Source organism: Pinus tabuliformis, chromosome Q, assembly GCF_031772625.1.
Source record: "Pinus tabuliformis cultivar Carrire ecotype Pingquan chromosome Q, CPIR1, whole genome shotgun sequence".
In the NCBI taxonomy this organism is placed as follows: Eukaryota; Viridiplantae; Streptophyta; class Pinopsida; order Pinales; family Pinaceae; genus Pinus; species Pinus tabuliformis.
Window position 1 is genome coordinate 731702746 of NC_142296.1, and position 72089 is coordinate 731774834.

The 72089-nt window shown below is 38.3% G+C and overlaps 1 protein-coding gene across 2 annotated transcripts; it reads left to right on the forward strand.

Moving 5' to 3' along the window:
* The first annotated feature begins 12291 nt into the window (after nucleotides 1-12291).
* Nucleotides 12292-19938, forward strand: LOC149221611 (DNA replication licensing factor MCM4-like). 2 transcript variants are annotated; one of them, XM_089385155.1, is made up of 23 exons: nucleotides 12292-12478; nucleotides 12578-12728; nucleotides 13752-13851; nucleotides 14969-15133; nucleotides 15261-15434; nucleotides 15587-15641; nucleotides 15747-15875; nucleotides 16167-16248; nucleotides 16339-16471; nucleotides 16573-16644; nucleotides 16736-16876; nucleotides 16960-17073; nucleotides 17182-17394; nucleotides 17505-17603; nucleotides 17742-17902; nucleotides 17995-18091; nucleotides 18190-18351; nucleotides 18501-18581; nucleotides 18741-18819; nucleotides 19014-19150; nucleotides 19247-19297; nucleotides 19451-19557; nucleotides 19698-19938. In XM_089385155.1, exons 1-22 carry the CDS (start codon nucleotides 12442-12444, stop codon nucleotides 19523-19525), a joined length of 2508 nt encoding a protein of 835 aa, XP_089241281.1. In that variant the 5' UTR covers nucleotides 12292-12441; the 3' UTR covers nucleotides 19526-19557; nucleotides 19698-19938. The 2 variants fall into 2 exon arrangements, with proteins under 2 accessions (XP_089241281.1, XP_089241280.1); XM_089385154.1 differs by having other exon boundaries at nucleotides 19451-19938.
* The last annotated feature ends 52151 nt before the right edge of the window (nucleotides 19939-72089 follow it).

The window sequence follows — 72089 nt, forward strand, 5'->3', positions numbered from 1 at the left end:
TGTTTTCATCTGTTTAAGGAGAATTCTTGAGACTCTCTTGCTCTCCTTAGCTCCTCACCAGTCTGATCTATCCATTCACTCAATTTAAAGCATCAAAACGATTGCCTTCCTTGCCCCAATCAGAACTTTGCAGAAACTGTGCCTCATCCCTAGACCCAAATTTGCCTTTCCCTTTTTCCAACAAAACCCCCAAAAACTCAAATCAAACCCTTGTACTTCATACCTAGCCTAAAATTAGCTTTTATTTCAGTCATCTCGAGCCCCATCGCTTGTCTTTTGCTGAGATCGACCCGGAGAGAGCTCTCTCCTATCCTCGTAGGGCTAGCTACGAGGCTGAGCATGGTTTGATGTTGAACCTAGAAGCTTGCCTTTTCACCCTGAGGTAAATCTAGGCTCTAACACCTCCAAAAAAGACCAAATAAAAACTCACACTTACAAAACACAATTTGCAGGCAGGCTTAAGGAACTAAGGCTAAGCTTAGAACCCCATCCACTTTAAGGTTTCTTTTTGCTACATGGATACCCTCATTCATGAGGGGGTATGTCTTCTTGTTGTTGTGCGTATGGACATGAATAAATGATTTGGAGTGAAAAATTCCTAACACATGATAAATCATTTTTACAATAGCTTGGACTTTGATGTCAGAGGCAAGAGAACCATTGATAAGGTGGTGCAAAAGAATGGTAGAGTCACCAATCATAATGAGATCTTGAATGTTTCCTCTTCGTAGCCATAGAGAGACCTTGTAGAAGTGCATAGGCTTCTACTTGGTTGTTTGTGGCAATTCCTAAATACCAAGAGAAGGGGTATTCCAATTGATCCTCGAGGTGATAAATTACTCCCTCGCCCCGCTGTTGTCACCCCTCACAACCATAGTTTTAAAAGTAATGAACGTTCACTTTAAATGTGGGAGCTAGATGTAGATGTGTATGGTTCAAATAGGAGGAGGATCTACTCCCTATCTTTTTGAGGCCACAATGGATTTAGATACACAAAAAATTAGAACCAAACAATAATAAAAAACCCTTGCCACACTACAACTCTCAACTGGGGATAACATGTGTTGCTAATGAACCTCTTTTGTTTGTTTGGTATACTAGAGGAACCTAGCAGCCCACCTAACACGTAACTACTAGTAAACATTTAGGGGTCTATAACCTGTCCTCCTCTCTGTAAGATAGGTCGCAAACAAGGGGATTTGAACCTTGGATCTCTCAGTTTTCGTGGATTTCACATTACTTCAATACCCAATTGAGTTGCCCCCTCCCCCTCCCCCCAAGGCCCAATGAAACTTTTTTTAAATGAATTTATTTTTTTTCTTTTTTGAAGAAACCTCTTAAAAGATTTCAAAGGTTCCCATTTTGATGCAATGGTGTTCACAACATTATAGAGAGTAAAAAGCTCATATTAACAAATCCAACAAGTATATGTTTCATTAACTTAAATAATGACTCGTCTTCTATGCTTAGTAGGTATTATGGCTAATTTATCACAAGCTTAAATAGTGTAATCAATGTTGGTTATGTTAGATGATGCTTAACACTTTATAACTAGAATTTCTCATTTCAATATTCCTTTAACTTAAATGAGATTAATCATAAAATTTTTCCCAATAACTAAGTTTACTCAAATTATTACTCCATTTACAAAGCATTGACAAATATTACACCTTATAAACTAATCACAAACCTTTTCTCTTTTATTTCATAAACCCTTTTCCCTTTTATTTTATAAACCCTTTCTCTTTAATTAAATATAAAAAACTACAATCTAACATATAAAATATCATTTTTAAAATTTAACAACATAACATTTAAATTATTCAATATACCCCTATTATAAAAATTAAAAATAAAAATATTAACAAAATCTCATATATATATTACTTTAATTAACATAAAATAAATAGCAAAACTTCCTACATCAATTTGGTTATTTAATTATTGTAATTTTAAAATTAAATTATTATAATCAAACACTACAAAACTAAAAACAATTAAAAAATGTAATATCAATAATCTCAAAACTTTAACAAAAATATCTATCTAATTAAACTATCATAATCATATTATATTGGAAATTTATGGTTATCAACGCCATTTTCCACCATTCAAACTATCTTTTTATTTTTCTCACTATTCACTTCCCTGTCATATTCAGACCTCCTTATTCATCATGTATACATGTACGAGCTTCACCTAAGATTTGAAATTAATTAAAGATTAATTTAAGACGAGCAATATGAAGCTAAATCTAAAATTATTAAAATTAAAATTTCACAAAGATCATGTGCTATTTATGGTGTATCAAAAATAAAAAACGAAAAACATAAATTTTGATTAAAACTTATCACCCCAATTTATGAATTTAATATAGTGTAATGCAACTAGTTGTTAGTGAGATTTTTGAGAAGTTTTTTTTGGTTTTTTTTGTTTAATTTGTTTAAAATTTTGTAAAAAATTATTGAAATCATAAGTTTTGATATATAATCTTTGCATAATTTAAGCGTTTTAGGGGTTTTTCAAGTTGTTGAATCCATATATACAATCAAAAACTTAGTTTAAATAATACAAATCAAGATTTCAACTCAAATTTTTCTGCCAAATTAAGACACCAAAATATCCAAAAAATCACACTAAAAACAACTCCATAATATAATCACAAATTTAATAACATTCAAATTACTTTTCACAATAATATTAATAAACAACAAACACAATTTAATAGAAAAAATATAAAATATCATACCTACCCTCTTCTTAATAGAGAGGGTGAGAATGACCGCAATTGTGTTACTTTGTGCAATGAAGTGACCACACTAATATCCTTCCAATATGGTGTCGGATTTAAACTCTTCCTCAATGTAGAGGATGAGAATGGCTACACATCCGGTTAAACTACGTGGATATTTAGTCGCAATTGTAAATATTTAAAATTATGAAACAAAGAAAGATGAAGTTTAAGTTTTGAGAGTTATTTTATTTTTTCATTTGTAATAGTGATAAGAATATTTAAAATTTATTAAATTTTTGTTATTTATATAATATTTATTATTAATGGAGAAAGTGGAGGTAATAAATTACAAGTTTGGGGTGTAGTGCCTCAACGGAGCTCGTGAACTATGGCAGTCTAGGGTTTTCGACAAACCCTACCACGGCAGGAGTACATGTGCGGTAGACCTCTAATGCAGCGACGTAGACTCTCGAGCGCTGGTTCAGACGCTCTGACGGATTCTATGTAATGAATATTCAGATGGGGGAGGCCACAGGGCCTCCCCCCACAGGCAATAACGAAAACAGAAATCCCAACTGGAATACCAATGAAAATGAAAAGCCATCGTCCGGAACAGCGATACCACCGCAGAATCAATCCGCCCAGCAGCAGGAGGCAGAAGATTTGAACAAAGGGCGGGAGAAGGCCTCCACAGGAAATGCAGAATCCATGAAAGCGACATCGTCCACATGCAAGCCCTTAGCAGCAGATCGACCCAAGATCGACTTACCAAGCCATCGAATCAACGCCCAAATACAGTTTATGAAGGATCATGCGCTTATAGGTAAATTCATTGGTTTCTGGCCGACCGAGAAAGCCTTGCAGGGATGGATTGCTTCAAAATGGAAACCAAAAGGACATGTTACCCTACAGCGAGGGCCAAAAGGTTTCTTCAATGCTATATTCAACTACATCGAAGACAGGAATAGAATCATAGACGATGGCCCTTATTTCTTCAATACAACGGGTCTGTATTTAAGGGATTGGATTGAAATAATCCAGATAAAGAGGACTTCAGTTGGGTGCCAGTTTGGATTCGAATGTACTCTCTGCCTCTGGAATATTGGGATGAAGAATTGCTAAAAGCCATTGGCATTGGACTAGGAGAATTAATAAAGATTGCAGAGGAAACAAAGCTCCGAAGGTACACCTCGTATGCTCGCATCTGCGTTTACATGCAGCTTGGCAAAGCCCTCATGGATTCGGTAAGCCTTCTTCATGATTATTTTGAATGGATTCAACCCATAGATTATGAACATGTGCCCTTCAGATGTAGAAAATGCCATGCTTGTGGCCATCTATTCCGCGACTGTCCCTTAAACGCTTCCCTCAAAACAAGTGATAACTCAGAGAAGTCTGATTCTGAAGGATTCACCAAGGTCACAAATCGAAAGAAGCATGCCAAAAAGCGCCCACCTGTCCTCAAAAACCCCTTGCCCACTTCCTCTGCACCCTCCACTAGTAATAGCTTTGATATTTTGTCACAACATTCCATGCCTGAAGCAGATCTGTCCAAACCTGTTGAACCATCCACCATGCCATCCACCTCACCTCAACTTAATGAATCTAGTATACCTTTGCATAATCAGAAAATTGATCAAAAGAGAGCAGCCTCTTCATCCATTCCCATCCAAGAGACAGATATAGTCCTATGGCAGGCAAAAGGAATGGACATCGACAACTTTTTATTAGATCCAGCCAAGACAACTAATTCAATGCCTGAGAGCAGCCAACATAGCCACATGGACGAGGAACCAGAGAGCTTTGACCTTGGAGACCTAGACATCTTCGGTCTTGAACAAGCTTGCAGAAAGAAAGAGTTTGATAAAATTCTGGATAGGCAGCTCGAAAATTTGGAAGTAGTCCTATCAAGAGTGCATCAACAGAGAACCAGGCATACAACCAGGCAACATTTGGGACGGGAAAAATAACCACAAAGATAGCAAGAAAAGGGGAAGAAAGACAGATTTGCAAAGAACCATCATCATTGGGGAAATGTTGGTGGAGTCCGGAAGATATTCCAAGTTAACTAAGTACTATAGGCCGTTACCCACTGGTCAGCCATGAAGCTCATCTCATGGAATTTAAGAGGGCTCAACAGCCCTGTGAAATATAAAATGATAAAAAACATGATACAACATGGAAAACCACAAATCTTCTTCATGCAAGAAACAAAATGTAACAGTAATACATTGGGTTCTATTCTATCTAGAGCTTGGCCAACATGTCACTCAGTTGCGTGGATGCTTTTGGTGCCTTAGGAGGACTCGCCATCGCATGGAATATGCAGGCTATCTTACTCACAGACTTTCATGCCTCCCATCATCTCATACAGGCCACTTTCCATATCATAGGAACTAATATACATGGTCATCTGTCAAATGTATATTTTCCTAAGGACTCATTACAAAAGATTATGCTGCTCAACACATTAGAAGCTCTCAGTGCCACCAAAACACACCCACTATGGATCACAGGTGGGGATTTCAACATGATTACTAAACTGGAAGAGAAAAAAGGAGGTAGAGTAAAACTGGACAATGAAAGCAGCCACTTCAGAGACTACATACAAAACAACTGGCTAATAGATTTACCATTCAATAATGGAATCTATACTTGGAATAACAAAAGGTCAGGATCCCAACAAATTGCATCTTGGCTAGATAGATTTCTCATTTTAGACAATGCCATTCACCTGGGCGGAGACATCACAGCCTCAATCTTGCCTCTGTCAGGCTTGGAACATTGGCCCATTTCACTTCAGTGGAAAAGACCAGGAGACTCTACCAGAAGGCCTTTCTGATTTGAAGCTTTTTGGCTCTCTCATCCAGACTTCAAAAACATAGTCAAACAACTTGGGAAAATTTTACTCCTCCTGAAGGATCAATCATGTATCAATTCCAACAACGATTAAAGAATCTCAAACGGCAAATCAAGCATTGAATCATTCCACCTTTGGAAATATTTTTCAAGCTCAAAAAACACTTGAGCAAGGAATGATTGAGCTCCAGCAGAGAATTATCGAGGAAGGGAGAACCAAAACACTAGAAAATCAAGAACAAGATCTTCTTACTCAGCTAGAAGACAGAAGGAAGCAAGAGGAGGTACTTTGGAAACAAAGATCGAGAATCATAAGGTTAAAAGAGGGGGGAAGGAATACCAAATTCTTTCATCGCACCACCATCTAGAGACGAATGCATAATAACATTGCACAAATTCAGAATCAACAGGGAGGAAAAAAGGAGGAACATGATGACATTGAGAGAGAACTCCTCACCCATTTTAAATCTTTACATCAAGAGCCTCAAGTAAACAGGCAACCGACCATAAACAAAATTCTTCAGCATGTGCCAAAAATTATAATAGAAGAGCACATTCAGCTATTACTTCGACCGGTCAGTCTTCTGGAAGTCGAATCAACAATAGCTCAACTGAAAGATGGGAAAGCCCCTGGACCTAACGGATTTACCTCCAACTTTTTCCATCACTTCGGGGATCTCATCAACCTAGAGGTTTGGAAAGTTGTGGAAGAATCTCGGACTATGCATTGGCTTCTTCCATCTCTAAATGCAACATTCATAGCTCTCATCCCCAAAGAAGACCAGCCAAATACTCTGAAGAAGTTCAGGCCCATAGCACTCTGCAATGTTATATACAAAATCATATCGAAAGTCATCACCAACAGACTCAAGCTGCTGCTCCCCATACTAATCTTGCCAGAATAATCAGGATATGTGGAGGGACATCAAATCCTAGATGGCATAATTCTGACACATGAGATCATTCACTCCCTAAAGCACAACAAATAGGCAGGTATGCTTCTCAAAATTGACTTATCTAAAGCATTTGACAAATTAAGCTGGACATATATAAAACAAATGCTTACAGCCTTTGGCTTCAGCCCAACCTGGGTCAGATGGGTTATGAATCTCATATCATCCACCCTTTTCTCCATCTTGGTAAACAGCATCCCCTCTCGCCCCTTCTCCCCCTCTAGAGGCATTCATCAAGGTGATCCCCTCTCCCCTTTTCTTTTTGTCCTCATGGCAGAAGGCTTAGGTCGTCTTATAAAGCATGCTCTTCATTCTCAAAACCTTAGAGGCATTTCTGTCCATGAAACCTCTGCCATCACTCATCAACAATTCGTGGATGATAATATGTTGTTTGGGCACCCTTCAGTCCAAGAAGCTCATACACTCAAATCCCTGTTAGATACCTTCTTTTAGGCTTCAGGAACTACCATTAACATTGTTAAGTCTCAAATCTTCTTCTTTCATACTCCCTCAGTAACACAAAGAAATATAGCTAGAATCCTAGGTTTTACTGTCGCCAGTCTTCCCTCCAAATACTTGGGCGCACCATTGATCGACTTTGCTATAAAGCACACATCTTGGCATTTACTCCTAGAAAAACTTGAAGGCCACCTATCTTTATGGACTTATAGAGCCTTGAATATGGCAAGCAGGCTCGTTCTTGTTAAAGCGGTAATACAAACTATGCCTCTATACCTTTTCTCTGTTCTCGCAGCGCCGAAATGGGTGCTTGAAAAGATCAAGGACATACAACGCAACTTTCTATGGGGATCATTAGGGAAAAATTGCAAATGGGCCCTAGTGAAATGGTCGACAGTTTGCACACCAAAAAGGTAGGGAGGCCTTGGATTGCGGGATCCTTAACATAGTAACATAATGATGGGGGCAAGACTATGGTGGCAATGGCTATCAGCCCCACACACACCATGGGCCAAATTATGGGTTGCAAAAGATGCAAATAATCGACTGCTGGAAGAGCTTATCAGACTCACAAATAATGATGCAGGCTCTCTAATTTGGAATGCGACAAAACAACACAGGGCAATGATACAACAACACAGTTTTTGGGAGATTAGAGATGGTGGCACTGCCCGATTTTGGGTTGACTCATGGCAACAATGACCCAAATTATTAGAAGCCATCCATCCCCAAAATCTTGAGGAACATGCTATTCATCAGAATGAAAAAGTCTCTTAGCATTGGACTTAACATATCAATTAGGGATACAGGCAATGGAAAAAGGCAGAACAGATCATTCATCAAGAAACGGAGGACTTCTACAATGCAATGAACATAGATCTCAACAATAGGAAAATCAGATATTCAGACAAAAAAGACATTTTAAGATGGGGATACACCCCGTGGGGAATTTTATCAACTAAGGAGGCATATGGGTTGACGATTCACACTCAGGAACCCGTGGACCCAGTCTGGGAACGTATGTGGACCCCTGGAATATGGCCCAAAGTATCCACTTTCATATGGCTGCTTTGTCATAGAAGAATTCTCACATGGGATAATCTCATTAAAATAGGGTTCCAAGGACCCTCATACTACCCCAATTGCAATCAGCAAAGCGAAACCATTTAGCACCTCATGGATTCACGCAACTTGGCCAACAAATTATGGGAAAAACTTAGCTTCAGGTGTCAAAGAACCTACAAAATTTTAGGGGACATTATCAGCACCATCCGTAACTAGGCCTCTGCTCCCTACAACAGTAAGCTACTAAATTCCCTATGGCAAATCCTTCCGGATCTGCTTCTTTGGACAATTTGGAAGGCAAGGAATAAGAGAATATTTAAGAAACAATGCACTCCCTTGGACATCATTTGGAGCAATTTATGCCAGAATATTCAAGAAACCTTGGCTCTCCAGAAATGGCAGGCAGATGATCTTCCCACTCAAGCACAAGAACATAATATTTAGGAGAATTGGAATATCTAGATTCCGCTAGTTCAGGATGATCTCAACATCTCTACCACCACTTCTAGGCCTTCCACTCAATGGAATCCCCCTCCAATAGTATGATTAAATTAAACTTTGATGGTGCCTCAAAAGGCACCCTAGGCAAGGCAGGCTATGGAGGCATATTTAGGAATCATGAAGGCACCCCTCTTTTAATTTATTTTGGATCAATTGGCTGGTATACGAATAACTCAACAGAACTGGAAGGACTATGGTAGGGACTTTGTTTGGCTCATCAACACAATTTTCACCCTGTTATAATCGAAGGGGATTCCTAAATCCTCATCAACATGGCCAATCAAATTCAACTGGGGACCCTGGCTTCTAAAGTGGCTACTAGTTGGAGACTGGTGGCTCATTTAGAACTCATTGAGCAATGGTTAAAAAACAGAAGAGCTCTCACCTTCAATCATGTCAAGAGGGAAGGCAACAAGGTTGCTGATCTTTTGGCAAATACAGGGGTAGACAACGATCAAGTACTCAAATCAGGATCCCTCACCATTCTTAATGATAGCACTCAATTACAGGAATGCACTGCCCTGGTGCACAAAGAAGCAAAACTCTCGGATGCGGGTGTTCACAAGGGATGATGTGATGGCAGAGAAAAGGGCCGTCAAGTGGCATAGCCACAGAGCCACCCGTAAGCTCACACATAGCGTAATAAAACTATCTCATAACATTCATAAATGCCATTCAATGCGGCACTCAAACCAACTTACCAGTGCCATCCTGCCTTGGCTCTGCATCATGGAGATATCAGGTGCTATTCGGCCCACATCCTCGTCTGTTTCTGCTCCTCTGCCTCTGAATTGCAAGTGCCCCCTAGCTGTCATGGAGCCAAGCACCCGCACGACAATAGGTAGGCGATGCAACATTCTCTGTTGTATAGAATTCGGAAAGGGAAACCACTACTCACAGAGCCTGGTATGCAACCTGACCCTCGCTTCTGAGCCATCTGAGCCTTTTGCCTTTGATTTCCACTCAGTGCCTCTTTCTCACAATCAGTCCCTTTCTCCCCATGCCATTATGCCTCAACTGCGCCAACAAATGCGTAGCAGAAGGGGCAGCAACAGAGGCAGAATGCTCCATTTTGCGCCCTCAACGGTCTCTGACTCCTCCTCCCCCTCGTCAAATTACTTCTCAGCTCATTATCCTGATACATGCAGTGGCAGAGGTCACCCTCGCGTTGTTCGCTCCCAGCCTTCGCAAACCTGTCCATCAGCTACTGCTCTCCCTTCCAGCTCTCAGCACTCCAACCATGCAGCTCAATTCACATACCAATGCTCTCTGGATCGACCTCTTATCAAGGCCACCATTACAATCACGTTTCAGGAGGAACCGACACCGCTGAAGGACGTCCCACTCACGCAATGGAGAAGAATGATACTGCTCAGGGTGAGCCATCTGCAGCAGAGCAAAATTGAGAAACTCTGGCGAAGGAAGACACGGGTAAACTGTCGAAAGACGAAGATGACCTCGATGTCTACAGGTGTTTAATTCTTGAAGAACACCCGTCAGCACCAAATGACAACTAAATCAACACGCGTCTTCAAATTTCAGGTTCCCGGCACCCAATGCTATGGGTTTATTTTTGCATTTTTGAGCAAAATAGTTAGTTTTGAAACTGATTTCAATAGAATATCGCTCTATGTTCACACGCTGGTTTCCCCTGCGAGGGCAGTAAATTCATTTTGGATTGGATTGGTTTCCCTCTTCTGGGCAGTCTTCGTTTTGTTTTTGTTGCAATATGCCATGGACCTTGGCTAAGAATTGCAGAGGCCAGAGCCTCCTTCTATCATTTTGTTACAGTAATAGATTTTAGACATACATACAAAAAAAATATTTATTATTAATAGAATAACCCTTAATTTTATCTAGAGATATATAATTAAATTATAAACTTAAATTTATTTTAGTTCTAGAATTAAAATATCATGAGATAAATTATAAATTTTAAAAAATCATGAATTATCAATAATAAATTAATAAAATTTAGATTTCATATATATATATATATATGGCAAAAGTATAAGTTGTTTGAAGCCAAAAAAAAACCCACCAATGATGTGTATATATATATAAAATTTGACTGAGTCGAAATGTTTATAGGCACGACATTACAACATTTTTACCATATCGAGTTAGTTGGAGAGCGCCTCTCCGTGTAATAATTCAACTGAGAATGACCACACATTAAACTACATGGATACTTAGCCGCAATTATAAATATTTAAAATTATAAAAGAAAGAATGATCAAGATTAGGTTTTTAATTTTATCTCATTTTTAATTTTTAATAGTGATGAAGAATATTCAAAATTTATTAAATCTTGGTCATCCACATAATATTTATTATTAATAGAACAACTCCTAATTCCATATAAAGACACATAACTAACTTATCAACTTAAATATATCTTAACTTGGGAATTAAAAAACATGACTTTTAAAAAACTATGAACGACCAATAGTAAATTAATAAAATTTTAGACCTCAATTATAATTATAATTATAATTATATATCTATCTATCTATCTATATATATGTATATAGCTCTTGGGGTCAGGCCAAGTAAATATGGCCGAGGGGTGTGACCCCCTTCGGGTGGGGTCCACCCTAGAGGTGATCTATGGATGTAGCGGCTACCCAGTGACCACGGGTATCCGCGAACCACACTGAAATATATATATATATATATACACACACACACACATTGTTGGCAAAACCATGGGTTGTTTGGAGCCAAAAAATCGCCATATATATATATACGTATATTATTGGCAAAACCATGGGTTATATATATAAATAATTTGACTGAGTCGAAATGTTTACATGGTAGACAACATTTCTACCATATTGAGTTGGAGAGCGCCTCTTGTGTAATAATTCCACTGAGTCAAAATGTTTACAAAAAAATACAAGGTCCACTGAGTCAAAATGTTTACAAAATAATACAAGGCCCAATGAGTCAAAATGTTTACAAAATAATACAGGGCATTGTCTTTACGATATTGAGTTGGAGAACACCTCTCCTAATAACTTGATTGAGTAAAAATATTTACAAGACATGGCCATTACAACCTTTCTACCATACAACATGGCCATTACAACCTCTCTACCATACTAAGCTCGAGAAAGCCTCTTCATCTAACAAAATATAAAAAATCACTTCAGCACAATAATAAATTATATTGAAATCTACAAAATAAGATACCAAAATCAACACACCACCTTAAATCATCTCAAAACCCTTTGAATAAAAACAACCCAAAAAAATAAATAAATATAAAAATTGCAACCATTGTACTAATACCAAAACCATCTTAAACAATCCCTTGAAACCCTGGACACAAAACCACCTTAACATAATCTCAAAACTAATAAAACAAATACTTCATTAAAAACATATTTTCTGGCTCAATTCCAAACCAGATAGAAGTCATAATCCTCGGCTCTTTTTAATTAAGAACGCATCCTCATCCTAAGCCCCTTTGGCCACCAGAATCTGGTGACCCTATCCTTAGTCGGACCTGCTGACATCCCGTTACATGCCACGCTGGAGGGAACACGCGGATTCCAGTCGAAATATACATGCCAGGATGAAAGGAACACGTGCATTCCAGTCGAAATGTCCATGACACCGTGGAGTGTACACGTGCATTCCCGCCAGAAATTTTGGCGGGAAAGTAGTTTTCCCGCCAAGGAGGCGCGGGAAAAAGCTCCATCACACTCCCTGCCCAGCTCTTCACAAACTGCATCGGGGAACAGGCAAAACTTACGAAGCATTCATTTAGATTTGTGCGAGCTCTCCTTAAATCACCCATTTGGCAGCTTGGGAGCTGAAGTTATTTTGACATTTTCACCTTCTTAAGATTTGCAGCTTGTCTTGATGGACAGCGTATCTTCCCCTATTCCGCACACAGATGGTAAGTTTCTACCATACCCACAGAACGAAAATAATTTTATTCGGCAGAATGAGCTTCAGGGGATTTAAGATCTTCAAGACTTGCATTTGTGATTCGCAGGGCATTCGTCAAGAGATTCGAGTCCCCTCCGCAACTCCGAGGGCCCGAACGAGCGCGGCGGTCGCAGACGCAGATCAGGAAGCCTCTCGTCTGGATACAGCACTCCGCTTCAATTCGGAACTCCTGTAACCCCCAGAAGTGTCAGAGGAACGTATCCCTTTTCAGCACGCTATATGTTTTAGCTTTTCTTTAAAAGATGGAAACTATTTTGGGTTTTCTGCATGTATTTTTTTCATTGGTAATCATTAGTATGTAAAACTTCGCAATTTTATATCATTAGGTTTGTTTGGCTGTCTGCTTGGTGATGTAACGTCTGGGCTGTAACAAGGCCATCCATAGGTCCAATGTACACATAGATGCTTCTAGTTACAGAGCACCCACCCCCAATTTGCAGCTGCCCTCAAAATCTCAGTGTCTTTAAGAGAGTCACGTCTCCTATCTTCAGCTTGGGTATCAGTGGCACTTCTCTGAGTTGTATTTTCGATCAAGCCAGAACGTGGCTATTAGTACCTTACTAAGGGCTTTTTCTCTACCAGGTGCTGAAAGCCTGGGTAACCTGGTTTTTGGGTCGAATCTTATGAAACAACATAGATTGATTTAAATTCCAGATCTATTAAGCATTCCGAAAGATAAAAAAAAATAGGTGTAAATCTCTGGCTCACAGTGACCCTCCTCTGAGTTCTCTTTCGATCAAGCCAGAATGTGGCTTTCAGTAACTTACTAAGGGCTTTTTCTCGACCAGGTGCCAAATTCCTTTCTCAACTCGAAAACCTGGGTAACCTGGTTTTGGGTTGAATATTATGAACTGCCATAGATTCATCTTATTTCCTGATTTATTAAGCATTCCAAAGGATTAAAAAAAAGTATAAAACTCTGGGGTTTTAAACAACTGTGTTAATGCTTGAGAGGAATTTATGCTATTTTATTTTGTTTATTTAGGTCTACATTTTTTTAGTGACAGGTGTTTTCTTCCATTTTAGTTTGTGCATGTATGTTTTACAACCCATCTCATCCACCCCATGCTGTAAGAACGCTCGGGACTATCCTCGTCTGCATTTATGTTAACCCATCTCATCCACCCCCGGTTGTAAAAACACTCAGGACTGCCTACTTTTGCATTTCTAGTCTTTACTGTTGCTTTTATATATGAATGGAAATCCTTTACTTGTCACAGACCTTCGTATTATAACTATCGCAATGATGTCAGTAGCTCTTCGACAGGCAGGCGTCCAAGACAACCGGTCACTCCCACAAGTGGAGGGGAAAATGCAGATGTAAGTCTCTCTGCTATCTAATAATCCTATTTTCAAGTCAATGCTTTTAATCTTATTATCTACTGAAACAAAAGGAAGTAGTTACTTTTGAGTTTCTCTACTATCTATCAATCTTATTTTGTAAGTTAATGCATTTAATCCTTACTATCCACTGAAACAAAAGGAAGTAATTACATGCTTGTGAGCATGTGCTGGAGTTTTTTAATCAGCAAGTTTTTTGAATCTATAGTATATAGACTGCATACTCCTTGAGCAGATCATTAAAACTCTCGGGTAGGGGGTGAAAGCATTCTCCCCATAGGAAATTCACATTCATATGCATAACATTGCTTGCGTACTTGGTTATCTCTCAAGCACTGATATTGTGCTTTATTTGCCAATTAGCTCTGATTAGAAAGTGTCAAATGGCTCTATCTACTGAAACAAAAAGAATTAGTTCCTTCCTTCTGAGCATGTGCTAGAATGTTTTAGTCACCAAGTCTTTTGAATATATAGCATAAAGTGCATACTGTTCAAGCAGATATTTAAATTCTCCGGCGGGGGTGAAGGCATTCTTCCCATTAGAAAATCACTTTCACATGCATAACAGTTGTTTGCATTCTTGGTTGTCTGTCAAGCACTGATATTTTCCTTCACTTGCCATTAGTTCTCATCAAATGGCTACTATATTGTAAATGTTCTAGTATATATTCTTTGAGATCAAAGTCTGGGTTGTAAGCAATGACTAAAGCCAAAGCCAGAGGGGGTAAGGGAATACTATTTTTTTTATATTTCAAAAATTGGATGATATGGTAAAGGTTTGACCAAGATATAGCTTTAGCACAATCGGTAGTTGTCAGTTAGCAACCCCACTTTGAATGTCTGCAAGTAATTATTCAAAAAGAGGAGGTGATGGTCAATAATATTCAGTACATTCATAAGATTATATAATCACAATTCATTTCATTGAACGTTGATGCCAACTAGCGTTACAAATAGGGAGGTAACTTGCTGACAATTACAAATAGGGAGGCGTTTATTGTATATTATTGTCAATTTAGATGATCATTTTTCCCCCGTGGGAGGCAGTGGGCACAATGTTAACTACGTAGCAAACATTCTGTGTTGGTATATGCAGATGCATCAATCTTCTGAGGGCGATCTTGATGGGAACCCTCCTATGCTTGTCTGGGGGACTAACATCAGTGTTCAAGATGTTAATCAAGCAGTTCAGCGTTTTCTTAGGAATTACAGAGATGATCCTTCAGATCTTGAGGGAAAATACATGCGCATTTTAGAGCAGGTCATAATTGTTTGTTCTTTTTATTTTTAATCGTTCTCCACTTATTAACAGGTTTTACCTGTTATATATTCTTTGGGTGGATGCCATATATTTTGTGTTGACTGCATTTAATTGACGACCCCTGCAGACAATGGAGGTAGAGGGCGATTCTTTGAATGTTGATGCAATGAACATCTTGGATTACGATGAAGACCTTTATGGGAAGATGGTTAGATACCCCCTTGAAGTTCTTGCTATTTTTGATATAGTTTTAATGGATGTTGCTGTCCGCCTTAAACCTTTGTGGGAGAAGCACATACAGGTAGGTGGACTGCAATCCTCCCAAGTTTCATGTGTCAAGTCTATATCTCATTTTTAGCCTATTGTTTCATTTGTATGGTGCTTTCAAATTGACCGCTGTATAAAATTGTATAAAATATTTATGCATATTTACACAACTGCTTTTGTATTCAGGCAAGAATATTCAATCTCAAAGATACTGTTAACATGCGAGATTTGAATCCCTCGGGTATGCTCTGGTGACTAGTGCATTTTTTTTCTATGCTTTCTAATCTTTGTTCTATGCCACTTCTTGGTAGAAACTAATCCCATCTGCGTTGGCCTTGAAATCTAGATATTGAGAAAATGGTTTCAGTGAAAGGGATGATTATACGATGCAGCTCGATAATTCCAGAAATCAAAGAGGCATTTTTCAGATGCCTTGTCTGTGGCTATGCTCCAACACCAGTGCCCGTTGATAGAGGTACTCATCTGTTTGAGTGCAACTATAATTTTGTTTTGTCGTTATAGTTTTTGACTGTAACTTGCGTTTTTCTTTATTTTACAGATGCTTGCGTAGAATAGAGTTTATACTAAAGGTCAAACAATTCAATTTTAGAGTGATGTCTCAATGTTCATGAATTCATGCCATTGAAAGCAGTTCTCGACCTCTCTTAGTGAATACTGCTCATTGTCTATGGACATGGTTATGTCTCAAAAGAGGTTTAAAAATGTATTTGGAAACTCATGTCTTAACTTTTAACCTGACTACCAGGTCGAATTGATGAACCTACTCGATGTGGAAGGCCAGAATGTGCTGCTATGAACTCCATGACTTTGGTTCATAATAGATGCAGGTAATTGTCAATATAGCTGAGTTTAACAGTAATCTAGTTGTTGAATTTGCACTATTACAACATTCTCCTTCTCATTTATTTTGGGGTCAGGTTTGCTGACAAACAGATCGTAAGGCTGCAAGAGACCCCTGATGCCATTCCAGAGGGGGAAACCCCACATACAGTCAGCTTGTTAATGCACGACAAACTAGTTGATGCTGCCAAACCTGGTGATAGAGTTGAGGTATAACGGAAATTTCATGCTGAGTGATCTAACAAATTGTTTTTAATAGAAAAATGTTGTTGTGAAAGGAGTTCTCATTATGACTTGTGAATCATTTGCAGGTAACTGGAATTTTTAGGGCCATGAGTGTTAGAGTAGGACCAAACCAGAGGACAGTCAAATCTCTTTTTAAGGTATAATCCTGTCCCATAGTTTTGCATGTCCTTTGAAATTTGTTCTTACGGTGTATTTTAAATGAAATTTCTAAATGTTGTTTGTTTGCAGACTTACATCGACTGCCTTCACTTGAAGAAGGCAGACAAGACACGACTGCAAGCTGAAGATCCAATGGAGCGTGATGCTACTAGTGACAGCTTTGCTTCTTTTCAAGAAGGCGATATTTCAGCCGCTCAGTATGAAGCCAAGGTATAAATTTATAGTCTTATCTTCACCTTTTCGCCGAACTAATGGATTTACTGAATCCATTAACATGCATTTCTGATTTGTAGGTTGAGAAGTTGAAAGAGCTATCACGACAGCCTGATATCTACGAGAAGTTAACCAGGTCGCTGGCTCCAAGTATCTGGGAGCTGGAAGATGTGAAAAAAGGTCTTTTATGTCAGGTATTATTCCTACCTGGCGCCTTTGTCTCTTTCATTTCTAGTAATTTCTTACATATGTATTGTGAATCGTGATCCAACTCTTGAAATGACTATTGTTGTTGGAAACAGCTTTTTGGGGGAACTCCAGTAAAGTTAGCCACAGGTGCCACCTTCCGTGGTGACATAAACATTTTGCTTGTTGGGGACCCAGGTACAAGTAAGTCTCAACTACTTCAGTATGTACACAAGTTGGCTCCTCGAGGTATTTATACAAGTGGCCGAGGAAGCTCTGCAGTCGGTTTGACTGCTTATGTGTCAAAGGATCCAGAGACTGGCGAAACGGTACGTTTAATGACTCTGATGTTTCATCATTGAATCTTTTAATAAGCAGTAATGAAATTGTCCCATCCATTTGAAATTCTGGATTATTAATTAGTTTTCGAATTTAATAGGTATTGGAAAGTGGAGCACTAGTATTGAGTGACAGAGGCATTTGTTGCATTGACGAGTTTGACAAGATGACAGATAGTGCTCGAAGCATGCTACATGAGGTGGGATTTCCCTCTTCAAATCAGTTGACTAAATATTATGCATTCGGTGGTTTTCTCTTGATGGAGCTTACCCACATTCTATTGTATTTGCTACACTTTTTTTTATCATTTCTTAATGTGTTATGCTATTTGATGCAGGTGATGGAACAGCAGACCGTGTCAATTGCCAAGGCTGGGATCATAGCATCTCTTAATGCCAGGACATCCGTGTTAGCCTGTGCCAACCCTAGTGGTTCACGCTACAATCCGAGATTTTCAGTCATTGACAATATCCAACTTCCTCCAACATTGCTCTCCAGGTAAAGTTTAGTCAGTGATGTGGACATAGTATGACTCATTACGGGGTTTGCTTGCTTTTCAAATCCACAAAATTAATGGTTTACACCTGCAGGTTTGATTTGATTTACTTGGTTCTTGACAAAGCCGATGAGCAAACTGATCGGCGCCTTGCAAGGCATCTTGTTGCATTGCATTATGAAGAGCCTGAGGTATGGAATTATGTCTATTGCTTGGGATGGCTTCATATGGTTCTTGGAGGACATTATTCCAATTTACATGACTGCAATTACATCATTTCTTGTTACAGGACCTAAGAGTGGACACATTGGATGTATCAACCCTAACTTCATATATCAGTTATGCAAGACAACACATACATCCCAAGATATCTGATGAGGCTGCGGAGGATCTTACCCATGGTTATGTTGAAATGCGTCGGAGGGGCAACTTTCCTGGCAGCAGTAAAAAGGTTAGCTGCACATATGTCCAAAATATTTACTGAAAATAGAGTCAAACAGAACTGTTGATCTCTCTCTCTCTCTCTCTTCAGCGTGATATTTAGACAAATAAAATTTTACATGTGCTAATTCCATTTTGGCCCCTTGATAAAATTTGCAGGTTATCACGGCAACACCTAGACAAATTGAGAGCCTAATACGAATTAGTGAAGCACATGCTCGTATTCGTTTCTCTGAGTGGGTAAGAAACCAACCTCATCTACAATAGAATTTGTGCATAGAACTATCTTCCCAAGTAAATCAAAGTGCACATGAGACTGTAAAATCAAGTATGTATATCTCGTATTGCCATGAAAATTGGAATTATATAAATCGTGCTTAACAGTGGTGGTCTGTCCAGGTTGAAAGGTGTGACGTGGCTGAAGCATTCAGGCTGCTTGAAGTTGCCCTTCAACAATCCGCCACTGATCATGCTACTGGTAAATTCTACAACTTTCTTGATAAAGGCGGTCAGTTTGCCTGGGTTTACAAATCTCTCATTATATAGGTCTTGAAACATGCCAGTTGCACTTGTATAGGATGGAACTATGCCTTAGTTGACTTTATATCCATTTATTCCAGGTCTAAGGTATACAGCAGTAATTTCAATGAATGCATTGTGTCATGGTGACAGGGACGATTGACATGGATCTCATTACAACGGGAGTTTCTGCCAGTGAAAGAATAAGGCGGGCTAATCTAGTTACAGCAGTCAGAAACCTTATCATGGAAAAGATGCAGGCTGGGGGACCATCTACTCGAACATCAGAGGTGACATATTCTCGACTGCTCTAGATAAGCAAAGCAGTGTACTGATTTTTGTTTTGTATTAAAAGCCTGACCTATGATATATGGATGAACTGGCAGATTTTGGAGGAGATGCGCAAGCAGGGATCAGTCGAAGTTCATCTTCATGATGTAAGGATGCTCTCTGTGTATTTGTAATTCAAGCATGACTACATGTACTGATTGACTTAATTGATTGCTTGTATGTGGTTGAAATGACTGTCTTTATTGGTTGGCTGCATTGGTATGCTCACCTTAATTAATTTATCTTTGGGTTTCTTTCAGATTCGCAATGCTCTTGGAACCCTCATGAGCGAGGGATTTTTAGTTCTTCATGGAGACATTGTCAGGAGAATCTGAGACACAAAGCAATCTTCCTAGAAAGTAGCAAGGTTGTATTTCACAGACCCATTTCATCTCTTACGCTGATGCCTTGTGTGATCCTCTTTTAAAGCTGATTGGTAATATTTCTAGGCAGTGTATCTGACATAATTGTCAGGCACCCTGAAATTCTTGTACTTTTTGATGGAAGCTCCCCTTACCAACTCAAAGGGGTACCAGAAAGGATGAAAAAAGCAAGTTGAGAAAAGCAGTGCTGAGAATGGTTGCGACAAACGAATGTAACATAGAAACATTTACCTCGTGAAGCCTTGATTTCTGAGCTTTGACTAGAAGATGAAAATGGGTATATCACGAGTCAAAGATGTGAACTCTTATATTATGCATTCTTCTGTAAACCAATTATACAGCATTTTCTCTTTTTATTGATTTCAGTCCTCAGTTCCTTGCATTATTCAATTGTCAAGTTAAAATTTTACCAAGTAATCTTTTGATTTGGGGGCCATAACCATAAAAGTTGTAAACTGTGTCATTTTAATCTAGTATGATATTGCCAAATGTATCAATTTATGCCACTGATTTTGTTTATTGATCATTAAGTTACTGAGATATCCATTCAGGCATGTATTGCTTGCCCCTGTTAGTATGATTTATGAGGATGGTTTGTATTGCTTAAGCTAAATGACATTTCCAGTTGATCAAAAACTTAGTTATTTCTAAAATTCAAATTGATTTTGAACTCTTAGAACCCACCAACGTTGTGATGACCATTTGCAGTTGAATATCCATGGTTTTTCCATGTATTTGGATAAAGTATTACTGTCTGAATTAAATGGGTATATTTTTACATTTGCAAAATATTATTCTTACCTTCAGTTTGGAAGGGTCCATTGATATATCTTCCCAGGATTGGTATAATATAGTGTGGCTATAACAAGGGGAAAAACTATATGCTTTATTCTTATTATTTAAAGGATTGCTTCTGATTATATATTGACGAGCTTCTTTGCCCCTTTATTTTCAAAACAATCTTCTTTGCCCCTTTATTTTCAAAACAATCGACAGCTGCATTCCTGCATTTGCCCCTTTATTTTCAAAACAAGACAGCTGCATTCCTGCATTTGCTCCTTTATTTTCAAAACAAGACAGCTGCATTCCTGCCTTATGCCACTTAGTTATTATGGATGGGGTAAACAAGTTGATTGTATATTTGAAAGAGAGCAGCAGTATTTAATCTTCCAAGATATTATAGTAGTGTTCTGCCATATTTTATGTAAAACCTGGAAAATTAAAATAGCCAACTAATTGATGTGGGACTAAACTTATCTTCAACTTCATTCATGACGTACATGCTTTAAGCCTGAAAGCTGTAACGATCCGAATTGATCTATTGGTCATTAATAAGCACAATGTGCCAGTTCAATGGCTGTAAACTGAAGTTAGTGATCATAACAAATTAGATAAAGTTGAACTATCTGATTTCTATTTCCTTTTAAGACATGCAAAAAACAATTCTATATTAATGTTCATTGCATCATGTCATAATGTTTGGCCTGTACTGAATCACCTTCTTTAGTCCAATCATAAGGATATGCCTTCGAACAATGAAAGAAAACATTTTGAACTCATCAGTGTTTAAATGCTGTTGTTAAAGTGAGGAAGAGGGGTCCACTGGATTTTCTGTCTTGACATTGTTGTGACATTAACTCTATGACAGCTATATGAATTTGGAGACGATGATGTAAAAGTGGTATAAAAGGTTTCAGGAGATGAAGATAATGGAAGGTGCATTAAAAGGAGGCATGGATTGAACTACTCTAGCCTACGTTGCATAAGTTGGTAGCTCCCTCGCAAGAATTCTGGCAAACATAATGCTGAACTCTTACATATGCTTGCAAACTTGATTGGAGGAAACAGTGCACTAACATCCTCATTTAGCTTTTTGTTTAGGAGGAACAGTAATATACATAAGCAGGATTCCTTTCAAAAGCATCCAATTTAGTTACCGCTGCACTTGACTGTATCAACAACTTGACAGTTTCAACAAAGACGAGATCCTCCTACAATGGCACAATGCAAGGCTGTGCCGTTGTCTAGACCATGGCCACTATTGATGTCTAATACACGTATGTATAGATGTAGTTAGCAGATCTTAACCACCAAGTGTCGCAATCATGACATGGTTCCTCTGCTCCAAAATCATCTGACTGTTACCATGTTTCCTACCACACCAGAGTCCAGCTTTACCAATTATGAAGTTGTCCTTAATTACTTGCTTAAAACCAAACTAGTCATTTTATGCGGCTAACTTGGGAGATTTGAGTAGATCTTGCCTGCTTGTTGTAAGATTGTCACTCAATCATTGCAACATGATTGTTTTTTCCCCTTTACTCATTGCATAAAACCTAACAGGTCATTTTCTGCAGCTAACACTAGAAGAATTAAGTAGATGTTGTCAATTTCTTTGATCTCACCAGTTTGTTTCTCAACCACTGCAAGATTATTGTCTCTTTATCAAAATCTACGTTGAAATTTCTTCAATGAATTTTAATTTAAGTTCAGAAATTTCATCTCATCTTTTACGTTGTCCAAATTTATATCCTTTTGAACTTTCAGCCACAGCAGTAAATATTCCACTCTTGTCCAATAAAATATACTAGGTAGCCCAAGAACATAAACTCTGAACAATTGTACTTTAAGGGAATGGTGTTTCAAGTGCTTAGGGTGTGTTTTTCAACATAAATAAGATTCGAAAATTGCTTGTTCCGTTGGATTTACAACAGATAAATTTGTTATGTGTTTCTGTTAAATCACTTGACAAAATCTGTTAAATGTTGGTTAAATCAACATGCATAACTCACCCTAGAAATTACACAATCTTTATAGCAAGGAACACATCATCTATTTACAAGATGAACTTACAAGTACATATCATCAACATAATATGGGCTGGTACGAGTCATGTTCTTCGAACCATGGTTAGGGTATTGGTCATAAATAACAAGCCCCATCAACCAACTCCTCAATTATGAATCATTTCAACCAAAAATCAGTCATTTTACAAAAGATCCACAACAAGCATGTATGCACACCGTCCAGTATTTTGTGACAATGACACTTGCATCACATTAGTGTACAGGGTCATATCAACAAACACAATATGGATTGGTACAAGTCATACTCTCCCAACCCTAGCTAGGGCATCTGCCATAAATAACAAGCTTAAATGACCAACTTCTTACTTAGGAATCACTTCCAATCAAAATTGGTCACTTCACAAAAGATCCACAACAAGCATATATACGCATCATCAAGTTTTTTGTGGCAACTACAATTTCCTAAGTCTGGAAGGTCCTTTTATCTTTTCCAAATCAATCACTTCCAAAGTATGACTAGGGTTTTTAGATGCCCTCAAACCCTAGGCTTTTCTCATAAGAATGAAAGAATAAGCGTTGTTTCTTCCAAACCCTACCATCCATTGTTTTCATTGGACAAACCCCAACTTCAGTCAATCTTGAATTGACTCAATAACCTTGGGGCTCAAGAAAAAGAGAACAAAACTTCACAAAAGAGAAAAGTTCACGCTTTTCACATCTCTAATATGAGTATGTGATTAATATGATGAATGAAAATATGTCCCCTTTATTTATATGAAAGATGAGGTATGCCAACAATAATAAAGTGGATAAAATCCCCAACAAAGAACTTAAATAATCATTAGATAGGCCCACATGTGATGAGTTCCAATTTTAGGTTATGCATATCAGACATGTCCATCAAACATAAGGGTAGCAATGTGAGTGCTCTGCGAGAGGTTTTCAATGCTCTTCCAAAGGTTAATGCTTCAATGCTCCCATAAGCCATTTGTACCATCAGCTCTACACTTACATGAATACTCAACTCAAGCATCCTTAAGTCTACCATATGCCTCCATGCAGCAACAAATTTTCTGCATGCTATTTAGGGTTTAATGCCATGCTCTTAGATGCTTAATTCTCCTCCAAATGGGTCATCCTCCCAAGCATGCAGCCAAGCCTTTCATGTGAATGCCTCATGAAGAGTATAATCATGCCACAAGGGACTCTAAAAGTGTGTCAAATAGGCATAAAGTCAAGATATAACAATCAATGAATAAGCTATTTCTAATGTGTATGTGCACAAAGCAAACAAAGTTTGTCTACACACCATGCAACCCACATCACATTAAGCACTATTATGCATGGTGTAAAATGCTTTTAGAGTAGCCCTAAAAACTAATACTTAATTTTTTATGAGGAAAGTGTTTTTACAAACACTAGTCTTCTTCCCCTTATTTCAACCAAATCTACAATCACAAATTTGAACCCACAACAATCTTAGAACAATGACTAGCCCTTGGAAAGTAATTGCCACTCAAATATCATGTTCCTCCATTAAAACATCACACCTTACCTCAAACCACTCTAAGGTTGACAAATGAGAATGTCTAATACAATATGGTTAGCATGTCTCCTAAGAAGTATATGCACCCTCATCAAGATTTAGGTACTACTACATGCTCTTATGCATGTACAATATATGAGTAAGCCATCCCAACTTTTTGTGTGCCACTAGATGGTCAAAACATGTCCTTCCTTAGGGTCTTGTCATCCACATTTAGCCTTGATTTTTTTTTTAAACCTCTAAGTCAAGCTTTGGAACACCAACCTCATTTCTTCAATCATTGGAGAAGATACTTCTCTTTTAGTGGCCCATACATTTTCATCAAACTCCACATTTGGCTAACTGTAGTCTTTTGTTGCATTGAAAGGTAGACCTTGTAAGCTTTGGAAATCATATTTTATCCAAAAAACAAGATACTATTACAACATCTTGAACCTCTTATTTGCTAGGGGCTTGATCACCTATGAATATGAAGGAACATAACCTTGACCATTAATGACTTGTCAAACATATTTCCTACTAACTTCATAGGCTTAAAATGTTTTGGCACCACATCATGTGTTGTTTAGGGCATCCTGAAAATATGATCACATCTCCATACAAAGCAAATACAAGTGAATTAGATTTACTAATATCACGAGCATGAAAATATGCAAAAATCTCATCCATCTTGCCATACCAAGTTCATAGTGCAAATGATACCCCACACAAGGCCTCCAACAGTAAACATGGGTGTCTCTCCCTTGCACCTCAAAATCTTTAGTCTTTGAAGCAAACCCCTTAGTAGGATAAACTCCTCTCTTTCCAAGAAAATCCTTTGGTCGTTGGAGCAAGAATCTCGTCGAGGTCAACTCTAACTTTTTGAGAGAATCCAACAACCCTATATTGGTACTCTTCAACACTCCCACCAATTGCAATCTTGGAATCAATCATTAATTCCACAATAGGTTTTGAACCTATTATGGTCCACTAGGTTGCACCCCCTTGCTCTCGCATAGGGGAGAAAGAGAAAGAAGCATCCACCATCATTCTAGAACAACAAAACGAACTATTAGGAGATAAATGTTCACCTCTTATATTTGCTCAAACTCTTGCCATGCCTTAATTGAGCCCATCTAATCATATGCAGAGTTGCTTTTTATTAAGGTGTCAAGCCTTACAAGCTCTCTTCGCACATTTTGTGCAATCATTAGGGATGTTTGGTTGTGTCTTTCTCCATGCTAAATTCGATGTCAGACCCCTTTTAGCCCAAAACATTCATGCATGGATTTCATAACCTGATTGCATTGTGCATGGTTACATGGACACTATGATGTGATCTAATTATGCTCTGTTTTTTGGCTAGGTTATGTAGGTGGGGTTTTCCAACTTGTTTAGTTAATTCTCTATGTTTTTATTTTGTTAATTTTGCCATCTCATCTTGTTTCCAACCAATGTTTGAGAAGAGAGATTTTCCAAAGGTGGTTGTGTTGACTACATGGGCCAATGTATTAAGGCACTAGTTTGTGTACTTGAAAGTCTAGATCATGGCACCTCACAAGGATGAGCAATCCGACATAAGGCATTGAATGTTGTCACCTAAAAAGACCTCTATACAAAATTTCATTGTTCATGATCTCCCTCTAGTTAGGTCTTTGTCTCCCATAATTTATTGTTGAAGTGGACTATTTTACCATTCAGTGAGGGATCATGAGATTCCCACATTCTTACATTCCTCCATTCATGGCAATTTTTTGACCTACATCGGGGTTTTCCCCTTGAGTATCCACCAAAGAAATCTTGCCAAAAGCATGCTAACCTTCATGACTCCATGCTATCATTGGAGAAGATGCTTCTGTTCTAGAGGCCCATATATTTTCATTAAACTCCACATTTTGGCTCACCGTAGTATTTTATTGCATTGGAAGGTTGACCTTGTAAGCTTTGGAAATCACATTTTATCAAAAAAACAAGATACTACTACAACATCTTGAACCTCCTCTTTGCTAGGGGCTTGATCACTATGAATACAAAGGAACATAACCTTGGACCATCAATGACTTGTCTAACATATTTCCTACTAACTTCATAGGCTTAAAATGTTTAGGCACCACATCATGTGTTGTTTAGGACGCCCTTCAAATATGATCATATCTCCATACAAAGAAAATACAAGAGAATTAGATTTACTAAAATCACAAGCATGAAAATATGCATAAATCTCATCCATCTTGACATACCAAGTTCATAGTGCAAATAATAGCCCACACAAGGCCTCCAACACTAAACATGGGTGTCTCTCCTGCGCACCATAAAATTTTTGGTCTTTGAAGAAAACCCCTCAATAGGATAAACTCCTCTCTTTCCAAGAGAATCCTTTGGTCGCTAGAGCAAGAATCTCATTGAGGTCAACTCTAACTTTTTGAGAGAATCCAACAACCCTAAATTGGTACTCTTCAACACTCCCATCAAATGAAATCTTGGAATCAATCATTGATTCCATAATAGGTTTTGAACCTATTATGGTCCCTTAGGTTGCACCCCCTTGCTCTCACATAGGGGAAAAAGAGAAAGAAGCATCCACCATCATTCTAGAATAACAAAACAAACTATGAGAAGGAGATAAGTGTTCACCTCTTATATTTGTTCAAACTCTTGCCATGCCTTAATTGAGCCCATCTAGTCATATGCGGAGTTGCTTTTTAGTAAGGTGTCCAGCCTTACAAGCTCTCTTCACACATTTTTTGCAATCATTGGGTAGATTTGGAAGCCCTAAGAAGCAGCCTTTCAATGAAATTGGAAGATGTTTAGAGGGATGATTTTGCAAGCTCTAGGTGCAACGTTCTAGAGTAGCCAAATTGTTGACAAGATGGACAAATATGAAAGCTGATTTGTCACATAGTTAGCACAATTTTGGTAGCCCTAGGAGCAATATTTTGAGATGACTCTAAGAATGACAAATGGGAATATCTGGAGGATGGGATGAAGACCAGGATGCAGGAAGTGAAGACCTCAAGCGCAGGATCATGAAAGAAGAAATCATGGTATGTTAGGAGGTGGATTTGAAGCCCTAGTTCAAAAGTTGCAGATGAAGAAACTCAATGATAAGAGGGTTGGTTGAGGAATCTACAATAGATCTCCATGGTAGTTGATGTAAGGAAGGTATGAGTAATTTTGACACAAGTTGAGGCTTGTTGATGTACTCTACTTGTTTGAGAGGGAGCGAGTATGGATTTCTCCTCTCAAGTTGAGAGGGAGTAAATTTGGACACATGGTTCTCCTTGTGTCATATACTATGACGAATTAGGATTGACATCCTAAGTCAAATACATGGACATGGATAAGGAGAATGTTGGATTGGATAAGCATCTTGGACAAACATTCTTGAGTCATGTATTGTGAAGGATTAGGATGGACATCCTAAGTGAAGTACCTGGACTTGGAAAAAGAATGGTCCAATGGACAAACATTCGCTTGAGGGAAATGGTTTGGCGAAGGAGATACTCCAGGCATCCTAGTTGGCATATGTGCCTCAGAGAGGTGGCATGGTGTCCCATGGAATGCATCCCAAAATTGTGCTATGATCTTGTGGAGAGATAGAGTGTACCTGTCAAGGCCTTGGTAATGTGACAATGCTGGCTATGATGATACTATCATCATTGAAGCTTATCAATCTCGATCCATTCTTATGTGAATATTTCAAATTGAGATAGACCTATTGAGTCATTATGAATACCTCCCTAGTTAAGAGGGAGTGTTGGAAAAGTAACTAGGTTCGGCCTTCATATGTATCTTTGTACTTGTAACAAAAACAAAAAGAAGAAAAATATTTATATTATAATTATTTCTTTAGTTAAGAATGTTCTACATGCTTCTAGGTTTTTTTGAAGTAAAAGTATTAAATTTAAGTCAAAATCCATTTGGACCCTTGGTAAGAAAAATATGTTTTGTTAAAAAGATAAAAAAACCTCCGTAAGACCAAGTCGGCCCTCCAGAGGGTCAGGTCATCCTTCTCAACAAATGTGACCTTTCACAGTGACGAACAACTATATATTGATGTGAATCCTCCACCAAAAGGTTGGTAATTTCATTAAAGTTTCGTGGAAAAGTTTAGAGGCTTGTGAAGCAAGATTTTTTGTGGGATAAGATATGGAAAAGATGCTTTTTTTTGTGTCGTCTTCGTGACCTAGAATCTAGAATAAATTTTTGTGACACATAACTTGAAAAGATGCAAGTTTATGAAGGCTTGAACTATGTAAAATTATACAAGCTATTGAGACTATCTTTGTGATGTCTTGCGAGCTGATGAAGGGCTATAATGAGTATAATATGCAAGTTGATGATATGATTGTGATATGCGAAGGAGGACTATGAAGCCTATAAAATTTGAGTTTGTGACAAATCAACTTGAGGATACAAACTTGATAGAGAATGGAGGGCTGAGTTGGGGATCTTATGGAGGAATTTGTCTTGGTCTTGGTCTTGGATATCTCATTTGATCTGGTTTTGTAATAAGAGGATTGTTTAGGTTTTCCATTGGCATGGAGCCTACATCTTTTGTTATATTGTTTCTTTATGATCTTTAGGCACATTTTGGTAATTGTTTGATGAAGAAAAACATAATAAGACTAATAAGAATCCAGCGAAATTCACAAGCAATTATCACGAAAGAGAAATCCACCAAGCAACTCAATTTCTCAACAACAATGACATAAAAATTTAGTCAGGATTCTAGAATCCCCTTTACTTAATTAGAGCCTAGCAGATGTCCTTGTCCAAAGCTTCATCTAAGGGGTTTCATCACCTAACCTCCACAACTAATGAGAGCCTACAATATTGTCCTTCAAGAAATATTGCAAAGTGGCTCCACCAAATTCTCTACTAAGGAAATTTATGCTTTTGTCATTATACCTCCCACTACGCTGCATTAGTTAAAATTAGTATAGAAGTTGTGAAAGGAAAGAGGGATTGGAAATTTCACTAACAAAATTATAAGGGGAGAAACTACTAGAGCCTATTTGGGGTAAATGCAGTGGCCATGATTGATCATCTACGATTCCCAATGACCATTTGAATGGTTAAGATCACCCGCTTGAGGCTCAAGAGGGGTACACTCAAAAAGGGACATGGTGGATGCACCATTTTTCTTCATTGCCTCTTAGTATGGCTTCTTTGAACTAGATAACCTAAATTAAAAGATTGACTTGATAACCCAACTTACACCATTGAAACTTTGAGGTTCACCAAGTGCATCATTGTGGGGAGATAGAGTCTATGAAGAAAGACATTATTACAATAGAACAAAGGGGACATTTCAACGTTTTGCATTATTATGTGGAATTTTGAATAATTGGTTCTAAAAGGGGTTTGCAACAATGGTGCCATCCTATTCTCTTCTTTTATTCTTCTTCAATATGTAAATGTTATCTGAGTAGCAAATGTCTAAATAGATGTAACCAATCCCAATATCAAGATTTTATAGTTCTTACCCCTCCTTCCCTCGTTTTATTAAAAACTTCTATTGTGTCAAATGAATTGTTGGGTTTGTTGTTGAAAACTAGGATTGAGGAAGTTTTGCCATAGATTGATGAACAAAATTCCGACATGTTATAATTTTTTCCCTCTTCGTGTTTTTTTTTCTCACATGGTGTTGAATGAACCAATGGATTGATGCTTTCCTTTCCCATTTATTTCCTTGTCTAATGAATGTGTGTGAGGAAAGTAGCATTTAGCGTTATCCTAAGATTATATCTATTCATTTCATCATTTATCTTTAAAGGATGGAGCTATGATTAAGGAACCGTTTTGAGGTGAACCAACTGAGCCTATCCGTAGAAGTGTTTGATAGTTCTACCCAGTTTCCCTCCAACAACATACATAATCCCTTCATGTTTTATTTGTTGTAATTCGTGAAGGCTGCCACAATGCATCACCTGGATTCCTTACCAAAATTGGCTAGAGCTTTAGAGAACAAATCTTGAGGAAGTATTAAGGGCACCCTCGATTTGGCCTAGGGTTCAACTTAAATGTTTAGAGTTGCTTAGGGAAGTGACCCTATACATCATGTCCTAATATTCCGCCACTCTGTGATAGTGGGGGGCATGACCTGGGTGCTGACACCTATCTCCATGGAATCCCACCATACATGATTTACATATATCTTCTCTAATCTAGAAGGCTCAACCAACTTCTTACTAGTATGTACAAGTTCCACAAAAATAAACAGTGACTTGTAAAAGGCACCAACTCACACACCTCTAGCCAAAGTCCTCAAACTTGCTAGGCTAAAATCACTAATAGTGCATTATTGCCCTTAACTACAACTCTACACTAAAGTTATGCTATACAAGAGACAAAAATAATACTTTTGTTTAAACTAGGGATTAAAAAAACATTATTCAAATTAATAACATCCCATGTTGGCATATGGAAGGAAATAGAGCTCGCTCCTCTCACAAGGTAAGTAGCATCATCACCCAAATCAACATGCATTCCTCCCTCCTCTTGAAGCTTGCTCAATAATTCCTTGTTATAGGTAATACATCTACATGCCCCATTGTCCACATACCATATAAGACTTGCTAAATGGAGAAGGGGGTTTCATGTTGATATGATAACTCATTGTGTAATGTCTCCCCCCACATTTACCCAAATTCACAAGTTCGCCAGGGTAAACATGAGATGAGAGTTACTATGCGAGACCTGATTGCCAAGGCACACTTAGGGAAAATGGGGTCCACATGTCCAGAACTCACTGCATATAGTTAGTGACACATGATCACAATGTTATCATCCTACTTGACCCAACACTGTTTCATTTCCTTAAATTTAACACAAATTTCTATTTTTGGCAGTTTTTCAGTTTCTAAACTTCTGAGGTCATTTTGAGGGCCTAAACGACATTTTTAGGGAAAATGGAGAGACCAGAAAAATGACATAGTAAATTCCACATTTTTGTTTCTTGGTCTCCTCGTGGATATCTTCAAAACGAGGTATTATGATAGTGAAATAGACACTCTATGCCAAAGTTAAGACCCTGGGAAGTTGGAGGTCCAAATTACTCATTTATACAAACACTTTGTGTGCATAGTAGTTGTAGGTTATAAATACACATCTGTTTACTAGTTCAATAAGCTCACCATAGAATCATCAAGAAGGCCCTATGCCCTCTCAACGTTGTTGCAACAACACTATTAGTCCATATATTCATCAACCAATCAATAACTAAACAAATTCATTAGAAGAGTAATATATATTACACATCATATAACCAACATATAATCAGAAAATAACCAACATAGAGACCATGGAAAATCAGTCACAATATCGCCAACATAATCATTACAAATGCTCATAGATCACAATAAGGAAATGTCTCATATTAACATATGAAAATACCAACCAAGTCAGGGACTTCCATGTACCCCCTGACCATAGATTGGGTTGAACCAAATCTCTCTTTTAGTCAATCATCCTTGTGCCATATTCCAAGCATGAATGTGGGATTTCATGGAATAAACTAAAACAAAACCAAACCAAGGCTTATAAAGGCTAAGCCACCTCAACCCTCAATCACAATGATTCCACCTCCACGGTCGAACATCACTAACACCAACTAGATCGGCCTCTACCCAAGCTATCTAAGGCTCCACGAATTAGTAACTCAACCCACAACCCTCCAGGGCTCCAGAGTGCTTTTCCAACCTGGCTCCAGTGACTAGTAACTCAACCCACAACCCTCCAGGGCTCCAGAGCGCTTTTCCAACCTGGCTCCAGTGACTAGTAACTCAATGCACCAAGGGGTCTAGAGTGTTTGTCCCAACGTAGGATCCAGGACTAGTAACTCAACCTAAGCTGTTCCAGGGCTTCCAGAGCGTTTGTTCCAACCCACTACCATAAGGAATTATGAGCACCAATCAGAAAACAATCAAGTGGAAAAAACCCACAACACCATGCCTATCTAGGAAATGGCAAGGCAAAGCTAAACCCACTGTCAATCTAGGTAGATCTCCATGCCAATGACAACACATAACCAAAAAATCAAATGTATATACCATACATCCATAAACAAACAAGGAAATCATACATGCAACTTGTTACCTGTAAAGCAATCAGGATGTAACCATTGATCTAATTGTTCCTTTGTGCTTTCTTACTTTCATTTGCCTTCTTTGTCCAAATCCAATGTATGCCCAAGTGCTTCAAGAATGCTCCAAGAATACTCTAATTGTGCAAGAGTATGAGAGAGTGAGAGAATAAAAGAGAACTCCAAGCTAAAATTGCAAAAGGTTGTGAATTGATCCTCAAAAGCCTTTTTATTATTGAGGCCTCTATTATCTTCATTTTTCCTTCAATTTCCTTCTCAGGAAAATTTGTAACCTTTCACCTCCCTCTTCTCTCATTTTCCTTTATTTTCATAAATAAAATGCCAATTTTCGCCCATTTCCATAGCCATTAATTAATCACAAGTGATACCCATCACTATGTTTTGCCCAAGATTCAACTTGGAGTACGTGTCCCATGGCCTTTGTCTTATATTTTATTTACATAGAAAATCGACCAGGGGTTGTTACACATCGACTCCCACTATAGTACCTTCACTCCCGGCAACCTATTTATTCTACCCAACTTTCATTTTCTTCTTCTTTAGACATTGGTTGGTGTAATATCCCTTCCAATGACACTTAAAACATTTCACATCACTGAAATATTTCTTACCTTAGTTTGATTCTTCCTTCACACCCTTGTAATTTTTCTTGTTTCCCTTCATCGTCTTCTCAATGAGGTCTATGTCTCTACTTCATTTTTTTCATTAGAAAAGTTCTAATATTACTTCCTTTTTTTCATCTTGAAGCTTATTGTAAGTAGGTAAATTATCATGGCACAAACACCTTAGACACAGGGTTTCGAAGATGGAATAAATACATTCAAGGAAATGGCCACCAACTCCTTATCCTCAACTTTGATCTTTATAACAATATTCTAATTTTTGGCTAGTTAGGTCACCATAGTGTTTGTATTAGGCATGTAGATGATTGTAAGCTTGTTTCTTAAGAGCATCTTCCTAAAAACACTCACACATTGGTATAATCCCACTAAAGAATCATAGATATCCTTGTCAATGTTCTTCTTAGTGATGTGAGTGATCAAATGATCCCTTGTTGAATCAAGAACGATTCACTTTGTTGTACCCTTCTTAGAATTCATTAACAATAGTGTCAATTTGGTAGGTGAAATAGTCACATTCTCAGTGTACTCTTAAAGCTTGGCATTCTCAAATAACATTTGTAGCATACACTTGCAAGGAGTAAAATTGGAAGCACCTTCCACATTGTCACATTCTCTAACATGGGAGTGGTGATCCCTACAAATATGAATCAACCTCAAATTAACAATCAACAACAAATCAATTAGAATAATATTTCTAGGGTTCAAACTCTTCTCCCAAATCACACAAGGGTTTCGCAACCAACACCTTGTACTAGGTTAAGCACATCTCTCAGGTATGGAACACCTAAAATATCTTGTGCCCTCTTCAGAAAAGAATGATCTTAGTCAAATCAACATTGGTTGCATGTTAAAATCTATTTTAATGCAAATTAAAAAAAAAATACTTCAACCTCGAGGTTTCGTTGTTCTATTTCCATAAACTTTTAGTTTATAGTTGAATCTAAAATATAAAATACTGCCAAGTAATTTAATTGTTTTTAAATTCTTCTCATTTGATTATCAATATCGAATTGTAATAATATGAAGCATATACACTATATGTGCAAGATTTAGTTATCATAAACAAAAGTCACAGAATGCTAATCTTCTAAATTAACTAAATAATATGTTACAAGAACTAATCATATCTCTAATTTGTAAATTACTTTAACAACCCATTACAATCCTTAACATGCATTCTAAATGATGGCCTCTGTAATAACAATGAAGTAATTTATCAAATGTTAATTTTTCTATAGCTTCGCTGAAAGGATGAAACTATATTGAAATTATCACTCTATAATTATGCATTAAATAGAACTGTAATAATGATTTGAAGAAACAACAAACTAGAAATTAAAATGAAAGCTACAACATAAATCAGAGAACTAAATCGAGATCTAAATTGTAACAAATACCCTTACACAGTGGGCCCTCCTAGTTAAGGTTTTTGCTACATAAGCATTACAATAGTAACTTAATTCAACATACACCATTTTCAGGATTGAAACATATGTAAGATGCACATCACTATTTTATAATAGCTCAAGGAAAACATAGTATAAAGTATATCATAACAATTTTATGATAATATAATCCATGATGTCTCCCCCATTTACAATATTTTATAAAACTCCTTATATATCATTCTAAGCAATTTATTATATCAGTAAACCGACAAATTACAAATCAAATTGAAACTACTGGACAAAGCATCCTATAGAAATATGTTTTTTGATAATCATTTCCTCTATTAACATCTTGACAATTGGTTCCATAAATCCACGGATCGATCTTCAAAGTGATCCTCTGTTCAATCTAATGAGATATTTGTTAATACAATGTCACTAACTTTGGTTCCATTGTCAGAAACTCCTTGTTTACTTGAATGTTGACCAATCTCTTTCACTTATCTACTTGCTTCTATGACTTGGCTGTTGAATAGATGTCCATCTCTAGCTCATTTACAATCTTGTCCAACTCATGGTTCTTTCTCTAGATCACCACAACCATACGAAATGTGACTTTGCCCTGGTCTTAGCTAAAAAATGTATATAGTCACTACAAGATCAAAGATTCCTCTAGCAACTTATTAGAAAATAATTCATAATAAAAAATTACTTATTCAAAGATAAAAAATGCATAAAAATAAACAATTTAACTTGAAAAATCTTCCTTGACTTATTATCTTGTAGATGGTAAGTTTTAATGGAAAAATGGGGTAAACATGAGGTAGAGGGTATGAGTTCAGAAGGAAAAATTATGGAAAAAAAGTGACAAATTTTTTGAAAATGAGAATCCAAAATCTCCCCCACACGAAAGGTGAGTTTTGCCCCTAAAAGACTATGTTTCTTGTAAAATTTCAAAATTATATTGCATCACTTTCAACATATTCTGAAGCATCAAGTAAAATGTTCAAGTTGGAAGTCTTGGCATCTTTCTTGTGTTTCTATATATTTAGCTTAATTTTAATCCTTCTATTCCTTATTTTTATTTCTTGACTCTTTCTATACCATTTTTTGGGTTGTTTGGCTAGTAATTTATTTTGCTTTCAACTGTTCATTTTCCTTTTGTAATTTTTCATAGTTTTGAGTTTTTTCATTTTCACTTTTGATGTGTTTTTCTAGCAACTTGAGCTCCTAGATCTCTTCCTTCTATCGTTTAACTTTGCTTAATTTCTATACCTTTGATGTACATGGTACATAATCTACTTTGTTAAAAGGTTCTTCAATTGTCAAATCTCCAATAATATCTTCGAGTGTAAAATTGTCTTTAATGTCCATAGTTGTAGAAGCTTTAGGTTTTGTAGCTATGTTTATTTCAATGTTTACTTTCTTGTATGTATTAAACCTTAGTGAAATCTTTGAAGGAGGCTTCGTTTTGAATCACTTTACCAAAATCTTCATAAATATGTTATCATCCTTTGTACTTGATTTCTTTGGTGAATCTTTAACCTCAATCACTCGTTTTCCATGAACATCTTCACCAATATTCTAATTTTATTGATTTCATGTCATGCTCATATTTATTCTCCTTAGAGGAATGCTCACTTCAAAGGAGTCTCCTATTTTTTTAGTTGCTTCTTTCTCCGCAATTTGGGGTTTAAAACCCTTTTTTCTTGCCTTTGCTTATAACTTGACATATTTTCTTTGTGAGTATTTGGTTTTTGGAACCCTTTTCTCCTATGGAGGGTTCAAATTGTCCTTCAAAACTTTAGGCTCAATTTTTGAGCTCTTCCGCTTTCAACCCTTGGTTGCTTTTTTCTTAAGTATTGAGTCCTAGTCTCTGCCAGAGCCATGGGTTTCATTTTGTTCTTTTGTGCTAACTAGGGGCTCGATGAAATTATTTCTAATTAAAAATTCATCTCATTTCATTTTTCCTTTGGAATTCATCTACAACCATAATTTTCACTAAGCCAAAATAATGTAGGCTTCTTTCTGGGTTTTGAGGGTTTATTTGAATCCCTGTTGCCATTTTCTTAAGACAATTTAGTAAATAAAAAGGTAAATTAGTCTTCTTATCAACTTGGAAATGCATTAATGACCTTAGATGATAGAAAAAGACAATATCATACCTTCCCTTGTTGTTTATGTATTTTGCATGATAAACAAAAAATCTTGCCACTTTTTCTTTAACATCTTTTGGGAATACCATTTTTGAAGTTTACAACTTCATATGGCTTCTTCAACAACTATTTCCACCTATCCACTTTCAATTTTTGATTCATAAACCATTTTCACCTATTAATGCCAATTTAGTAGCTTAGGTTATGGATCTTTATGACACCTGTAACCATAAGTCACAAATCTATGCTCTAATGCCATTGAAAGTTTTAACAAATTCCATCCTAACCTTATCAGTCCCCCCTGTGAATCTGTGGAAGAAGGAAACCATCCAACCTTTTGAAATCTTCAACCACATTTTGGATAAGCCTACAAAACTTTAAACCCATCTATTTCGTACCGCACTACCGAACCTATCACAACCAGAATTGTGAGAGGAGATATTCGGGTTCACACTTCTCCTTTTTACCACAACTTATTGCAACAATTTATGGAGTTTCTATGCAACAATTTATGTAAATGATGCAGGTTGGAGGTTTGAATTTGGAAGGAGCTAAAAATAATGCAAGTTTTTCCATGTTTGTAGAATTTCATAATGGAAAGTTTAGCTCCACTATGGGTTGCATTACCACTTATGATAACTCGACATCGGAATTTGAAATGGTTTCGCATAATCAAAATAATTACAATGTTATGTAGTGAAAAGTGTTGTGAGATTGAGTAATAATGATAATGTAAGGTATTAAAGTTCGTAAAATTTGAATGATGCAATGGAAAGATATTATATGTAGGGTGAAAAGATTATGATGAATGATGTGAAAGTTAGGATATATCATTCATCAAAGACTCCTTAGGTTTGTTTTTATTTTGTACATATTTCATACTTAAAATAACTATTTGATTAAAACCATTTACCAAAAAAAATGGTTTTACCTTGAGTTTGTAATCTTTTAAGCTGCTAAATTCTTGGATATAATGCTAATGTTGATATTGTCTTTGGAGATATTTTATTGCTAGTTTAAAGCTTGCTTTTATTATTAAGAATCTCATGACATAATGCATGTAATTATTTGAACAATGATATATATATAATTTTATTTTATTTTATTTTGTTTATTTTTCGTTTTTATACATAGATTTTGATAGTTATAGAAATTAAGTCGATCTGAGTTTTGTGAATATGAAAGTCTTCATAATAATGTTAAATAATCTAAAACTTGGAACTAATAAATGAAAATTGATTCTAAATACTGAGATATCACATAATAGTAAGCTTATATAAGTAACCCGACCTTCACAATATTTTTTCGAGGAAAATCATCCTCTCTCTCAGCCCGAGGGTGAGAGTGACTGTCAATACAAAAATATTCATTGACATGTAGTCATTATAGTAATATGTCTCATCATCATGTCACTCATAGGGAATTGAACCTAGGTGGGGGAGATAACAACCATTCTGTCCAACCACATGAGATAACTCCAATTGGCTTGAACTTCACAAAATTTATTTAACTACTAAAAAAAATGCTTATCAAGCTTCAAAACTTGAAAATTTGTGTAGTTGTTTTGAACTTTACTTGCCAAAAATACGGGTTTCAAGTATAATTCATGTTCAATTGTACTAGTGAGTTGGTTTTCACATCAAAACATTATTATTATTTTTTATTTTTATACATTTTATCATTATTTTTTGATATCTTTTTCTATTTGAAAAGAAACCAATTTGAGACAGAAATAGGAGGAAAATTCCTCTTACAATCTCTAATTCAGATTGTTGCAGCAAATTCTTCTTTGATCGAAGTTTTATAATACAATCTTAGCATACCAGGAAAGTGACTTCTCCTTTATCAATAATTTTAATCATCACTTATAGTTAGTTTTGAGATTTTTGGAAAAGCTCTAACACTGCAGTGAGGGTTTCAGACAGCGCAGAGTGCATAGCTGCAGGAAAGAATACCATCGATTGTCAACACCAACTGCAAGGATTGGGTTTTCACTAAGCATGGTCTGCATTGACCGACCAATGAGTGGCCACTCCATGGGGGAGAGGCTCCTCATACAGTAACACAATCAATGGAGTTGGTAAAGGTCATAATCATGCATCAAATTCAATTGATGGAGTAGAGATCTGAAGAGGCACCCATGATGGGGGCACAATAGCAGGTGATAATGCGAGGTCAATGTCTTCCCAAAGCGTGAAAAACCCTAAATCTGTGATCCTGAATAATCTCCTAAAAAAACTAGAAAATTTATGAAAGATCATGCACTCATCTGTAAATTTATGGGTACGTAGCCAAATGAACAAGAAATTGTAGAAATTCCCACTATAGATTACTTGATAATGCAATATACTAAAGCAAAATACTTGATCTACTTTAATCGATTTTGAGCAAGATCAAATAGAAAACATATAATAGAGAATGATAAATCAATCACACATGAACATAGAAGAATACTCTGGGGAAAGCCTTAGCTAAAAACCCCGATCTCTGTATTATCATACAAGTGAAAATATTTCCAGATTACACAAAGCTTTAGCTCACAAGCTATCCAGCTCTCAGTACAATCCCTCAATGCTGCTCATACACTGAATAGACACAACATATGCCTTCCTCCAGTCCTCCAAGCCTCCTATTTCCTTGCACAGTTTCTACTGGGTCCTCTGGTTGCAACCTGTGTGAATTCACCTCTCACACAACTCACCAAACTCAGAAGTAACTGCGCAATCTTCAAGGAATGAATTCCTTCTGCATGCAAGAGATATCCTCAATGGAATATTCCTGCAACTAATAGTACACTGACCCATCATCTGATCTCAATTGGGTCTCTGACTGAACTGACATGCATGAGTTATTTATGAGAGAATTATTATTCAGTTATCTGAAGTGCAGTAGTTACATGCATACATGCATTAACTAACTGAACTCACAATCAGTTCCACAAAATGTTGGAACTAATCTAACTGGACTTAACTCAGTTAACTGAGCTAACTAATTACAACTCAAAGTACAACTCATCTTGATCACTTTAATTAAGGGATAACTTCCTTAATCAAAGGGAAAACTGTTGCATGTCTTCACATAGACTTCATGTTTGATTTTCTCCAAATAATTAACTCAAGATGAATTAATTAATTATTTTTCAAACAGCTACTAAGATCAAATTCGAATTTTAATTCTCAATTTTAGTTGAGGGACTAACTAAAATTGGAATGTATCCTGAAATTCTATTTATAGTAATGCTATTTTTAGCACCTCTACATTTAGAATTTTTTGTTGCTGTTTTCAACACTCCCTCTCAACAAGAAATGGATTATTTGTCACCCCAATCATGTCTCTGTGGAACTCGAATTTTCATTTTGACAATGCCTTAGTCAAAATATCTGCATCCTGCTCCTTGGTTGAAACATAAAACAACAACATGATCCTCTTCACCACACAGTCTCAATGATGATGATACCGGATATCGATGTGCTTGGACCTGTCATGAAATACTGGATTCTTAGAGAGTTTGATACAACTATGATTATTGCAATAGATCACAGTTGGAACCATCCTCTGACCAAACAATTCAACTAGAATTTTCCGCATCCAAATGGCCTCACATGTTGCCTGACTGGCAGCCATGTATTTAGTCTCTGCTGAGCTAAGTGCAACTGGCCTCTATTTCCTGCTGTACCAAGAAATTGCAGTTGAACCAAGGTTGAAAATTATTCCTGAAGTGCTCTTCTGGTCTGCTAGACTCCCTGCCCAATCTGCATCTATGAAGCCTTGAAGATTCACTCCCTCTGTCCGTTTGTACCACAATCCATACTGAGATGTGTCTCTGAGGTATCTCTGCACATGCGTCACTACCTTCCAAAACAACTTGGTAGGCTGAACCATAGCTTGACTCAGTTGGTTCATCACAAAGCACAAATCTAGTCATGTGTTCACTAGATACATCAATGAACCCATAAGCTGCCGATAAATAGTAGCAGCTACTACCTCACCTAAAGTAGCATCCTCCTTCGTCCAGTTACCTACTAGAGGAGTCTACATGGGCTTGCACTTATTCATGTGGAATCGCCTGAGTATCTCATTGGCATACTTGACTTGAGACACAAACACTTCCCCATCCTTCTGCCACACTTCCATGCCTAGAAAGTAGTGCATAAGACCCATGTCTTTCATCTCAAACTCTCTTGCAAGGTACTGCTTGCAAGACTTGATCAACTGATCATCACCTGGCAATATTAGATCATCAACGTAAAGAACAATGATCAATGGCTTACCTTCTACCATGATGTGGTAAAGGTTTGCATCTGCTTCACTCTTTGTGAAGCCCAACCCGGTGAAATAACTGTCGATCCTGGTGTACCAAGCATGAGGTGCTTGCTTCAACCCATACAAAGCTCTCTTGAGTTGGTACACATGTGACTCACGATCAAAGGTCTCATATCCTTCTGGCTGCTCTATGTACACCTCTTCCTCAATCTTGCCATTGAGGAACGTAGTCTTCACATCCATCTGATGGATCTTCCAACCGATCTGAGCTGATAGTGCTAACATCAATCTGATAGATGAGTACCTTGCTACAAGAGAAAAATTCTCATCATATTCGATCCCCTCGACCTGTGAGAAACCACGGGCAACAAACCTTGCCTTATGTTTCTCAACACTGCCATCAGCTGCTTGCTTTACCTTGTAAAGCCATCGAGAACTCACCACTGGCTTGTCCTCCGCTCTTGGGAAAACATCCCAAAAACTATTCCGAATTATGGAGTCGTATTCCTCCACCATAGCATCAACCCAGATTGGTTGCTGCACTGCTTCCTCAAAGGAAGAAGGTTCGGTCTCTACACACTCCCTAACCAGGGCCATGTAACCAGTGTACCGCTCGGGTGACCTCCTCTGTCTGCGCTGAGAAGATGGCTGTCCCACATTCTTTCTCGCATCCAGCGTCAATCTGTCATCTTCCCTTGAGAATTTTCACCCATCTCTGGAAGACTCTGCATGAGTGGATGTCTCCACTCTCGGATCCTCTGCATGCGACTTCTCCACATTAGTCTGAGGCTCCTCCTCCTTAGGAACTAAAAGTTCCGCCTCTGCATGCAACTTGAGCTCCCTCTCAAGGGACACTTGCATGGCTTTCTTTGTTGGGTTGTGTTATATTCTTTCCATGACTAGCCCACGTAGTTAATCGGGGATTAGAGAGGGGGAGGTCACAAGGGGTTTGAGGGGTACTCGTAACCCCACTCTATGGGGTCCGAGGCAGCGCCCCAGAAAATTTTGGTTTTGGACACTATGTTAAGTTAGGCGGACCCACCTATGGTTCTGTGCATGATTTTCGCACATGTTTTTGGACATGATGGTTTTCGGTCCATGGTATTGTATGCTTTGGCATGTATAAATATGTATTGTAACATTGAAAGGAACATAACGAAAAATCAAGCTGGTAGTCCCGATTTTGGGGTCCAGGGGAAAATCTCTGTGTATATGTGTTTTATGTGTTATTTTATTGCATTGTTTATTTTATGTGTTTTAGAATTCGTATGCAGGTAATTTCTATACAGGGTTAAAACCTACATTTGGTATCAGAGCTATTTTGGCTTCAAGGGGACGCCTTTGTTGCTGAGGGGTTTTGCTCAGGCCTGTGGTAGACCCTGTTCAGTGGGAGATCTGTGAGATCAATTCTGGTGGTGAAAGAAGATGGCGAGCAGTGGAAAGATAGAGATCGAGAAATTCAATGGTCAGAGTTTTGAGTTGTGGAAACTCAAGATGGAGGATCTGTTGGTGGATAAAGATCAGTGGATTGTGGTAGATCTGGGTACTAAACCAACGGGAGTGTCCGATGAAGAATGGAAGAAGTTGGATCAGAAGGCAAAGAGCACAATATGATTGTGTGTCTCAGATTCAGTATTGTTGAATGTATCAGGGGAAGCTATGGCGAAGGCTTTGTGGGACAAGTTACAGACTTTGTACCAATCTAAGTCTCTGGTGAATAAACTGTTCCTGTGGAAAAATCTGTAAAACCTAAGGATGAAAGATGGAGATTCAATGACAAAGCATCTGAACGCATTTAATACTGTAATAATTCAGTTAGCATCTGTTGATATTAAAATTTCAGATGAAGATAAGTGCATCAGTTTGTTGTGTTCTCTACCAAATTCGCTGGATATTCATGTTATTGCAATAGGTAGTAATGCAACTGCCTTGAAGTTTGATGAAATAGTTTCATCCTTGCTAACGAAGGAGATGAGACGGAAAAATACGGAGAGCCAGAATGGTGATGCCTTGTCTATACGAGGACGGTCCCAGAACAGAAACACAAATAAGTCATCGAGTGGGAGATCTAAATCTCCAAGAAAACCTGTAAAGGTGGTGTGTTGGAAATGCGGAAAGGAAGGGCACTACAAAAGGCACTGTAAATCTAAAGCTCTTGATAAAGGAAAGGGATCCGATGATGCTCCTTCTGTAGAGGCGAAAACCACCTTAGATGAAGGTGGGGATGTGTACTTGGCTTCTTCAAGTACACATGTAGATCATGAGGCATGGTTAATTGACTCAGGTGCATCCTTTCACTTCACTCCCCATAGAGAGTGGTTCTGCGAGTATGAGAAATATGATGGTGGTGATGTCTTCTTGGGGGATGATAGGAAGGCTAGAATCTTTAGTCATGGAAAAGTAAAGTTGAAATTGCAAGGTGGAAGAGTTAGAACACTTCCAGGTGTTCTGCATATTCCTGCACTGGCCAGAAATCTGTTTTTTGTAAGCAAGCTGGATGATGCAGGTGTTAAAACAATGTTTGAGAAGGATTCCTGCTTGATGCGGGGGGTTCGGATTGGAACTCTGTACAAGCTGCAAGGTAGCACTGTTGTTGATGGGTGCAATAGTTCTATGGTTTCTGAAAGTGGAGCAGAAAATCTAGTGGTCTCTAGAGAGAAGACCATGCTGTGGCATCAAAGGCTTGGACATATTGGAGAGAAGGGCCTTCGAATACTTTATGGTAAAGGTATGGTAGAAGGTATGAGTAATAGCTCTCTGGATTTCGATTTATGTGAAAATTGTGTATATGGGAAGCAAAATCGGGTGAGTTTCCCCTTTGGTGGTAAGAGGGCGAAACATATATTAGAGCTTGTGCACAGTGATGTGTTTGGACCTGTGAAGGTTCCATCACTGGGTAAGTCTGTGTACTATGTATCATTTATAGATGACTTCTCAAGGAATACATGGATATATTTCCTTAAGAAGAAATCTAAAGTATTTGACAGGTTTAAAGACTTTAAGGCTCTGGTGGAAAACCAGACAGAGAAGAAGATAAAGGTGCCGAGGACAGATAATGGTGGAGAGTTTTGCAGTAAGGAATTTGAAGAATTTTGTAAGAAGTGTGGTATAGCACAACAGAAGACTACTCCATATACACCTCAGCAAAATGGAGTTGCATAAAGAATGAACAAGACATTGATGGAAAGGGAAAGAAGCATGCTTAGTGGTGCCGGGTTAGGACAAGAATTCTGGGCAGAGGCGGTGGAGACAACATATTACCTGGTCAACAGATCACCTTCATCAACGTTGGAGGATAAGACTCCACAAGAGGTGTGGACTAGTAAGAAACCCTCTCTTTCACATTTGAGGGTATTTGGATGTGATGCATATGTACATGTTCTAAAGGAGAAAAGAACCAAGTAGGATAGTAAATCTGAAAAGTGCATCTTTATTGGGCATGAGGATGGTTTAAAGGGTTATAAGCTTTGGAACCCAGTAATAAGGAACGTTGTGTACAGCCGAGATGTGGTGTTCAGAGAGGTGAAAGATGTTATTAAACATAAAATCCAACCAAAGGAACTTGAGAAGATAGAGTTTGAGCTAAAGGAGGAAGAATCAGACTCTACAGTAGAGGAGGAATCAGAAGAAGAGCCACAAACTCCAGGTGTGAGAAGATCAATTCAAGAAAGAAGGCAGCTAGAAACATATAGTCCATCTGCTTTTTGTTCAAATTTTGCTTTATCTATTACTGATGATGATCCCAGAACTGTCAAGGAAGCAGTAGATTCAGAGGATGGAAAACTCTGGAAAGAGGCCATGGTTGATGAAATGGCATCTTTACACAAAAATGAGGCTTGGGATCTGGTGGAGTTTCCAGTTGGAAGGAAACCCATTGGCAGAAAATGGGTGTTCAAAAAGAAGACAAATGTAGAAGGAAAAGTGGAGAAATACAAAGCTCGGTTGGTAGCAAAAGGTTATTCCCAGGTTCAGGGAATTGATTTTGGTGATATTTTTTCTTCTATTGTCAAGATAACTTCTATTAGATTACTTTTATCAGTTGTTGCTGTTTTTGATTTTGAGGTAGAACAGATGGATGTGAAGACAACATTTCTTCATGGCGATCTAGAAGAGGAAATATACATGAAACAACCTAAAGGCTTTGTGGTGAAGGGTAAGAAATAACTGGTATGCAAGTTAAAGAAGTCTCTGTATGGGTTAAAATAGTCACCAAGGATGTTGTATCAGAAATTTGATACATTTATATGGAGACTTGGCTTCACTAGAAGCAAAGCATATCACTGTGTGTATTTTAAATTAATTGGTGACCGCGTTATTTATCTGGTCTTGTATGTGGATGATATGTTGCTGGTTGGAAATGACAAAGAAATTATCCAAGATTTGAAGACCCATTTGTCCTCCAAATTCGACATGAAAGATCTTGGTGCTGCAAACTATATATTGGGCATGGAAATTAAAAGAGATCAGACAAAGAGGAAGCTTTGGTTAAAACTAGAGGAAGTATGCCGAGACAATATTGTAGAGGTTTAATATGTAGGATAGTAAATTGGTGAAGGTTCCTATTCCTGTAGGTATGAGGTTATCTTCTAAACAGTATCCTAAGGCACAAGAAGAGGAAGAGAACATGTCCCGTGTTCCATATGCAAGTGCAGTTGGTAGCCTGATGTATGCAATGGTCTATACTAGACCAGACATTGCACATGCAGTGGGAGTATTGAGCAGGTTTATGTCAAAACCAGGGAAGGAGCATTGGACAATAGTGAAGCGGGTTTTTAGGTATTTGCGCACTAGTGATTATGGTTTGTGCTACCAAGGAAGACCAGGATTGGACAGAGCGTTGGATATTCGTGGCTTTGTTGATGCAGACTGGGCTGGAGATTTGGATCAGAGAAGATCTACAAGTGGGTATGTGTTTAACCTATTGGAGGTGTAGTCAGTTGGATAAGTAAGAAACAATCTTTAGTGGCACTATCAACTACAGAGGCAGAATACATGGCAGCTACTCATGCAAGCAAGGAAGAAGTTTGGTTGCAGAGATTGTGTTCAAGTATGGGGTTACTACAGGAAGCTATAAGGATAACTGTGACAGCCAAAGTGAAATTTTCTTGGTAAAGAACCCTGCATATCATTCAAAGACAAAGCAAATTGATGTTCAGTATCACTTTGTGAGGGATATGATAGAAGAAAAAAAGGTGTTGCTGGGAAAGGTGGACACTTTGAAGAATATTGCAGATGCATTGACAAAATCTGTGAGCTCTGAGAAGTTCTCTTGGTGTAGAGAAACAATGGGCGTTGCAGGGCTGGATAAATAACTAAGCTCTCTTGTGGCCCCCTGTGAAAAGAAAACAACAAGTGGGAGAATGTTGGGTTGTGTTATATTCTTTCCACGAATAGCCCACGTAGTTAATCGGGGGTTAGAGGGGGGGAGGTCACAGGGGGTTTGAGGGGTAACCGTAACCCCACTCTATGGGGTCTGGGGTAGCGCCCCGGAAAATTTTGGTTTTGGACCCTATGTTAGGTTAGGCAGACCCACCTATGGTTTTGTGCATGATTTTCACACATGTTTTTGGACGCGATGGTTTCGGTCCATGGTTTTGGACGCGATGGTTTTCAGTCCATGGTATTGGATGCTTCGACATGTATAAATATTTATTATAACACTGAAAGGAACATAATGAAAAATCAATATGGTAGTCCCAGTTTTTGGATCCAGGGGAAAATCTCTGTGTATATGTGTTTTATGTGTTATGTTATCGCATTGTTTATTTTATGTGTTTTAGAATTCATATGCAGGTAATTTCTGTACAGAGTTAAAACCTAGATTCTTCTTGTCGAACTTCACATCTCTGCGTACCACTGTCCTCTAACTGGTAGGCAAGAACACCCGATAGTTGTGGGGTGTATCCGTGTACCCCACAAGTATCCCCGACTCAGCTGTTGGATCTAGCTTCTTTTGGGCATCTTTGGTCACATGAAAATAAACCGATGATCCAAAGATCTTGAAGTGACTCACATCTGGTCTCTTCTCGGAAAAGGCCTCCATTGGTGTCTTCATTCCCAGTATACGATGCGGGCTTCTATTCTACAAGTATACTGCTATATTGCATGCCTCAGCCCAAAAATGAAGTGGTAGGCCTTGGTCATGCAACATCACCCGAGATACTCCCATAATCGATCTGTTCTTCCTTTTGGCCACCCCATTCTGCTGTGGGTTATGGGGTGTCGTCAACTCCCGTTTAATTCCTTCTACGGCACAAAAGTCCTTAAAATGTTGGGAGACATACTCTCCACCATTGTCGCTTCGCAAGGCCCTAATTTTCTTTCCATTTTCTTTCTCTGCCAAGGCTTTGAACTCACAAAACCTTGAGAAGGTTTGATCCTTCTTCAACATGAAGTAGATCCAACATCTATGAGAAAAATCATCAATAAAAATAAAATAGTACCTTTGTTTAGTGGTGGAGGCTGTAAAGAATGGTCCACACACATCTGTATGAGCTCGCTCCAAGATTGCTCCAGCTCTACTGTTTCGATCCTGAAAGGAAGATTTTGCATACTTACCCAAGGTACAATCTTTGCATGTATCCATTTGCTCTAGTTTTCGCTTGGGAAGTCCGGTAGAAATTTGTTGCATGATCTTCAAGGCCCCATGGTGCAAGTGGCCCAATCTTCTATGCCATAGCTCACCAATATATTGGCTCTGCACCAACTCTGCTTTGGAACTCAATGCAACACAGTTGTCTACCTCCAAATTGTAGAGATTCTTTACTCGAATCCCAATCCTCTTTGTCTGTCCATTGCCGATATGCCTCAGGAATGCCTTTCATTTACTAAAGACTACATCATAGCCTTTGTCTTCCAACGTAGCGACGAACACAAGATTATTCTTCAGACCAGGAACATACTTTACATCAGTCAGGGTGAGAGGAGCTCCATGCTCCCTCTGAAACACAACCGTACCTTCACCTGAAACACGGTACTTTCCATCATCGTCCATATCGATGCGCATCTGGAGGTCCTTCTCCTCGAAGGTACTGAATAGACTCTTGTCGCCAGTCATGTGGAATGAGGCTCCACTGTCTAGGTACAAAACACATCACACCATCGATGAAACCATGCATGCGATGAGGGTGAAATCCAATTCGAACTGTGAGGCCAATGCCTCACCATTTGATCCCTTCGAGGATCCCTTATTGGATTTCTTTTGTGGAAAATTTGTAGCATAATGGCCCACCTCATGACAATGAAAGCATCACACTTTCAATTTGTCAATCTTCTTCCCACCATGGGAAGAACTCGATTTGGAATGGGACACCTTCCCTTTCCGTTTCCTCGCCTTACTCGCTAAGGCTAGATTTTCTTCATCATCTTTCTTTGATGAAGATCCATCTCTGGTGCTTCTTATTATCTCATCCTGCATCAGATCCAACCAAAATCTTTCCCAATATGGAAGTTTCTCTCTTCCATTTACTGAGTCTTGGTAGCTATGCCAGCTCTTAGGAAGACCGAGGAGAGCACGACTCACCATGTCATCATTGGCTGTCATGATCCCTACACTTCCAAGCTCATCCTTACAGGTGGTGAGCTTGTTCAGATATGTAGAGATCGTGTCGCCCTTTTCACACTTGATTTTCCGAAGCTCATCTTTTAGCGCCAACTTCCTCCGATCGCTGCTGTTTTGATATAGATCCTTCAATGTTTTCGACATTGAAAACAGTGTCTCCTTCCCATGGAGACTCGAGACAATGTGGTCTTGAACTTCCTCCAGAAGAATCCTCCTCGCTCTAGCCACACATTTCTTCCATTCCACCAATTCTTGGGAATTAACAACTGCTGGCTTGGGGACTTCTTGATCAAAGAAGTCCTTCAAATCGTTGTCCTCTAATATCGCTTCCATGCAATCCTTCCAGGCTATATAATTCGAGCTGCCATCAAGGGCATACTTGAGTCTCAAACCGTTGAATGCCATTGGTGAAATTTGAGATATGATAAGAATTTGAATTTTATAATTAGGAACTTCAAACTTCGAACTTCTCCCTTCTTTGTATACTGTTCTTCGCTTTGATCACCTTTGCTCTGATACCATGTAGAAATTCCCACTGTAGATCACCTGATAATGCAATATATTAAAGCAAAATACTTGATCTACTTCTACAAACAAACTTGCGGAAGCTTAATCGATTTTGAGCAAGATGAAATAGAACACATATAACAGAGAATGAGAAATCAATCACACATGAACACAAAATAATACTTTGGGGAAAGCCTTAGCTAAAAACTCTGATCTTTGTATTATCATACAAGTGGAAATATTTCCAGATTACAGAAAGCTTTAGCTCACAAGCTATCCAACTCTCAGTACAATCCCTCAATGCTACTCATAGACTAAATAGACACAACATATGCCTTCCTCTTGTCCTCCAAGCCTCCTATTTGCTTGCGCAATTTCTCTTGGGTCCTCTCACTGCCACTTGTGTAAATTCACCTCTCACACAACTCACCAAACTCAAAAGTAACTGTGCAATATTCAAGGAATGTATTCCTTCTGCATGCAAGAAATATCCTCAATGGAATATTCTTGCAACTGATAGTACACTGTCCCATCATCCGATCTCAATTGGGTCTCTGACTGAACTGACATGCATGAGTTATTTATGATAGAATATTTAGTTATCTGAAGTGCAGTAGTTACATGCATGCATGCATTAACTAACTAAATTCACAATCAGTTCCACAAACTGTTGGAACTAATCTAACTGGACTTAACTCAGTTAACTGAGCTAACTAATTACAACTCAAAGTACAACTCATCTTGATCACTTTAATTAAGGGATAACTTCCTCAATCAAAGGGAAAACTGTTGCATGTCTTGACATAGACTTCATGTTTGATTTTCTCCAACTAATCAAATCAAGATGATTTATTTAATTATTTTTCAAACAGCTGCTAAGATCAAATTCGAATTTTAATTCTTAATTTTAGTTCAAGGACTAACTAAAATTGGAATGCATCCCGAAATGTTGTTTATAGCAATGCTATTTTTAGCACTTCTATATTTAGCATTTCTTGTTGGTATTTTAAATAGAAATCCTCCATTGGATCCAAGCAAAATGGAACCCTAATGGGCACATTGAGCTCTAGTTACAAGTGAAAGGCTTCTTCACAGTAGTCTTTGCAAATCTCACAGATCGAAAGAAAGTGTTTGAAAATGGGCCTTAATTTATGAATAACATAGGGATATTCATGCAATTCTAGGAGGAATATCACAACCACGAGAAAGAACAATTTCTAGTTTCCCCAATATGTGTTTTCCTTTTTTCTCTTCCATAGGATTTATCAGAACATGATATTCTAGAAGGATTAGGAAACTCCATTGGGAAATTTGTCAAAATCTTAGAAATCACGAAAAGGAGAAGACATGCAACATATGCCTGGATATGTGTCCATATGAACATTTTGCAGCTGCTCCTAGGGTTCGTAGACCTCGAGTATCATGACTTAATTTGGACTCAACCCTTGGATTATGAGCATGTGCCCTTCAAATGTTGTCATTCCCATGAATACGACCACTTGTTCATAGATTTCTTGCTTATGATGGCATAACAGTAGAAGGAAAATGAGAAGAAGGATGAGGAGGGTTTTCAAATAGTGGGATCATGTAAAGTAAAACCCCCTTGATCTCATCCCAACCCATCAAGGATTAGACAAACCTACACAGCTCAGACTCAACCACAAAATCAGGCTGCGTTGGCGCAATGTTGGGTCCCTATAATACTAGTGATTACCCCATTACTATTGTAGTTATACCCCTTATTAATATTGCTTTGCCCCTATTTCCCCCATATTGTTACTACTGTGCCCCATAGAATCCCTCTATTGTTATTTTTGTGGCTTTATATTATTATTGTTAGGTCGGCTGGATTATATTTTGACTCCTTAGACTCCTATATATATAGAAAGGAGGTTTTGTCATTTGAATCATCCAAGAATTGTTCATTTATGTAATGTAAAGGAGGTTTCCCCCTCGAAGAGGCTAAATTCTAAGGCGTTTATCTATCTTTTCTTGAGCTGGTTTCATAACATTTGGTATCAGAGCTTTGGATTCTAGGGTTTCGCTGCTCCAAACAGGTCATCGTGGCATTTTTGCTATAACTTTTTTTTTTTTTTTGTGACATTTCAAAAGTCGCAAAAAAAACCCACTTGAGAAGAAATCACGCTGAACCTTGGGTCCGAATTTCAGAGCTTTTCGCGCGATATTTGCTGAGATATGAATTGAGGAAGTTGGTCTTTTTGCAGACTCCTGAATTACATTCAAAACAGGTGACCTGGGGAAAATCGTCATAACTTTCTCTCTGGGGATCAGATTGAAATTTCGTAAGAAGGTACAGAAAGAGAACGGATTGTAGTTTCTTGTATGCATGTTTCAGATCCAAAGGTCAAAATAGTGACACGTGGCACGTCGTACAAGTTTGCTCTACTAAACTAGTCTATAAGAAAGTCATTGTGGGAGATTTCACATAACTCTTCTTTGGAGAATCCAATTTGGGTCAGAATTGTGGCATTGGAAAGAGGACATAGAGGGCTACTACAGCTCACAAATTCAGAACTAGATGATTGGAAAGTACAGAGATACATCAGAGGCAATATCGAGCTCCTACAAAGTGAAAAAAGGTGTGTAGATTTTCTTAAATTTTTGCTTAAGCTTGGTTTGAAAATTTAATTTGAAGGAATTCAAAGGGCATAGTAGATCATTATTATCGGTAACTGATGCCTCGAGGAAAGAAAATGCAAACACCTAGTAAGGAACCTGAAAGCTCTAGCATGACTCATGAAGAAGAGGAAGAAATGCAACATGATATATCAAAATTACAAGACCAAGTGCAACAACTGTCCCTTGCACAAAAAGGAACAAAATCTAAGATGGATGGTTTAAAGAAAGATGTAGAAGCTAAGATGGATGGTTTAAAGAAAGGTGTAGAAGCTAAGACAGACTGTTTAAAGAAAGGCGTAGAAGCTAAGATGATTGACGTGGAAGCTAAGATGGATGATTTGAAAATAGATTTGAAGACAGATATGGACGAATTGAAGATAAATATGAATAAGTTGTTACAAGAAATGGTCCCTAAGGGTGAAAGGGTACTAAAGGAAACTCATGATGAGAACAAAAGAAATGTTAATCATGATTCCAGAGATGCTAATGTTGGATCGAAGACTCACCATATTCCAAAATCGATATGAGGAAGTTTGATGGCAAGGATCCCGCCACATCGATATTACAGATGGAGCAATTCTTCGATCTCAATAATGTGCAAAACACACAAAAGGTACGTATGGAAACTTTATATTTGGAACCAAATCAGTTTGTATGGTATCAATGGCTTTGCTCTCGTAAACCATTTATCACTTGGGCAATTTTTACGGAAGAATTGATAGCACATTATGAGGATACAAAAAGCAACACTTTTTTTAGCCAATTGATAAGTCTCAAACAAAAGGGTTCAATAATGGAGCACATTGAGGAGTTCCAAAAATTGAACATAAGGGTAAAAGATATTCCAGAGGAGCATAGGATTGATGTGTTCATAGGGTCTTTAAAGGATAATATCCAACATGATGTTCGCCTTTGGGAACCTGATTCATTAGAGAAGGCATTCAGGTTAGCAAGAAAAATGGAAAGCAAAATTATGGCAACCAGGAAGCATACCACTCACAACTATAAAGACGGAAGTGTTGTTGCCCCTAGTCTTCCACAACCTATAAGGTTGACACCACAACAATTGGAAGAAAAAAGAGCAAAAGGGCTTTGTTACAGTTGTGATAGCAAATACACTAAAGGTCATAAGTGTGCTGAGAAGAAATTATTCTACATAGATTGTGAAGAGGAAGAAGAAAAGGAGCAAGAAAGGTCAAAAGAAGAGGATATACTCCAAGAAAAAAGCCTAGATGAAGAACAAATAAATCTGACCATATCTTGTAATGCATTGGTGGGAATTACCACTCCTCAAACCATCAAGATAGAAGGACAAATCAAGAAGAAAAAGGTAATAGTGTTGATTGATTCAGGAAGCACCCACAATTTTATTCATTGTAGGGTAGCAAAAGAATTGAATTGCTTCCTATATCCAGCACCAGAGTGTCAAGTGATGATTGCAAATGGAGGAACAATAAATTGCTCTTGAAAGTGCCATAATATCAAGCTATCCATGGGAGAATATGTATTGACTAGCCCAATGTTTTCTGCTGATGTTGTACTAGGAGTCCAATGGCTACAATCCTTGGGTACAATAGCTTTTAATTTTCAAGAACTTTTCATCAAATTTTCCGCGGAAGGAAAGGAAGTTGAATTAAGGGGTATTGCAGGGAAACCAGGAAAGATAATCAGCTCTAATGGTATGACAAAGCTTCTAAAAAAGGAGCAAAGAGGTGTAATTGCACAATTATGTTCGCTAGATGTTTCCACATCGGAATCATCTATTTCTCCAGATCTCCAAAAAGTCCTGGACAATCATTCCAAGGTATTTGAGACTCCCAAAGGTCTTCCACCTATGCGTGATCATGATCATGCTATTCATCTGATTCCAGGAAGTGTTCCTCCAAACATCAGGCCGTACAGATATCCCTATGTCCAAAAGAGTGAAATTGAACGTATGGTTGCAGAAATGCTAGAGGCTGGTATAATTCAACCGAGTCAAAGTTCTTTCTCTGCTCCAGTAGTATTGGTGCACAAGAAGGATGGATCATGGCGCATGTGTCCAGATTATAGGGAGCTCAACAAGCTCACTATTAAAGATAAGTTCCCCATTCCTGTCATTGATGAATTACTGGATGAATTGCATGGATCAATTTACTTCACCAAGTTGGATCTTCGTTCAGGATATCATCAAATCAGAATGAAGATTGAAGACATTCCGAAAACAACATTTAGAACTCATGAGGGTCATTATGAATTTTTGGTCATGCCTTTTGGCCTTACCAATGCACCTTCAACATTTCAAGGTTTGATGAATTCAATTTTCAAACCATTCCTTAGAAAATTTGTGTTAGTATTTTTTGATGATATACTAATCTACAGCAAGTCTTGGAAGGATCATGTTGAACATGTTGACAGGGTGCTACAACTATTGGAGGAGAAAAAATTATATGCAAAAAGATCCAAATGTTTCTTTGGAGTCCAGGAGGTGGAATATTTGGGTCATATTGTATCTCATGAAGGAGTTAAGGTAGACCCTAGCAAAATTAAAGCCATTAAGGAATGGAAAATCCCCACATCCATAAAGCATCTGCGAGGATTTCTTGGGTTGACAGGGTATTATCGCAAGTTTGTTAAGAATTATGGGAGAATAGCAGCACCTCTAACAACATTATTGAAGAAAGATGCATTTTCATGGACTCCGGAAGCAACAAAGGCCTTTGAACATCTTAAAGAGGCAATGTGCCAAGCACCGGTCTTAGCTACACCAGACTTCACAAAAACCTTTATTGTGGAATGTGATGCTTCAGGAAATGGAATTGGTGTTGTTCTAATGCAAGATGAAAGACCCATTGCTTTTGAAAGTCGTCCAATCAAGGGAAAGTTTTTAAGCAAAGCTATTTATGAGAAGGAAATGTTGGCAATACTCCATGCACTTAAGAAATGGCGACCCTACCTAATGGGAAGACACTTCAAGGTAAAAACGGATCATGATAGCCTTAAATACTTTTTAGAACAAAGATTATCCTCTGAAGAGCAACAAAAGTGGGTCACAAAGATGTTGGGTTATGACTTTGAAATCATCTACAAAAAAGGAAAGCAAAATGTGGTGGCAGATGCACTCTCAAGAAAGGATGAGGATGTGGAAGCATTGTTGTGTGCCATTTCTATTATCCAACCAGATTGGATAAACGAAGCAAGGGAGGAATGGAAGAATGACGAAGAAGTGTGGGCACTTATTCGAAAGCTACAACAAGATTCCAGTACGTCTGATACATTTAGCTGACAAAATGATTCATTATGGTACAAAGATCGCTTATACCTCTGTAAGAATTCCCAGCTAAAACAAAAGATTCTTATGGAATTGCACACTTCTCCCTTAGGAGGGCACTCAGGATTTTTAAAAACTTACCACAGGGTTAAGAAGGAATTTTTTTGGGATGGCCTTAAATCAGATATTCAAAAGTTTGTGGCGGAATGTTTGGTTTGCCAACAAAATAAAGTTGAAACAATTAAGACACCGGGTCTATTACAACCTTTATCCATTCCAAGCCAACGTTGGGAGGAGGTTTCAATGGATTTTATCACAGGTTTACCCAAGTCTGAGGGAAAAAGTGTCATCATGGTGGTAGTTGACAGACTTACCAAGTATGCACACTTTTGTGCATTATCACATCCATTTAAAGCCAGTACAGTTTCTACTGCATTTATGAAAACAATTCAAAAGCTACATGGAAACCCAAAGATTATTGTAAGTGACAGAGATCCCATTTTCACTGGAAATTTTTGGACATAATTATTTTCTTGTCTTGGTACTCAGTTAGCTCATAGCTCATCTTATCATCCTCAATCTGATGGGCAAAATGAGATAGTAAACAAATGTTTGGAAGGATATCTTTGTTTCTTTGTATCTGATAAACAGACACAATGGGTCAAATGGTTGCCTCTGGCTGAATGGTGGTATAACACTTCCTTCCATACAGCAACAAAAATGACCCCATTTATGGCACTTTATGGGTATCAACCACCATCCATCACATCATATTTAAGAGAAAATTCTAAGGTTCAGGCAGTGGAACATCACATCGAACATCAACAACAAGTCCTCCAACTCTTAAAGGATAACCTCGTGTTGGCACAGAATAGAATGAAACAACAGGCAGATCAACATCAAAGTGAAAGAATTTTTGATGTAGGTGATTGGGTATTCCTACGGCTACAACCATATAAGCAAATGTCCCTCAAGCAAGCTAAGAAGGATAATAAATTATCACCAAAGTATTATGGTCTGTACAAGGTGTTGCAAAAGATTGGTACTATGGCATACAAATTGGAGCTTCCTGCAGCTTCTCGATTGCACCCAGTTTTCCATGTTTCATGTTTAAAGAAAGTTATAGGCGACAAGCTCCTAGTTCAAACAATATTGCCAGAACTTGACGGGGAAGGAAAGATTATATTGGAACCAGAAGCAGTCACAGAAACAAGAACTCGACAGCTACAGAATCGTTCAATTTCAGAGTATCTTATCAAGTGGAAGAACTTATCCGCTAAAGATTCCACATGGGAGGATGAGAATTTTATGCAGAAGTATCCAGAACTACTCAAGTGTTGAGGACAACACTTTTTTGAAGGAGAGGGGCATGTTGGGTCCCTATAATACTAGTGATTACCCCATTACTATTGTAGTTATACCCCTTATTAATATTGTTGTGCCCCTATTGCCCCCATATTGTTACTACTGTGCCCCATAGAATCCCTCTATTGTTATTTTTGTGGCTTTATATTATTGTTAGGTCGGCTGGATTATATTGTGACTCCTTAGACTCCTATATATATAGAAAGGAGGTTTTGTCATTTGAATCATCCAAGAATTGTTCATTTATGTAATGTAAAGGAGGTTGCCCCCTCGAAGAGGCTGAATTCTAAGGCGTTGATCTATCTTTTCTATCTTTTCTTGAGCTGGTTTCATAACACGCAAACATGACAAAATGGGAACCAAAATAGCTTCCTTAAGTCATTAGGTGAAAACCCTTTTGTGGCTCTTGAAAATAGGGTGACAAATGAATAAATTGATCAACTGGTTGTACATATGGCTATTCAAGAAATGAACATAGAAAAACAACAAAGTAAATGTGGAGAACATATCATCCCTAAAAGGAAATCCCCAAAGTACATGGAAGAAGATCATATATTGAAATAAGTATTAATTCATACTAATAAAGTCCTAGAAATAGAAGAGAAACATGATAGACTTAATCCAGATGAAAACACATTGTTATAATTTTTCAAAGTATGGGTGAAGACAGTTGTCAAGGATATCCCTTAAAACTAACTGGCCCATTTCTTGAATCTCTTCAACCAATTGTGTGTTAGGCTACACCAGTAGGAAGGGGTTCCAAAACAAATCCTCAATAACAAGGAAAGTGGGAAACAAAGCTCATCGTAATCCGAAATCCCAATAGTAGAGCGAGGGAAATGAGGTCACAAAGCCTATAAAGAAGTGTTAAAGGAATTTGGAGAATTCCTCTTGAATTTGGGGCAAATGAGTCAACCTACGTAGTACTTCTCTCACACCCCTCTAGTTAGTCGATGAAGATCATCTCTTGGAATATTCGGGGCTTAAATAGTCCACGTAAGCTCTGATACCTAAAATCTAAAATAAGTAAAAAAAATATAGAGATTGTTTTATTACAAGAAAAACAAAATCTCAGGTGATAAGATAAAAAAATCTTATCTAAATGCTAGCAGCGTAGTGAGGCCATGGCGATAGATGCCCGTGGCACAACAGGAGGGTTGGTTTTCATATGGGACCCCTCTTTGGTGTCCTTTCAACACTGGCTGGGATCAACACATGACTTGACATGAACATTCCAATGTGTTGGTTTAGAGGAATGGACTAGTCTCATGGAAGTATATGGACCGCATGCTCCCAATATGAAAGATTTTTTTTTTCGAGACCTCTATTGAATCAAAGAATCACTTGAGGAGCCAAGCTGGATAGTAGGCAATGATTTTAACATGATTTGTGACCTTAAAGAAAAGAGAGGAGGAGTTTGTAGGTTGTATTCAACCTCAACTATCTTCAATGATACAATCTAGGATCTTCAGTTAGTTGACATTGAGACTCGCAGTGGAATACACACATGGAACAATTGTAGGGGTTGACAACATCAAATTGCAAGAAAGCTTGACCAATTTCTTATATCAAAGGAAGTCCTCAATTGAGACACTTTTTTAGAAGCCATGGTTCTTCCCACATTGACTCAAATCATTGGCCCATATGACTACATATTGACTTAAAATCAGTTCCCAAGAACCGTCCATTCAGATTTGAAAGCTTATTGTTGAGAAGTCAGGAATTTGTGAATAATCTAGAATAATGGTGCAGAGAAATAGAGGTGGAAGGAAATATCCTGATGCAGCGATTCCAAAATAAATTAAAAGAATTGAATTTAAAAATCAAATCATGGAACAAAGAGGAATTTGGTGACATCCTAAAGGAAAAGAATAAATTAGAGGAAAAAAATAGAGTAATTGGAAAGTAAAATCATAAGAGAAGGTAGATAAGAGGATATGGCCATAGAGGAAGGAAGAATCATCCATGAGCTAGAAGAAAGGCGCAAACAACAAGAGATTCTATGGAGACAAAGGCCACATATCTAGTGGTTGAAGGAGGGGGGAAGGAACACTAGGTTATTTCATTACTCAATGCTCAATCATGGATTCCAAAACCGAATCCTCTCCTTATGCGCTAGCTCTCAAGTGAGACTCCTAGATCACAATGATATGGAAGAGGAACTACTCTCATATTTCTAAAACATTTTGACTGAGGAGGAACATGACCGCATAGAAGCTATCCAGATCACTGATGTAATTCCAAATCTAATATCTGAAGAGAAAATTGAAGCCTTAATGAGAATGATATCGATGGAGGAAATAGAGTCCATAACCAAGGAGATGCCAAATTCTACAAGGCATGTCGGTCGTTTTGGGGTGCGAATATTGTGGAATTAGTTGAGGAAGTGTGCAAGAAGCAACAAATATGGTTTGGGTTAAATGCAAATTTCTTGGCACTAATTCCAAAATCACATGAGGTTGATAACCCAAGTGGAAATAGACCTATAACATTATGCAATGTCATATGCAAGATTATCTCCTTTGTCATGGTGCGTAGACTAAAACCCTTGCTGAACCTCATAATTAGGCCAGAGCAAATGAGGTTTGTAGAGGGACGACAACTCCTTGATGGCATATTTTCGACACATGAAATAATTCGCTCCTTAAAAACTCAATGAATGTCAAGGATGTTGATGAAACTAGACTTATCCAAAGAATATTATCGCCTAAATTTGAAATTCCTCTTTCAAACATTGACAACTTTTGGATTCTATGAAGATTGGATCCGATGGATCAGATCAATGGTAACAACCCTGTTATTTTCTATACTTCTCAACGGATATCCTTGGAGGACCTTTCGTTCCAGCCAAGGCTTGAGGTAAGAGGATCCCCTATTCGAATTCTTGTTTATCATTGCAATAGAAGGCCTGTTCCATCCAATCCAAGAGGCAAATCAAATCGGTCAAATAAAAGGAATAAGGATCCCTGAGACTGATCTCTTAATGACATAATAGTAATTTATAGACGATAATATTCTCTTTGGAGAACTGACAATTTGCGAAACTAGAGCCTTGCATACCATTCTAGAAAAGTTTGAGGTAATCAAATGTATATATCTCAATAAAGAAAAATAAAGCATATACTTTTTCAACGCTCCTTTGTAGATTTAAAGATATTTAGCCCAGATCATGGGATTCTTGATTGGATCCCTCCCCTCGAAGTATCTAGGAGTGCCTTTGGTGGTGAATCCTTTACGAATCATGTGTTGGAAGGAGGTTTGTAGTAAATTAACTTAGAGGCTATCATCATAGACCTTCCACTCTCTTAATATTTTAGGTAGAGCCACCTTGCTAAAGGTAGTTTTGCAAGCCATCTTGATATACCGAATGTCGATGTTTCTAGCCCCTGAATACATTTGTCAGGCGTTGGTGTCAATATTTAGAAAATTTATGTGGTAGGGCACCAACACTCATCGCAAAGGGCGTTGGTATCATGGGAGAAATTATGTCTGCCAAAGCTTGGTGGTGGTTTAGGGCTGAGAGATCCAGAAATTCTAAATAAGGTAATGGGTGCCAAATTTTGTGTTGCTAGATCTAGGGGGATGCGAACCATGGAAAGAAATTTGGAACCAAAAATATGGGAGGGGAAAATACTAAGAGGGGATTCTTCGATCATAAGACCTTTCCCTTGGTTCCCCATTATGGAATTTAGCCTACAGGAATGACTATATGGTCAAATATCACCTCTTTTAGGAAATCCATGATGGAAATTCGACCTTCTTTTGGAATGACTTATGGAAGCGATTCCCCAAACTACCAATAAATCCATATATGGATACCTTCTAAGCCTTCATTCAGTCTCTTAACACCAACAAAGTAACTGATTATTAGAAGAAAACAAACACAAATGAGTAGTGGAGATAGTGGAAAATAAAGGCATACTGGCAGGGATTGGAAGCCATACTGGATTGGAAACCTTTTAGGGATATGTTAAAGGAATGTCAAATCTCACTCTCCCAAATTCAAGATAATATTTGATGAGGGTATAAACTAGTGGGGATGTTTACAATTAAGGAAGTCTATTCACTAGTTGTGGATCACCAACCTCTTCCGAGAGATCCCATATGGAGGAAACTTTGGACGTACAAACTATGGCCTAAGGTTGCTCATTTCCTATGGTTTCTCTGTAGAAAACATCTTCTCACTTGGGACCACATGCTCAAAAATTGATTCATTGTCCCTTCTAGATGTCCACTTTGCCAGGAACAAGAAGAGAACATCTTATGAACACATGCTAGATAGCTAGCACCTTATGGGATTGGGTTTTGCACACCTTTGGTCATTTGGATTGGTCCCATAATAGCTTGGTTGAAACAATACAATAATGGCTGATATCACTTTTCAAGAATTCAATCGTTAACTGGGCTTGGTTCCTCACCCTATGCTTCCTCCTTTGGAACATTTGTAAGGGTCGTAACAAATCCATATTCAAATATCTACACACTTTTATGCAACATATTTGGAAGACTACCAAATACAATATAGGAAATTGTCTTATCTAAGTCTTGGAAAAATGATGATTGGAAAGCTACTAGAGGGGAGGCTTCAATTTTGGAAATTATAGAACTTTCCTTGGTTATGTTACCCCCCTAAATCCCCCTCGTCTCAGGGATTGTGTCTCCTCCCCGTCTATTTTAATCCCCCCGCAAGGGATTTATAAAATTCAACTTTGATGGGGCCTCGAAAGGGAATTTGGGCCTTACTGGGTTTGGTGGAATTCTAAGGGATTGCTTGGGCCAACCAAAGGGAATATACATGGGGGCCCGTGGACACACACAATATAATGCGACGAAACTAATTTCCCTTGAAAAATGGATGCAAATGGCAAAAAGAATGAACCTCCACAAGATTCAAATTTTAGGGGACTCAGTGATGATGATCAAAGCGATTTGAAAGATCCTCAATGGAGTACCAATGGAAAAATTAATTCAAAGTTGGCAACTAGAGGCTCAAATTTATCATATCAAAAACCTTCTACTCTCTTTCCCATATGTGATAATTGCACACACTAGACAAGAAGGAAATAAAATAGCAGATTGGCTATCTAATCAAGGTGCCTTGGAGGAATTCCAAGATCTCACATCGGGTTGGCCATCAAACTTGAATTCGGAGACAATGCATTGTTTGGAAGAGCTTCTTCACAAGGAGAAGGTATCCTCAATGGGGGTGAGTCCCAAGAATGATCAAAGGACAAGGAGTATTAATCTCCCCACATGCAGCAATTATAATGTGAGGGATAATAGATGGGCGTTGGAAGGAGATCTGGGGAACCTTGTCAATATGATTCCCGATATATTGGTAAGGGAAGTGGGAACGAAGACAAAGTTGGTAAGCTAGGAAATGAGTTTAGTAATTGTAAGCGTAATTGCAAGGAGGTCTGGGGAACCTTTTCGATACGATGCCTGATATATTGGTAAGGGAAGTTGTAATGTCAACAAGGTTGGCGAGCCAGGAGATGAGTTTGTTGTGGAGAGTCTCCTCGGAACCATTACCTAGTTCTCTGGTGGAGGGGAGACTTAAACCATTAAAACAATAGACATTGATGCTCATAGATCACCAAGAGTCTACAAATTTCCCATCATTTGGGACCCTAGAGTGAGTTATTTGTGGAAATGGGAAGAATTGGAAAGTTTTCGGCTTGTCATCCCCCTTCAAGGCCTAGATGGTGGTGGCAAAGTGGAGCTCAAGTTGTTTAAAGGGGCATGCGACCTTCTCATCTTGTGTTGCGTGTATATGATATCTCTATGTTATTTTTTGTCTAGGTAATTAAGGTATGTATACACTGCAACAAATCTTCTCTCTCAAAAACTCAAGGATCACCTCATCTTCCTTGCTCTGCTTCTGGAGGGTAAAATAGTGGTGCATTTGATATTTAGTTTTTTAGAAAAGTGAGAATTGGGAGTTGGCCCACTTGAGGTGTCAGTCTCTAGCTCAAATTTTTTACATCTCTCAAGCCATTCAAATTCAATGAACCTGGGATGGAATTGGACTTTGTAGTTAGGGTAGCCTCTATTTGTAGTTTCTTGGGAGGTCAGTTGTACAGTGTCAGGGTGAAGTTTGTGGTGCCACGATATTTCCTTGTGGGGAGCAATAATTAGAGAGTCTTGTTGGGTTGAAGACACATTTACAATGCTTCATCAACAAGGTCATCCTCAGTGGGGAGGTGGCCACCAGAGTAGAGGGAACCAAGAGGAGGAAGGGGAGCTTGTAGCCCCTCGCATAGATTCTCCTAGACATGTGGACCTGCCAAACCCCTTTGAATCTATCGATGCTCAAATTCATCTTCTCTAGAATTTAGTGGGCCAACTTACGAAAACACATCAAGAGGAAGATGTTGACCTGGTTAGTTTCTTTGTAGACATCTTGCATAACCAGGGGCACTTTCTCGATCATTAAGCATCCCTCTGCAGAAACTAGCAACGGTTATAAGCTCATATGGATGGATTCGAGACAAGAATGGATCGTATGGAGTCACACATTCATGATGCCTTCCACCATTTAGATTATAGAGGTAATGAGGCTAATGACCCCAATGCAGAACATATGTAATAATGAAAGTAGGCTTTTTGCAGTTTTTTAATAGATTTTGTGCTTGATGGGTTATGGATCGAAAGCAAACTAGTTTTATATAGTTACTTTCAGTATTATTTTATATGTACTTAAAGGCCAGCAAATGCGGTTAGAGTAAGGCCATTTTTTCTTATATGAGGAGTCTCTCACGATGTATATTTATCCCGACTTAATAGAAAACTGTTGAATTACAACAAAAAAAACAATCTTCACTTGATCATTATAAAAACCTTACGATTTCACAATGTCCTAAAAATTGGTAGTGAAATTACTGTTAATTTTTCTTATGGATATATATTTTTCTTTACTTTGGTAATTGCATTTCATCATTTCCATATTGAATTCACCCCATAGCATCATATCATTATTCATATTTACATCATTATTCAACAAGTTATGCAACTATGTAGAAAGAACAATATCATCATCAATGCAACAAAACATAAAGGAATAATAGAAAAAAATCATTCACACATAAAGATTATAGGATTGGACGGAGACTAGGGAAAATCCCACTATGGGGAAAACCCTTTCAAATTCTTCTTCTTATTAGATTGTCATTAATTGATTCAACAAGAGAGAGTAAAATGATCCATGTAAAAAACCATAAACATATTCAGTAAAATAAACTAAATAATATCCATGAGATGAACCCATCAATATTAATATTCAAAACCCTACTTTAGAAGCCTGCAATCAACTATCACTATATGTGGTCAACTGTTGAACCCTACATTCAATGAGCGAAATGTAATGTCAACTGATAAAACCAAACACTAGGTCCCAATCGCATGCAGAGAGTGTCGTGCATGAAACTAAAACCATTCAACTGCACGCATAGGCCCTCATGCCTGTGGTTATAGCTTAAAATTTCTCGTGTCATGCCTGAGGTTGAGAACCAAAACCCTAGAACACACATGCGAGATTTGGACCCTGCAATTTCGGACTTATGTGAGCCAATCTTTGTGAACCTACCTCAGACCTATGTGAGCCAAAACCAAGAAGGAGAATATAAGAATGATCTAAGATGATGTCCAAATGAGGTTGAGGTCACTTGTATTTATAGCCTTCCAAGGGTGTCCAATTTTGTTTAGTTCCAACCTTATCAAATATTCACATGTGGGCTTGAATTAAAAAATACACTTTCCCTTATCCAAATTGAGCATTTCACTAGTCAAAATTGGTCCTCTTGAAAAGAGAAATCTCATCCCATGGTTGGAATTTATCATTGAGCTTCCAAATTAACACTCCCTCTCAGCTAGGGATAAATTTCAACTGCATCATGTAATCATCACAAGAATATTGTCATCGAATCATATTCAATCTCAAGTATCTCATCATCAAATGTCATCATTAATCATATCTTTCTTATTCCAGCTTATCTCTTGATTTCCCTACTCATAAGTTGAACATTATTAGATATAAAAGAAGAATAATTTGATATCAGAGGGGAGCCTAAGCTACCATCCTCGTCGGAGAGCACATCTTTAACAAACCCTGGTTAAAAGTTCATGTAATAAAAGTTAATAACGGAAAAATAAGACCACAGTTGAGGGACACACATTCCAAGCTGAATGTTGGGAAAATATATCATAGTGGGAATCACTAGATATGTTTATGGCTAAGTGAAATTGGCAAAGGCAATGACTAAGGCATTAAAAAAGGAAAAAAGGTATTTTTGGCACATTTATTTTTGAAAATAAAGGAAAATAAGAGAAAAGGAAGGTGAAAGGTCACAGGTTGCATGCGAGGAGGAAATTGAAGGAAAATAATGGAAAATGAGGAAAATAGAGGCCTTATTGATAAAAAGACTTATGAGGACCAGTTTGTAACCTTTTGTCAGTTCAATTTTGGAGCTCTCTCATTATTATCTTTCTCTCACACTCTTGGACAGTTAGAGTTTTCTTGGAGCATTTTAGATTTGGAGAAAGGAAGGAAAAAACAAGCAAAGGAATGACAAGGAAAATAAGGATCAAGCAACTTCAACAAGAATACTTGCAAGTAACATATTGCATGTGTGATTTCCTAGCTAGTTTTGACTTGCATGGCTTTGCATGTTGGTATATGGTTATCTTGTTGTCGGTGGCATGGTTTTGGAGGGTTATGATAGTGGTTTTTAGCCTAGCCTTGCCTTTTTACGAATAGCCATGGTGTGATGGGATTATTTTCTCAGTTTTGAGCTTTGGAATTTCAGGATGGTTTTGAAATCTGCGCGGAGGCGGTCTTAAGAAAATTCCCAAAGGCCTACGAATCCCTTGACCAATTTTGGCGGGATACACGATAAAGCTTGAGGGTGGAGTCTCGATTTACGGCCTAGTGATATGGTGTGGATTGTGGTAAAACTTGAGAGATTGGTGTCTTGGTTTAGGGCTTAGTGATCCGATCTGGTTTGCGGCAAAGCCTGAGAGACAAGCAGACGAAAAATTCCTCAAGGGTAGTGATGGAGTCCAAGGCATTCCTAGCTCGGTTTGGTTTATGTGAGCTCGGTGCCATTTTTGGTGAGGGTGGAGGCGGTTTAACCTTTGGATTCCCTTGGTTGTTTTTGGATTGGTTTTTCCATGAGATTTATGATTGGAATATAGCATGGGGGTGACTAGATGAAAGAAAGATTTTGCTTAGTCATGTCTATGGTCAGGTGGTATGTGGAAGTCCCAAACATGGTCATCTTTGCCTATGTTTAATAAAAGCTAAGTTCTCTTTATTTTGTACTTGTTATTATGTGGCCTTAATAGAGATTATCTAATTGTTATTTATATGATTTAATGTTGGTTATAAGCATGGTTATATGACTGGTTATTGTCATGGTTATTTCATATATTTACTTGTAACTGAAAGCATAATGGATGCAAGACCTAATTGATGTTAAAAAAGTTAAAGGAAGAGGGCGGTGATCCTTCTTGTCAAGTATCATATGAGTTATTAGTCATTTATTCTCTATCTTATATTCATTTCCTATAGGCTTCATTGATGCCAAGTTTTTGACAGAATGTCAGTCCTAGTTGGTGATGGTGAAGCCTAGTCCCAGAGTCAATTTTTGATTTGTAATTATTTTCATCATGTAATTCATGGATTGTGAAAGCTATAGGGGTTTCTAGGCAGTGACCTGGATTATGGGCTTGAAAAGTGGCACAAATCTCGGAGTCACAGGCACAGGTCTGAGGATAAAATTCCCCAGATGCATGCATACCCATGTTTTGCGTGTGTTCGGAGGTTTCTAGATGCACCCTTGTCCATATCAAGGGGGTGTCTAAGGGTTTAGTGGTCTAAAAACTTAGTGGGACCAAGGGGATGGTCAAGGGAATGAATGGGATGCATTTTGGGAGTCCTGTAGTAGGCGCAAAAGGTTTGGTATGGTGTGTTTCCATAGATTCCACTTCCTTAAGGTCACTTAGGAGGTCAAATCATATCATAGTAACCTATCGTCACATGTTTACCCTAGTTGGTTGGTTACTTGGGTAGATGTGGGAGGAGGGTCATTACAGAGTGGTATCAAAGCATGGCTCACCCCTCAGACTGGATGGGATGTGTGTTGGTCATGCAATCATGCTGATTTCATATGTGTTTCTTGTGTGTAAGACCATGTGCTTATTGCATATGTATGGTGTCGGTCATGGTTGTAGTGATGTCACCGCGTGAAAGAGGATGTGTTTGATGTGAAGTGTGTTGTCATGAGTGTATGGTTGATTATGCATCATTAGTATTCACATGTGGTCAACTGTATAGTGATGTGGTGGTTGTTGTCATGCATGAGGTCATGGTATGTGTAGTTGATATAGTCATGCATTGATGATTGGACTCTAGCTAGAATGATGGTTATATGGCTATATGCTTATGTGTTATATTTCTATATGTTGTCATGATTATGTTATACATGTATTACGCTGATTTTTTGACCTTGCAAATGAGGTGCCCTTCCTGAATTATGCTAAGTTACGTTGGTTGGTTGTGATTTGGTTTATCTAACATGATACACCTTGCAGGAAGAATATCAAATATGACTAGCAAGATGGTACATTACAGTTCCCGAGACTCTTCCTATGGATTAGATGAGCAACATGGCATTGGGAACTCTTCTAATTTGATAGGCACACTGAGAATTTTAAAGGCATACATAAGGAGTTGTAAAGAAGACAATAAGAGAATCATATAAGCACAAGAAAAATAAGCAGAGGTAAATGTAGTGATACTTCAGAGTTTTCCAAAATTGCAGCGACAGGGAACACTTCGGATTAGCCATGAACAAGAGAAAAAAACTAATGGGGCATATGGAAGGAGGTCTCATGGTGAGTACAGGTTGGATGGAGAGGACAAGTTCAGAGATGGCAAGTCCTTGGAGACTTTGGATAGGAGAGATGATAGACACATGTACTATTATAGTTCTGGTTCGGATAAGAATTATGATCATCATCATTATCATCCTGTTGTAGTGGCTACAACCACCCTCCAAAATTTTGCCTAAACTTCGTTTTGGAGCCTCCCTACTAAATTCTAATAGCTTATCTCGCACTGGACTAGGTACTCATGCTTTCATTGAGTTTTATCTTTCACTTTACAACTTGCTTTTTCTTACTTTCTTTGTTATCTAACCACAAGCTGACCTCTTCACTTGGTTGTAACCTGGTTCTTGCATGGCCTTAGTGATCTGCACAATCCTAGAGGGTAACCAACCTTGCTCTCAGGAAATGCGCAGTTCAACCTAGTAGTGAACTTCAACTCCAAAATTGCGCAGACCCAGCTGGCATCTTTTCTTCAGCTAGGAAACTACACAATGCATGAGAGGCAGCCAGAGCCACTCGACCCAGGAATTGCGCAGAAGCATTCCCTTAGCTGCTGCCAGATGCATATGTTAGTAAGTTGTTCGGTTCTTCCTAGAACTGCACAATTTCTCCATGCATGGATGGAAGCCTTTCCCAAAAAATAAAAAATAAAAAAGCAAAAAAGAATCCTTAAAAAATATGGATCTATTTTTAGCAGTAAAATTTACACTAGAGCTATTTTTAGAAACTACCGCCATGTGTCATTTTTCTTAAATTTTTGGCCTTCATGTCATAAACCCTAAAATGACCAAATATATTTAATGGAAACCACCATAGCTCATTCTCACGTTCAATCTTGGAGCTCTGGAATTCCAAAGGTATCTAGGAACCTTCAGCACAACCTTCGCAGGCTTTTCCAGGTAAGTCTTGATTTTCTTGTCTTTTGCTGTTTTTTCTGTTGCTTTTGTTTGCTTGGCTCATGAGTGTGCTATTTTACCCGTTTTATTGAATGACCGCTAGTGTTTTGATTTGTTTTAGCTTTCAGAAGTGTTTTTTTTAAGTTTTTCATTGCCTTTCCTGAGTGTCGCATGCATAACACATTTTTTTCACTAATGGTCGTTGTTGTGGCAACTCTCTCCATAAGATTCATTTTTCTTCTGTTTGAATGATTCCTGCACTTGTTTTGATTAAATGAATTATCATTCACTCATATCTGCACCCACATTTGCTTACAAATTCATATCTTCTTGTTTACAAGTTTCCCTTGGGAAGATATAGGCTTCCTTGGACCGGATCTAGCTCTTCCCGATGTGCACTGCACATTTCTGGATCTCAAGGCTCTGCCTTGGCGCTAGTAATTGCGTAGAGGCTGTCAGTGACTGGCTCCAACTACGCAGTTCCAGGAGTCAGTCCCAAAGTCTTGCCCACTGGGTTTGCATAATGTGTAGTCCCAACCAACATCAAAGCTAGACTGAACTACGCATTGCACAGTTCCAGTCATCAGTCAGCCACACTGGACTGCACATTGCGTAGTTCCAGTCATCATTACCTCCCACTGGAAGCTGGGACTACACAATGCACAAATCCAGCTGAAAGTTAGTCCCCTCTGAGAGTTGGAATTGCACAATCTTGCCCAGAAATTACCCAATTTATTGCTTAGTCTGTCTTGAAGTGCTTTCGATTTCAAGCTAACATTTGCATGCCATGAGTGTCCTCTCTGTCTCCAAGTAAAACAGTTAATTGAGCAGCTTTCAACAGTACATGTAACATGTCTTCCAAGAGAGCTAGATCAAAGGACACAATTGAGAGCAGTACTGGAGATGTAGTTGAACATGTGCCCATGAACTTGCCAAAGTATACAGACACACAATTGTTCATAGAGAAGTACATGAAGATAACATGGCAAGAAATGAAAGATATCTTTGTAGGAAGCTTCAAGGAATATTTGAAGGATCGATAGGTCTATGTCAACATCCACAAGTTAGACTTATAAAAAGGTTGCATGCAGGTACCCCTCCTTCCCATGTGCAGACATCATTCAGTGGATTGTCTCACATACTGATCCTGAGATGATGACATTGAGCAGTGCCAATGGAACACAACTTGCTACCTTGAGGATATAAAACTATCATTAAATGTATCACTTTCCATAGCCGGTGAACCACATGGATGCACTTTTCTATACCCCCAACAACAATGTGAACACTAGATACATCTTGAAGCATTGGGTGGAAGACCCGTTGAAGTTCAAGACAACACCTAATCAGGTTTACAAGACGAAGTTACTCATAAAGACCTACCAACTCTTGGTCATCTTTGCATGCCGCGTGTATGGTCAAGAGAGTGTGAATACCTATCCACAGAGTTGGGTAGTTGTGTTAGATCAGTTGGGAAATGAAGGAAGGCCATTCAATTGGTTGAATATGTTGGCTCTTCAGCTGGAAGTGCATGTGTCTAATGCCTGGAATCCACCCAAGGATGAGAAAGTGAGATTTTATGTCCACGTACCTATTTGATGCAAGCTGTGCCCAACATTAGTTTCTTGGCATGGGTTGGACATGGAAACCATCATAAAATGTTGTGAACATTTATTTTAAGTTTATTTTTGAGTGTAGTTACCGAGGAGTCATGGTGAGGCTAGTTGACCATTTCATCATCCCTATTTACAAGTTGATATTTGAGCAAGATCCACCTTGCATGTCCCAAGAAGCGATGTAGGAATATCTTAACATTGTAGATTGGTATGCCTCACTCGGTGGCACCTTCATTAGGATGTTTGGTGGAGAGAAGCCTCCACATGTGATACCAAGGTTTTCCATAGATAAGTTGGTCATGGAAGACGTTGCATATCACATCTCCACTGGGTTATCAGCAGGGCTAAACAAGAGGAAGAAGGCACCATGTCCCGCTCTTCCTTTGTGGATGATTGTACGAGATCTGGAGCTTGAAGGATGTAGATTCTGAGGTCAAGTGGTCCAAGAATATTTTTCTTATAGATGTGTTAAAGAATCACATGTAGAAATTGCAGCTACCCTAGAAATCTAATGTGTACATGAGAGAATAAGAAGAAACACATAAAGCATGAGAACAAGACAACAAGACTTGATAACGGAGTTCACCCAACTTGGACTATGTCTCCGGGCCTTGCTCGATCAATGGGGAGGCATTCATTCATTAAATGGCATGAAAAAATAAAAATACAATCATCAGTTACACAAAAGGAGTCTTATACCTCCATTCTCGAAAATGGCTACAGAATGCAGAACTTAGATGGATAAATGGATGGCACCATTACATTCATGGCATCGAGAAGGGCTGAAACCATATAAATTTTGACAAAATGCACTTTTGCCTCTCCTGCAAGCTTCTGCCTCGAATTGCGTGCACTGTCCTCTCCCCCCTGCACTTTTCCATGTTCATCATGTTTTATAACACTAAGGACGCTTAAAGCGGGAATCCATTTGTTTAGAATAGAAGCCGTTCGAACGAAAGGATCGGCGGGTGTGATGAATCCGACCGTCCAACCTTTCTTTGCAACAAAACCTGAAAATAGCCTTTTTCGTTAATACACACTAATACATGGAAACATTGAAAATTTTGAAAAACCGGACTTCAAATTTCATGAAATCGGGTCTATAAACCCATCGGTCCGGCCCTTTATTGCAAGTCGCATATCGTGTTGTCAATGGCCCTTTATATCGGGGATCCGCCGATCGCCGATCTCGCCAATATCATCTTGATCGTTGATTTGTCTTCTTATCCGATGATGGAGATCACACATCGCTATTGGCATATCACATCGCTACGGCCCAAGGGTTCTTCCATATGGCATACGCCGACGCCGAAATCGCATGTTGCCTACCCCCGATTGCTATTAGTCGGAGATCGCTAATCAGGGGTTCCGTCCGCTTGCCTTAAGTCTGCCCTTTGGACCTCTCCGATTGTGATTTTCCTTTAGAAGGCTTTAAACCCATTTTTTAGAAGAAATGCCTATTTTTTCAAAGGAACAAAGGAAACTTCTTTTCGCGATAAATTCATCATCTGAAGTCCATTTTAGCTCGTTCAAGTTGCAGTAAATTCAAAATGAAAATATCTACGCAATGGGACTATTTCCAGGAGCATCCTTGGACTTTCATTTTCCCCTGTTTCCTGCAAGTCAACCCAGAACTTTGACTGCTTCTATCTCCTTCATTCGGACTCGGATTGGCGTGCCGTTCACACTGTTGTAATCAGGGCAACGAGCACTTCAATCTAATGTCAAGATAATTGCCTTTCTGCCACTTTGAATTTTGAGCTTTTCCCATGCCATTGTGTCTGAAGATCCACCTAGATCAATCCTCCCCATTAAGGAGCTTTTGGATTGCCAAAAGCTTTATTAGTTAATTGGCAAGTGAGGGAATTGTTCCCTCACTCTTTCCTTCTCCAGCCATTTTGCCTTGCTGGGGTGCATCCCCTTGAAACCAACTCAAAGGTATTCCACATCTCCTCGTCGTGAAGTCCTGGTTCTTATGTCAAGGATGATGTCTTCAGGTAACTCATTGAGATACTTTGGTGCAAAATCATCAATTGTAGGAACTGTGCCCACCTCCTCAGTGTCCATAATTAGTGGTGGTTCATACAACTTTAAGTTCTCCACATTCACTACGGAGTACATCTGCATATATATCAGCAAATCGAGACGAAAGGAATTGTTTCCAATCTTCTCCAAAATGGTGAATGGACCATACCGGATTGGTCACAACTTCTTCCCTTCTCCCTTCATCCTGTCCTTGCTGATATGGAACCACACTTTGTCACCCACTTGAAACTGATGGTCGACTCGGTGTTTGTAACGAGCTTGACTTTTCTCCAACTGCTCCTGTATTTCTTGGTGAATCAACTAGATCTGTTGAATGAACTGCTGCGCTTTGTCCCTGTCATTACATCCACTGGAGTCACCTTCCCTTCCAAATACCATATCAAAAGGGTCCTTTGGCAGGTAACAAAACATGTCTCAAATGGTGAACGTTGCGTAGATGAGTGCATTGCTCGGTTGTAGGAATGCTACACATATGGAAGATGCTCATCCCACAACTTAGGATGTTTCCCACAATAGCCTCGCAACAAATGTACCATGGTGCGATTGACAACCTCTGTCTGTCCGTCAGTATGTGGATGAAATGTCGTGCTTCTTTTCAACTTGGTGTCCATCATCTTCCACAAGCTGGTCCAAAACTCTCCAAGAAAGCGAGAGTCCTGATTTGACACAGTTGATGTGGGCAGCCCAAAATGGACCCAAACATGCTGAAAGAAAATATAAGTAGTCTACTTTGCAGTGATCTACTTTTTACAAGGCATTAAAATACACATCTTACTAAAACAATCAACGATGACATACAAATAGTCATGAATTTTTCTAGACAAAGGCAAACCTCCTACAAAGTCCATCGACACACTTTCCCATGGATGACTCAGAATA

Coding starts and splice junctions, on each gene's coding strand:
- LOC149221611 (XM_089385154.1), top strand. CDS start 12,442: ATGGACAGCGTATCTTCCCCTATTCCGCACACAGATG. Junction 16,249..16,338: donor TTGGTTCATAATAGATGCAG/GTAATTGTCAAT, acceptor TTTTGGGGTCAG/GTTTGCTGACAAACAGATCG. Junction 16,472..16,572: donor AACCTGGTGATAGAGTTGAG/GTATAACGGAAA, acceptor AATCATTTGCAG/GTAACTGGAATTTTTAGGGC.